The sequence below is a fragment of the Perognathus longimembris genome, chromosome 25 (assembly GCF_023159225.1).
Source record: "Perognathus longimembris pacificus isolate PPM17 chromosome 25, ASM2315922v1, whole genome shotgun sequence".
NCBI lineage: Eukaryota > Metazoa > Chordata > Mammalia > Rodentia > Heteromyidae > Perognathus > Perognathus longimembris.
Window position 1 is genome coordinate 3,745,711 of NC_063185.1, and position 70,722 is coordinate 3,816,432.

At 51.9% G+C, this 70,722-nt stretch overlaps 1 protein-coding gene across 2 annotated transcripts; it reads left to right on the forward strand.

Annotated features, from left to right (window-relative positions):
* Positions 1-8,839: 8,839 nt before the first annotated feature.
* Cplx2 (complexin 2) lies at positions 8,840-57,112 on the forward strand. 2 transcript variants are annotated; one of them, XM_048334281.1, is made up of 4 exons: positions 8,840-8,924; positions 55,682-55,799; positions 55,938-56,113; positions 56,904-57,112. In XM_048334281.1, the coding sequence occupies exons 2-4, from the start codon at positions 55,769-55,771 to the stop codon at positions 57,099-57,101; spliced, it is 405 nt and encodes a 134-aa protein (XP_048190238.1). In that variant the 5' UTR covers positions 8,840-8,924; positions 55,682-55,768; the 3' UTR covers positions 57,102-57,112. The 2 variants fall into 2 exon arrangements, with proteins under 2 accessions (XP_048190238.1, XP_048190237.1); XM_048334280.1 differs by lacking the exon at positions 8,840-8,924 and adding an exon at positions 50,226-50,317.
* The last annotated feature ends 13,610 nt before the right edge of the window (positions 57,113-70,722 follow it).

Sequence of the window (70,722 nt, forward strand, 5' to 3'; positions counted from 1 at the left end):
TACTCCCCCCAGGCTGCCTTCAAACCGCAGTCCTCAGACCTCAGCCTCTTGAGTAGCTGGGATTACAGGCGTGAGCCACTAGTACCCGGCTTCATAGACGTTTGAAGTTAGTGGCAATGAGCAGACTGACTCTCACCTTCTGGCTGTTGCCCTCTCAGATGGCTCCTGGATTCTCGTTAGCAAAGAGCTCCACAGTCAGATACATACACTACGTGCTGTGAATTTCTTTTTCCCCAAGCTCTTTGCTATCATTACCCAGATGACTGAATGCAAACCTTCCCTTCTCGGTCTCTGAATTTGGCTCCACAAACCACAGCTCTTTTGATGTGTTCAATGAGCAGTGTTTTGGCCCAGGCTCTGGCAGGATTCCTGGGCTGGTTTTTTGTGGGGTGTTTTTTTTTTTTAGCCTAAAATGATGAAATATGGCATCAGTGGTAGCTCTCCGAAACTCTGATTATATGAGTAAGCAACCAGACTTTCCAGGGAGGCCTCTAATGACAAAACAGGGAGATTCGTGTTCCATGAGCTTCCCTTAAGCTGTGTGTGGAGACATGGAAGCCGAGTGCTAGGAGCCAAGGAAACTACCTTGCTCTGGGAGTGCTCACCAAACCAAGGAAGATAATACAGATGCTGGATTTCTGCTCTGGCAACTTGTCAACCTGGGAAGAGCCTGATTGTGAGGGAGTTCTATTCTCTAGACCTAGGGGAGGCCGGGCATGCAGAATCCCAAAGGGCCCTGGTTCTTTCCAGATGCTTATCCATGGCAAGGCCCCATGCAGGGTGATACAGAAGGACTCGCCATCTCCCATCCTTGTTCTCCAGGCCCTTGGAGATGTGTAGAGACCAGGGACAAAGGGGAAAGAGGTCAAAGAAGGAGTCGGCCACGTGAGGCTGTGAAAGAATATTCCAAGCGAAGGACTTTAGCTCAGCCACAGGCGCTGTGGTGTGGTTGGAGCAGGAGAAATGACAGCAGACTGAGCAGGAAGTGAGAGGACTCAATTGTGCAGAGCCCCTGAGCCATGGTCCGATGTGTGTACTTTATTCAAAGGGCCATGGAGGTTTGCTGGCTGTTGTTAAACAGGGGAGGGGGAAGACTAAAATGCTGCCCCCTCCCTTTCTTTAAATATTCCTTTGGCTGCTCTGTAAAGAATGGATGGTGGAAGAAGGCAAGTGGGATGAGACCCAGCCTGCCCTCACTCGAGGTGCTACTATATACAGGGGAGCAGTAAACTTGCCCATGGGAGGATAACCAGAAGGACCGGAACAGAATATAAAAGCATGCGGGGCACACAGAGCTGAGGAGAATGAACTGGGCCTGGGCTGGGGGCATTGGAGAAGGCTCTCTGGAGGTGGTGATGGGCATTGAATTGTGCCTGGGGAAGGACAAGAAGCCATGTAGGGGACAGCTGTGGGGGCTTGGGCAAGTCCCTGACATCTGTAGCCCTCCTTACATGGAGAAGAAGCGAGGACCCCAATCGTTAGGGAAAGGGGTTTCACCAACTTAGCACACGTAGCACACAAAGAAAGCACCACAAGAGTGCTGTAGGGTTAAAGTGGGGTAAACTGAGGCTAAGAGAGCAGGAAGCCAAACTCTAGGGGTCCCTGAGCCCCCAAGTCAGAGAAGCCCCTCTGCCCTATAAGCAATGTAGCTTTTAAGGACAGATCCTTGGGGTGTAGAAAGTGAGGGAAAAACCCAAAGGCCCAGAGAAGGAAAGGTACTTTAGCGATAGTCAAATAGCCATCCACCATCCATCTCCCCAACTGATCCAAGGAAAGCAAGAGCAACACACACACACACACACACACACACACACACACACACACACACACACACACGTACTCGGGCCTGGGTGTTGTCTGTCCCTTTCACTCAAGGCTGATGCTCTGTCACTTGAGCCCCACCGCCACTTCCAGCTCTTTTGGGTGATTTGTCAGAGCCAAGACTTTCAGGTCCAGGCTACCTTTGGAACCATCAGTCCTCAGGCCTCCACCTCTCGAGTTGCTAGGTTGACAGGCGTGAGCCATCTACCAACTCACAACTAAGAAGAACAGGGTGTGTTTTACTCCACTGCTTTGTTTCTCAAGGATTCAGGATCTCAGTCAGTATTTGTGGGACACGGTACCAAATCAGGAGAGGGCGAGGAAAAAAGGAGGAAAGGAGGGAGGGAGGGAGGGAGGGAGGGAGGGAGGAAGGAAGGAAGGAAGGAAGGAAGGAAGGAAGGAAGGAAGGAAGGAAGGAAGACAGACAGACCAATGAGATGCCTTGAATCCTCAGAAAGATGAAGCCTGAGACCCCTCTCTTGGGGAGAACAGATCAGATGGTTAGAGGTCCTCTGCCAACATCTGAACCCCTTGTAACAAAAGACACTACCACCCCTCATCCTCCCTCCCACCCCCTCCAGCCAGGCAGGCCTTGCTGCTCAAGGTTCCCAAGTTAGCCTTGGGTAAAGGCCTAGCAGATCAAAACCATTTCCCCAGACCTTCAGCTTGGTAATTGCCGATGCTGGGGGAAAAAAATCACATATCTCAACATTCACAAGAGGCAGCGGCTCTGTGTTCCACACAAAAAAAAAAAAAAAGAAGAAGAAAGAAAGAAAGAAAAAAAAAACCCAGCCATTAACATCGCCCGGTGTCTGACTTGTCAGGAGCTGTGACAATCGGCCGGGCAAGCAGGGTCTTGTGGTTCAAGCAGCAGCTGCAAGAGGAGCTGAGCACAGCAGCCAGCCCCGGTGTGGGACTTCCAGCGCTGGGGCTGGGCGAGGGGAGGCAAGTCTTGTCATTCCCCTGAGCTTCCAGTTTATCATCCGGAAAATAAGCATCATAATCCCAGGCCTCGCTGGGTGATCTTTTTTTTTTATCCAGGGCGCCTTTCTTTCTTCTTCCTGTTCTGTTTTGGGGTGTGTGTGTGTGTGTGTGTGTGTGTGTGTGTGTGTGTGTGTTTCTGGTTTGCATTTTCATTGGTTTGTTTCTTACTAATTTTTGTATTGTTATCACAAAGGTGATGTACAGAGAGGGTCATGAGGACATTTCTTTTTGGGCAATGTAACTGGTTCCCTCACTCTCTCAGTTTTTCCTTCCTGCTCCCACCCACAAGTTGTATAGTTCATTTTCTCTTCTTTTTCCTTTTTTTTTGACAGTCCTGGGGCTTGAACTCAAGGCATGGGCAGCTTCTTTTGCTCAAGGCTAGCACTCTACCACTTGAGCCTCAGCACCACTTCCGGCTTTTTCTGTGTATGTGGCGCTGAGGACTCGAACCCAGGGCCTCATGCATGCTAGGCAAGCACTCTACGGCTGAACCACCTTCCCAGGCTGTATGGTTAATTTTCACCACAGCATCCAGTAAAGACCGCTGCTGCATTTACTCCCACCTTGTCCCCTTTCCCTCCCAAAGACAGATAAACAACAAATGAGACCAAAAGAAAAGAAAACAAAAACAGCAAAAAGGAAAAAAAAAAAAAAACCTCTTGCTTCCATTTCCTGGAGTTCATTTCGATAAATATTATTTTATGCAACAGAGGGACATAGGCATTGCATCTTTGTGCTCTGCTTCTAAGAGTTTCTTCCTTTGGTCTCACTGTGTGTGAATGCCCAGAGTCCTGTATAACTTACCATGTTCTGCTGTAATTTAGATCTAGCTTCCACATATGAGACGAACATGCGTCATTGGTCTGTCTGAGCTTGGCTTACCTCACTTAACACCATTTGTTCTAGGTCCAACCATTTCCCTGCAAATGACATTCTTTCTAGTGGCAGTGTAAAATTCCGTTGTACATACATAACACATGTTTTGGATACACTCATCTACTGTAGGGCATCTCGGCTGTTTCCACTACTTGGCTCTTGTGAATGGTGCAGACATGAACATGGATGTGTGTGTGTCTGTCTGGTGCCCGGGAGTGGTATGGCTGGGTCATAGGGAAGATCCATTAGGTTGTTGTTTGTTTGTTGATTTTGGTGGTGCTGGGGAATTGAACCTTTGCAAATATTAAGTGAACACCCTACCACTTGAGCTAGGCCCCCAGTATTGCATACGTACCCAATCCCTCAGCCCGCTTCACCAAAGCCCAGGAATGGCTCCCTGGGTCACCAGCCTGAAGCTGAATGCCTAGCTTAGCCAGTACTTGTTTGAACAGCTGTGGAGATGTGTAAAGCAGACAAGAGCTCAAGTTCTAGCGAGGAGACAGGAAGTAAACAAATGAATACAAAATAATTCTGCCCAGCCAGGCACCCGTAGTTTTTATATCTGTTATACTAGCTACTCGGGAGACTGAGATCTGAGGATTGCAGTTCAAAGCCAGCCTGGGCAGGAAAGTACATGAGACTCATCTCCAATAAAGTACCAAAATGGTGGAAGTTGAGCTGTGGCTCAAATGGTAGATAGCTAGCTAGCCTTTAGCAAAAGAAAGAGGAGGGGGGAGGGGAGGAAGGGGAGGAGGAGGAGGAGGAGGAGGAGGAGGAGGAGGAGGAGGAGGAGGAGGAGAGGAGGAGGAGGAGAAAGAGGAGGAGGAGGGGGAGGAGGAGAAGGGAGAGGAGGAGAAGGGGAGGAGGAGGAAGAAGAAGAGGAGAAGAAGAAGAAGGAGAAGGAGAAGGAGGAGGAGGAGGAGGAGGAGGAGGAGGAGGAGGAGGAGGAGGAGGAGGAGGAGGAGGAGGAGGAAGAAGAGGAAGAAGAGGAAGAAGAGGAAGAAGAGGAAGAAGAGGAAGAAGAAGAAGAAGAAGAAGAAGAAGAAGAAGAAGAAGAAGAAGAAGAAGAAGAAGAAGAAGAAGAAGAAGAAGAAGAAGAAGAAGAAACAACCAGCAATTCAGGGACAATGTCCAGGCCCTGAGTTCAAACCTCAGGACTGGCACAAAAATAATAAAAATGATTCTGCCAACTCTTACAACTACTTAGGGAAGAAGAAAACACAGTACTGCAGAGAATGTTAAATGTTTCACATAAAAAAAGGAAAAACTTCAAGGCAGAGGAACTAAAGCTGGCATCCCAGTGAGGAGAAGAGGCTGGTTATAGAGCATGCATCCAAGCAGAAGGAACAGAAAGTGCAGATGCCCGGGGCCAGAAGCAACCACAACAAACCTGACAAGGTTGTAGAATAGAAATGTGAACAGCTGGGCTTGGTGGGACACTCCTGTCATCCCAGCTACTGTAAAGGAAGGGACACAAGGAGTTCAGCTTTGCCTTAGGATGGATAACATTCGCAAGAAAATACAAACAAAAGGGCTGGGGGCATTGTGTGTACAGGAGGCTGGGTTCCATCCCTTAAGCCCTGAGCGAGGAAGACAGTGGTAGATGAAGAGGATGGAAGTCTGCAGGGGCCAATCACACAGGACTTGAGTGGGATCTAGGGTGATAATCTCTACCTGGAGCGGTGCAACCAGTAAGGAGAGAGAAGGGGTGCGGCCCATGTCACAGAAAGTTCCTGGGCCTTCCTCCCACAGGCTCAGAGCCACGGCAGCCATCTCTAAACCAGGTCAGCCAGAGAGCAAGCCAAGCCCTGTGTCTCAGGACTCACCTTCTGGGAGCGAAATCCATCAGCCACCGGCTGCCCGGGGATAATGAAGAGCTCTGCCGGCTGCAACCCCAATGCAGAGAGAGAGGAGAGAGAGAGAGAGGAGGGGGTGCAGGACTGGCAGGGCCAGCAAGAGAGGCTCCCACTTGCACGCAAAATGTAATCAAGTGATTAGAAACTCAGTTGTTCATGATAAGTCATATTTTATATCATATTTTAGTGTTTTAATTTTTTTGAGTAGTATATTGGAGATAAGAGTCACATGGACTTTCCTTCCCAGGCTGGCTTTGAACTGTGATCCTCAGATCTCAGCCTCCTGAGAAGCTAGGATGACAGGGGTGAGCCACCGATGACTGACTTTAAATATTTTTGTTTAACTTTTTTATTGTGACTATAAAGATGATGGACAGAGGGGTGATAGTTACATAAATCAGGTAACAGGTACATTTCTTTTTATACAATGTCCCCCCTTCCCTCGCTCTCCCCCAGGTTTCCCCTCCCGTCCCCACCCACAAGTTGAGGACCACAGCTACATGTGTTTGTCCTTTGTCCCTCCGTTTCTGTGTTACATCATATTTTTTTAAATTAAGCCAGGTGCCAGTGACTCTCGCTTATATTCTTAGCTACTCAGGAGACTAAAATATGAGGGTCGAGGTTCGAAGCCAGAAGGGGGAAGAAAAGTCTGTGAGATTTTTTTTTTTTTTTTTTTTTGGCCAGTCCTGGGCCTTGGACTCAGGGCCTGAGCACTGTCCCTGGCTTCTTCCTGCTCAAGGCTAACACTCTGCCACTTGAGCCACAGCACCGCTTCTGGCCGTTTTCTGTATATGTGGTGCTGGGGAATCGAACCTAGGGCCTCGTGTATCCGAGGCAGGCACTCTTGCCACTAGGCTATATCCCCAGCCCCTGTGAGATTCTTTATCTCCAAGGAAGCAACAAGAAAAAAAAAATGGCATAAGTGAACGGGTGACTCAAGGGCTAGAACACCAGCCTTGAGCGAAAAAGCCAAATGACAGTGAGAAACTCTGAGTTCAAACCCCAATCCCAACACAAGATAGATAGATAGATAGATAGATAGATAGATAGATAGATAGATAGAGAGGGGGGTAGATAGATGAGAGAGAGAATCCAAAATTAACCCCCAAACCAATGATGAATTAAATATCACTTTAAAAAGAAGACCAAGGGCTAGGAATGTGGCTTAGTGGTAGAGTGCTTGCCTAGCATACATAAAGCCCTGAGTTTGATTCCTCAGTACCACATAAGAAAAATCCAGAAGTGGTGCTATGGCTCAAGTGGTAGAGTGCTAGACTGGAGCAAAAAGAAGCCAGGGACAGTGCTCAGGCCCTGAGTCCAAGCCCCAGGACTGGCAAAAAAAAAAAAAAGTATAGAGAGATGAGTGACCGATGAATGATCCAGTCCCCATTGCAGATGTTTAGTGGGAGGGACTCTGCCTTGAGCCCAGGCTATTCTCACTCAAAGCAGTGTTGGGAGTAATTAGTCTGCACTCCAGGAGCTAATAGTAAGTAGCAGCTCCTAGTTAGGGTCTTGGAGGCCTCAGCCTGTTCCTCGAAGTACAGACAGAGCCCCAGAGCAAGGCCTGACCAGACAGCAAGCAGACAGGGCTGCGTTTATATTCCACCCCCCCCCACACACACACACACTGTGTGTTGTAGGTCCCGGAGTCTTAAAGGGATCTTAAGAGTGGTATCACCTCTCAGGCCTCGACTTCCCCATCTGTGAAAGCGAGATTGATTGATGGTGGTGGCCTGGGACTGGATGTCCACCCCGGCCACCAGTGGTCACCCAGGAGTCGATTAGAAACGCAGACTGTCAGGCTGCACCTCAGACCCGGCAAAGCCAGATCTTCATTTCCACAAGACCCCTGGGGTTTGGCAGGCCTGGCAAATCCCCCAAGCTGGCTGCTTCTTGGCTCGCAAGAGATGCTTGTTAGATGGTGATACAGTACTTTTCTTTCCCACCAAACCTCGAGTTAGTTCCAGACTTGAGACAAGAGGTGGGGGCAAGGCAGGAAAAGAGAATTGCCCCTGTGCTGGAAAGTTCTAAAGCCAGGGAACCAGGTCAAGCGCTTCCTCCTCATCTCCCTATGCATCTTTCAGCATGTTCTTCTGTTAATAAAAAAAAAAAAAAAAAGGAAATAACAGCAAGGCTGCAGAGGCAGGAAAATACTCGGAAAAAACACATGACAGAGGAGGAAGTGTTCAACCAACATTTGCCGTTCTTGTTGCTGATGGTGGTAGTGGTGGTGAGGCTTCAATAATGGCTGCCAAGAACAGCCCTTGTGACAACAGGGGAAGGTACTGTTAGGACACTGTGGAGGTGGCATAGATGGAGCTCTTTGCTGTTGAGCAAATGTATTATATCACTTCCACTGATTGCTAGAACCCATTGGTTAAGACAATACACTACATACAGGTTTTACAAAAGAAAATTCTAGATTTGTACTTGATGGCTCATACCTGCAATCCTAACTAGTCAGGAGACTGAGATCTGAGGATCCCAGGTTGAAGCGAGCCGGGGCAGGAAAGTCTTTTTCTCTCCAATTAGCTACCAGAAAGCTGGGAGTTGGGGTTATGACTCAAGTGGTAGAGTGTCAGACTTGAGGGGGGAAAAAAGCCAAGTAAGAGTGTACTCCTACAAGCCCCAATATCAGGCGTGTGTGTGTGTGTGTGTGTGTGTGTGTGCGCGCACACACACACAGGCTCCATTTGAGTCTGTCATCCTAGCTACTCAGGAGACTGAGATCTGAGGATCATGGTTCAAAGCCATCCTGGGCAGGAAAGTCTGTGAGACTCTTATTTACACACACACACACACACACACACACACACACACACAGAGAGAGAGAGAGAGAGAGAGAGAGAGAGAGAGAGAGAAATGGAGCTGTGGCTTACATGGTAGAGAGCTACCTTTGAGTACAAAAGCTCAGGGACAGAACCCAGATTGTACCAGAGTTCGAGCCTCAGGACCACCAGCAAAAAATGTTCTAGATGAGGAAACTGAGGCCCCACAGTGATGTAACACATGTCCCTAAAACCAGAACCGAAAATGAGACTTGACTGACAATCAAGTCTCTTCCTCCACCTAGATTAGCTAACACCCCGGTGTGAAAAGCAGTGTGGCCAGTGTCACGATCACTCACTGCAGTGTGGCCAGTGTCACGATCACTCACTGACTGGAACCCCAGAACCTGCAAGGAGCTCGGGGACCCAGTTAGGCGGGGTTGGGTCTGGCCCTTCAGTGGCCATGGGAGTGGTGGGGGCAGGACTCCATTGGCATCATCTGCAAATCCTCTCTCCCTCTCTCCTCCTCCTCCAGAATTCAGCCCGTCTGACACACCTACACCTACTCTGCTCAGAGACCAAAGGCGTCTGCAGCCCAGCTCCTCCAGCCAGGTCACAGGTAAAGATGCTGCCGAAGGTCATAGCCATGGGGGGGGGCGGGGGAGGGTGGGAGTCTGGGGCTCATGATGGTTGTGCTCACTTCGCGATCGATCACCAGTCACCCCCTGAAATTGGACTGAGTTGGGTCAGCTGGGCAGCATGGCCCCATAGTGTTAGACTGTGTTGTCAGAGCTGTTTGTGACACAAAGTGCTTTCCAGTGTGTTCTTAGTTCCCACTGTGCCCCCCACACACACACCCCTCACCCCAAACCTGAGGTTAGTACACATGAGGAAATGGAAGCTCAGAGAGGGATGGACCCACGTGAACGTGAATGTACAGCTGAATTCCGGCCTATTTTCTGCTCTCATAGCCCTTCTCCGGCCTATGTGAATGAATGAATGAATGAATGAATGAGTCACTGAATGACCCAGAATATCTAGCAGGAAGGGGGCTGAGCTGGAACCAATGGGTCTGTGCTCTTTCTGTTGAATCACAGCTCTCATTATCTTCTCACTCTCCCCAGCCCCATGCTAGAGTCTCACGTGTTTTGGGGATGGGTTGCGGGGTGGGGGGACCCCTTGGCACCCTCTTGCCAGAGACAGAATGAGCAAAGACAGAGTGGCCACCTCAGCCCCCCTGCAGGTGGCCGGCCATGCTTGGGCCACGTCCAGCTTCCCTCCTTCCCCGCTACCCACTGCCAATAACGCCAGGCGCCGAGTTGTACACTTGCTTCTTTAAATAAACAGTCGAGTTTCATACCAAATAGTCTTTTTAAGAGAAGGAACGTCTCCAGGCCACCTCGTATTTAGCACACAGTGAGCACATATTTGCTCACTGTGAGGGGAGGGAGTGTGTGTGTGTGTGTGTGTGTGTGTGTGTGTGTGTGTGTGTGTGTGTGTGGTGTGGAGCTCTCTCGATTGCCATGGATATGGCTAAGCATCCAGATGGGGGCTATTTATGACGCTGAGTCACCCCAGCCAAGGCTGCTGAGGAATTCCGGGCTGGGCCCCGAGCCTCAGCACCCAGACCTCGCCGCTCCCTGCCTCCTCCGTCACCGCACACAACTGAGGGAGGGAGGGAGGGAGGGAGGGAGGGAGACAGACAGACAGAAACAGAGAGAAAGAAGACACAGAGAGAGAGAGAGAGAAAGACACTCAAAGAAAGAGTAACAGAGACAAAGAGAAAGAAAGAGAGACACAGACACAGAGAAAGACAGGGAGAAAGAGAAAGAGAGACAGAATCAGAGACAGAGAAACAGGGACACAGAGAGACAGACAGGGAGAGAGAGACAGAAACAAAGACAGGCAGAAACAGAGACAGAGATAGAGAGAAAGAGAGAGATAGAAAGGCAGAGAGACAGAATCAGAGAGAGAGAAAAATGAGGGGAGAGATGAGAGCAGGGAGAGAAAGAAGAGAAGAAAGAGAAACAGAGAGGAGAGAAAGAGGGAAGAGAAAAGAGACCCAGAGGCAGAGAGATATGGAGACAGAGAAGGAAAGACAGGGTGACACAGTCTGACAAAGATAGAGATACAGACAGAGACAGAGAGATATACAGAGAGAGACAGATAAGAGATAAGAGAGAAAGGAGACAATAAGAGGAGAGAGCGAGGAGAGAGAAGGAAGAGAGAAAGGGGAGAGAAGGAAGAGAAAGGAGAGACAAGAAAAAGAGAGTATATCAAACAGAGAGAGAAAGAAAGAGAGAGGGAGGGAGATCCCTAGCATAGTACAGGAACAGAAGACAACACTTAGCCACACAGAAAATGAGACTCTGATAACCAGTTCTTATGTCTCAGAGGCCTCATTCTGTGTCCAGCTTGGGCAGCCTTTGCAAGTCTAACCCGGTTCCGCTACGGCCACCCAGAGAGGGGACAGCCCTGCCAGGCACAGTGACAGACACAGCTGGCCTTAGATTGGGGGACAGCCCTGGGCTCTTCCTTCCCCGACTCCTGCTCACAGGGTCCCCTCAGGTAGTGGCAGGAACAGTGGATAACCCAAACTCGGGGCCAGTTTCTGAGAGCTTGGCATTCTCCCTTCGAAAAACCACTCCCTCATCTCCACCCTCGTTCCCGTCTCAATCCAGGCAAAAATAGACTCGCTTTCACTTGCCACCTACCTCTGCCCAATTCTCTTGTGAATCAATTTTATTCACAGGCTTTGGGGTACAAACTTAACAAAGGTGTTTTTGGGGTTAGGGCCACTGTGAAAGTCACTTTTCCTATATAGTTTACTTCTCAAGGAATTTGAATGTTCAGGTGGGATTCAGCCTTCCATAAAATACTCATGCCTTTTCTTTCCTTCTACATAGAGTGTGTTCTGTGATCACTCTCTCCTTTAGGATAGATTCTATTCAATTATTCTCAGAGATGTGACACCCAGAAGCAAAAAGCACAAGCTTTTGGATTAGGATTATTGGGTTCAATTCTTTGGGATTTAGGGCTGGGATTCTATTCCATTGGTTAACAATGGCAGAGATTGAAGGTGTCTGCTACCTAGCAGGGTCTTTGTTATTCCCATTGCAGGCTTCATCATCAAATAGAATGGCTTTGGGAGAATGGCTTTGGGAATTCTTGGGGAGCAGGCCTGGGAGGTTAGGCTGCCAACAAGGCTGTATCTCAGACCACAGGGGTCTCCCTCAGCTCAAGGGGAAAAGTTTGAGGGTGGAATCTCTTGCTGTTCAAAGCATGAAACTTAAAGAGTGTGTTTTAATCCAGGCACCGGTGGCTCATGCCTGTCATCCTAGCTACTCAGGAGGCTGAGATCTGGGGATGGCTGTTGAATGTCACCCTGAGCAGGAAAGTCCATGAGACTCTTACCTCCAATGAACCATCAGAAAACCAAAAGTGGAGCTGTGGCTCCAAGTGTTAGAGTGCTAGCCTTGAGCAAAAGAGCTCAGGAACAGCACGCAGGCCCTGAGGTCAAGCGCCACGACCAATAACAACAACAACAAAGTATTTTATTAACTGTGAGAGTCAGCTTTTCCCACAGTCATGGTCCGGTGAAGGACAGTCCACACAGGGACATAGCGAGGGAGGGTGTGTTAACTTTCCTGACTTGATTAGGCGTGGCAGGAGCTGGCTGGATCGACCTGGGGGAGATTCGAACTTAGGAATGGACACACCAAGAGAGAAGCCTCCTGAACTTAAAAAATTGAGTCCTCTGCCTCAGAGAAAAACCCCAGGGAGATGGTTTCTAGGGAATTTCAGGTCCTTCTGAAAAAAGGCATCATTGCTTAGGTGGCCAGGCAAAGGGTACCAGTTATGGCTGAGCCAGCACTGTCACAAAGCCAAATGGCCAACAGGAATCTTTAGAACAGAGAGCCAGCCTGCCAGATTCTTTCCATCTTCTTGTTGTGCCCATCCTGGGGCTTGGAGTCAGGGGCCTGAGCAAGGGTCCCTGGGTTTCTTAGGCACCAGGTTGATGTTCTATCACTTGGGGCCATGCGACCATGCCTAACTTTTGATTTTAAGGTCAGAGTCTCATGGACTTTCCTGCCTTTGCGGGGCTGGCCTCGACCCATGATCCTCCAATCTCAGCCTCCTGAGTGGCTAGAGTGATACTCTAGAGCCATTGGCACCCCACTTCTTTGGATATTTTTTGAGACAACAGATCCTTCTCTTCTTTGGTATTGAAGGGATGGGGGGGTGGATAATGACTTCTAGGTTGGGTCCGGTAAGACTCTGGTAACACAGTGGGGGTAGCCCACTGCTCCAGGAGCCCTCTGCTCCTGGGGGCTCTTTGATGGGGGTCTCTGCGCGCCCCACAGACATCCATGCCCTTGGGGAAGGCAGGCCCCGAGGTGACAAAGCTTCTGGAGAGAGAATTCAGCTGTCTCTGGCCACATCTGTTGGCTTGCAAATGTGCTCGGTTCTCCGTTCCCCTCCGCACCCTCTGCAAGTGTTTGTACAGTTTAGGCACCCCCGTTTGATGAGTGAATAATGAGGTCAGAGCAAAGCTTCGAAAGCCAGCGGAATATTTCAAGATAGCAAGATGGAAAATTTTAAGGTATCAGGTTGGCTAACGTCCAAAAGCAAGAGAGACTCAGCCAGAAAAGATAGGAAACACCCCAAAGCCCAAAAGCTCTTCCCCCTGACCAATCAGGCCTCAAAGGAAAAAAATTAAGCTAAATGAAAGGACAGGGACAGAGGGCAGGGTGGAGATAAGATTTCTCAGAGCCCTAGAGCCTTCTAAGAAAGGTTCTCAAGATGGGGTTGGAGGCGTGGCTCCATTGGTTGAGTGTTAGCCAGTGAGTGAAAGCATCAGGCTCTGAGTTCAAGTCCTGGTCTAGGATGCCCCCCTAAGAAAAAGTGTTCAAGATCCACTAATAGATGGGGTTGGGGAATGGGAGAGGGGATTAGGGAAGCAACTGTGGACCTCCCTCTCTCACTTCTATCACACAAGTTCTGTTTTTGTCTTCTATACTGAATATCCACGAAAGATTTAAAAGGTTCTTTGGACTTAAAAAAAATGCTTTTGGCTGGGCACCAGTGGTTCATGCCTGTCATCCTAGCTACTCAGGAGGCTGAGATCTGAGGATCCTGGCTCAAAGCCAGCCTGGGCAGGAAGGTCCGTGCGACTATTACCTGCAAGGAACCACCAGAAAACCAGGAGTGGTGCTGTGGCTCAAAGTGGTAGAATGCTAGCCTTGAGCAAAATAGCTCGGGATAGAAGCCAGGCCCTGAGTTCAAGCCCCATGACTGACAAAAAAAAAAAGAAAGAAAGAAAGAAAAAGAAAAGCTTTTGGAACTAGGTACTAGTGGCTCATACCTGTACTTCTAGCTACTCAGGAAGGTGAGACCTGTAGAATTTAGATTCAAAGCTCACCTGAATAGAAAACTTCAAGAAACTTCATCTCCAAAATAGTCAGCTCAAAACCTGGGCTGGAGGCATGGTGCCAGTAACAGAGCACCCACCATGAGCCCAAAAGCCAACTGATGACAATAGGCCTTGAGTCCAAGTCCTGGAACTAGTACACACACTAGATAAATAGATAAATAAACAAGTAGCCAGAGTTGAAAGGGCCTAGGCAGCTAAAAGTAGGTTATGAGTTCAAATCTACCCCACCAATAGGATTTCAGTGAGGTGATCACGCGAGCCTCTTCATTGTCTTGAAGGAGCATGAGCTAAGATGTTCAGCCTTTCCCAAGTCTGACACCTGCTTGACAGGCACCGTGTGAGATGATTTGAGGTGGAATATTGATGAACATTTATTATTTTAATAGTGCACAATTGATGCATGGTAGAAATATAAAAACCTTCCCATCAAACGGTGTGATGTATGGAAATCATACAGCACTTCCTTTGAAAATAAAATTGCACATTTGTAAAAGACAAATCCATTTAAAAGAGAAATGCTAAGTAACTGAATGGCGCCAGTGGGGAGGAAATTGTGACAGAGATATTTGAGTGAGACTTGGGAGATGTTTGAGACATTTATGTAAAATGCCAGTCGAAATGTCAGTCACTTAGGCAGACCTTAAAAATGTAAGTTCTTGGCCAGATACTGCTGGTTCATGCTTATAGTCCCAGCTACTCAGGAGGCTGAGATCTGAGGATCAGAGTTCAAAGGCAGCCTGGGCAGGAAAGTCCATGAGACTCTTAACTTCCAACAACCAAAGATCGAAGGGGGGGGGCAGGGCTCAAGGAGTAGTGCCAGCCTTGAGGGTCGCTGACCAGGCCCTGAGTTCAAGCCTTGGTACCGGCACGCGCACACACGCACTTGCGTGCACACACACACACACACACACACACACACACACACACACACACTGGACTCATGTTTCCTCCTCTTCTGTCTAACTCTCCGGATATTTGAACCTTGCACCACAGAGGCAAAGCAGGTGCCTGGGCCAGGCTAGCCAGGAAGCCAGTGTGAAGTGGGCATCAGGCAGGTGGAAGTAGGTGGAGGCTGAGCAGGCAGCCGTCGTGAGGGGGGTTCAGGCCCCCAGAGCAGCAGCAGCAGCTACAAAGTATACTCAAGCCATCAGTGGTGCAGGAGACAATGTAAGGACTACTCAGGGCCCAGTTAAATGCCATTGCAAACAGGCTGGAAGTGTGGCTGGAGGTTGAATGTTTACTGTGCATGTAGAAAGGCCTGGGCTCCACCCCTAGCAATGGAGAAGGAGGAGGAGGAAGAGGAGGAGGAGAAGGATCATGATGAGGATGACAAGGACCAGGAGGAGAAGGAATTTGAATCTCTTCCTAGGCTAGCTAGCAACACAAGTGTTTTTGAAGAAGAGAAAGAGGAGGAGGAGAGAAGGGGGAAGGGGGGGGGATTTGAACCTGGGTGCTGTCCCTGAGCTTTTCTGCATGAGGCTAGCACTCTATCACATTGAGCCACAGCTCCACTTCCATTTTTGGTGGTTCCTTGGAGATAAGAGTCTCATGGACTTTTCTGCCTGAGCTGGCTTCGAATTCTGATCCTCAGGTCTTAGTCGCCTGAGAAGCTAGGATTACAGCCCTGCAGCTGCAGACATGAAGGCTGATAGCTATGCAATTAGCCCCAGAAAGGCCTAACTCATCTCAAGCACTCTCTCATCTTACAACCCATATGCCGTTATTTGGGGGAGCCTTGCTTGATAAAGTGCTTCATCAATGTCCCCTCTCATCTCATCTCTCTCTGTCTCACACACACATACATCCCCCCCCACACACACACTACCATCTGCCCTGACCTCTCTTCCATTCAAAAATCATCTTAGCACTCATGTAGTGTGAATTTCCAGCACTGGAGTAGCCAACAATGGTTCCTTATTCTGGAGTATCCCCTGCCTCCCGCCCTCCCACAATGGGAGAGACAGACCATAAACAAGTAGATGGATAAGAGAGAGGGGGGAGGAAGGAGGGAGGGAGGGAGGGAAGGAGAGAGGGAGAGGAAGGAGAGAGGGAGGAGGAAGAGAGAAAGAAATGGGTAAATGGATGGATGGATGGATAGGATGGATGGGTGGGTGGGTGGGATGGTGGGTGGGTGGATGGATGGGTGGGTGGATGGATGGATGGATGGATGGATGGATGGTGGATGGTGGATGGATGGATGGGTGGGTGGATGGATGGATGGATGAATGGATGGGATGGATGGTGGATGGATGGGTGGATGGATGGATGAATGGGTGGGTGGGATGGATGAATGGATGGGTGGATGGATAAATGGATACAAGCAGATGGATGGCTTTGAATGAGACTTGAAGCTTGTGAAGAAGATGAAGGAGAGAGCTGTGATTGATGGAGGAGCAAGGTTCGTATCTGGGTCACAAAGGAAAATCCACAGACGTAGCTTCCGAAGGAAGCTTCTGAAGGGATGTTGTTACACCACAACAATAACATGGCAGCACCAAAGGGCCTGGCAGATTCCTGCTCACCAGCCATTTTTACCCCCTCCTTTCTTTTCACATGCATGGCAGGAAGAGGAACTGCAAGCGTCCTTCTTCAATCCACCAACTTCCTCCCCATCAAATCCATCATAGGTAGGGTTCTTTCTTCCCAATTCGACAGGATACAGAAAATCCAAATCCTTTCCAGGTGATTCCATGAAACCATTTCCCTTAACCAAAGGCAAGGCCAACTGGACCCCAGAAAAGTGCAGCAGACCCCCCCCCACACCCCACCCCACTGGAGAGCTCCACAGCCTCTGTCTCTGCCCCTTGCCGCCTTGGTCTCCCCATGTCTCTGTGTCTCTCTATGTCTCTGCCAGCCTTCTTCACATCCTAGATTCACTTCCTGTCTAGATATTTATTTTCTTCAAATGAGTTTTCTTTGAGGAAAAAAAAAAGCGTCAAAAGCCAGGTACCAGTGGCCCACGCCCATCATCCTAGCTACTCAGGAGACTGAGAATCATGGTTCAAAGCCAGCCTGGGCAGGAAAGGCTGTGAAATTCTCATCTCCAAAGAGCCAGCAAAAAGCCAGGAGAGGAGCAGTGGCCCAAATGGTAGAGTGACGTCTGGAGTGAAAAAAGCTAAGGGACAGGGCCCAGGCCCCTGACTTCAAGCTCCAGTACCTGCACACACACACACACACACACACACACACACACACACACACACACAAGCATTGAACCCCTCCTGGGGCTAGGTACTTGGATTTAATCAAAGATGAATAAATTCTGCACTTCCCCCACAAGATCAATTATGTGAATAAGCAAGTGAACGAATAAATACATAAAAATAAATAAACTGAAACAGAGAAGCTGATCATGACCAATTTGTTGTTATAAAGGAGACTAGGAGATGTTGGGGAGAATCAATAGAGAGTCTCCCTGGGCGGTGTGGTGGGGGGGGGCTCCCTGGAGGAGGTGACTTGTTTTAGTCAGACCTTAAAGCCTGCATGCTAGTAAATATGGACTAGCTATGGGAAGGCAGGTCCTCTCCTGTGAGCCAAGAGTAGGATGTCTGCAATCAGGCAGCTGAAATTTTACTGTCCTTTCACCTTGACGGCTCTATTCTGATTACAGTTCCTCCTTCCCTTAGAAACCTCACTGTTTTCTCCAGCTTCTTTCTCTCTCCCTCCCTTACCACTCCATTCACAAACCAAAGACAGCTGGGCTGGGAATATGGCCTAGTGGTAAAGTGCTTGCCCTCGTATACATGAAGCCCTGGGTTCGATTCCTCAGCACCACATATATAGAAAAAAGCCAGAGGTGGCACTGTGGCTCAGGTGGTAGAGTGCTAGCCTTGCGCAGAAAGAAGCCAGGGACAGTGCTGAGGCCTTGAGTTCAAGCCCCAGGACTGGCAAAAAAAAAAAAGAAGACAGTGCTTCTATGTTTTGGTCTCCAGCTCCTTTCCTTCATTCCCTCCTCTGTCAAATCCAATCCTTCCTTCTGCCACACACACAGTGTGTGTGTGTGTGTGTGTGTGTGTGTGTTTTGCTACTGGGCCTTGGACTCAGGACCTAGCTTTTTTCTAGGCTAGCACTCTACCACTTGAGCTGAGCCACACCTCCACTTCCAGCTTTTGTTGGTGGCTCATTGGAGATAAGAGGCTCACAGACTTTTTCCTGCCTGGGCTGGCTTTGAACTGTGCTCTTCCCATCTCCGCCTCCTGTGTAGCTGGGATTACAGTGCCCAGCTTTGCACAGTGCCTTGAGCGAAGCATGGGCTTTGAGGTCTGCTGACTGGCTCTCGAAGCCTTCATTTTGTCATCTGTAAACAGCTTCCCTGGGCTGTGGTGGAAATCAAATAAGACAAAGGATGTGGAAACGTTTCCTGCTGTTAATGAGACTCTTTACTGCTAATGAAGGCTCTTTTGACTGTAAATGACAGGAACCTGATTCCAAATGCCTTGAAGGGAGGAAGGAGAACACGTGGTGCTGCTACTGACTTCAAACATCTCTAGATCTCAGGGTTCACACCAGCCCTGGGTCCACTCTCGGGCCATCTCTTTCTTTCAGAGTGGTAGCACAGAACTGGGCAGCCCGTTCCCCAAGGTGCCAGCAGAGTTCTGGATTTGAACTCCTAACCCACCCCCCACCCCACCCCACCCCCAGGAGAGGCTGGCAGTGATTCCCACCGGGTGGCAGGGGGAGGAAGAAATCCTCTCCAAAAGACATCATCACAACCAGAAAGGGGAATGGGTCACGGAAGCCAGCAGAGTGGGGAACGGCCTTTGTCAGCCTGCAGAACTCTGAGCAGGCGTCACCCCAAACGAAGCCCACTCTGTTCCTGTGTCACCTTGCTCATCCCTGAGCTCAGCATGCTTGTTACTGTCTGTCTCCCCGTGATTTGAAGTATTGACAAGACCAACACCACTGCCTCTCTGTCCTGTCACCGTTTCCTTCTGATGAATTTTCACTACAAGGTAGATGCATGGGTGGGTAGATGGGTGAATGACACATGGATGGAGGGACAGGGAAGAAGAAAGGTGGATGGACAGTTGGATAGGATAGATGGTAAATGGATGGAAGCATGGGTGATCAATGGATGGATGGGATGGAAGGAAGGACAAATGGATGATGGATGGATAGATGTTAAGATAGATAAATGAATGGATGGGATGGAAAGATGGATGCTGGATAGATAAGTGGATGGACAAACAAAGAGAGGATAGACAGATAGTTGGTATGAATGATGAATGGATGGGTAGGGATGGATGGATGGGATGGAAGGAAGGACAAATGGATGATGGATGGATAAGTGGATGGACAAAGAGAGGATAGACAGATAGTTGGTATGAATGATGAATGGATGGATAGGTGGATGGATGGATGGTAGATGAATGGATGGATAGATGATAATTTGATGGGTAAATGAAGGAATAGGTAAATGAATCATTGAGTAACTGATAGATGGATAGTTGGATGGATAAAAACTTCATGGATTGATGAATGGCTAGACAGTGGATAGGCTAATGAAAGAGTCAATGAGTGATTGAATAAACAAGTGATGGGTAGATGGGATGAATGGTTGGGTGAATGGATGGTTGGTCCACTGGATGGATAAAAATTCGATGGGTAGAGGAATGGATAGATGGTGGGCAGGTAAATGAATGAATCCACGTGTGGTTAAATATGCAAGTGATGGATGGATGGATAGTAATTCCATGGCTAGATAAGCAGATAGTGGACAAGTACATGAAGATATATATATATATGTAAATATTGTATTTAAGTGCTGGATGGAGGAAGGGATAGAAAGATGGACAGGGGCAATTGTTGGGGAGCAAAATAGTGAACTGGGTTTCAACATGCTACCTCTGGATGGCTGTGCAGCTCTGCCTTGCGCTGTGGGTAGACGGAGTTGAGAAGCGAGGTCTAGTCATGGCAGCTGTGGGAGTGAGAAGGGGAAGGGGGGGTCAGGCAATACGCTGGGGGTCACGCAGCACCTCAGGAACCTCTGACCCTTGCCCAAGCCTGTCCTTCCCCCCCACCCCTGCTCGTGGGAGTCTGCAATGTCTCCCCCAGCCTTCCTCTTCTCAAACCACTCAGCCAGAAGGGAACAGCTCCCTGGGAGGACAGAGAGATAGATTATGTAAACGGTGACCGCCACCCACTGCAGGAGAGGGAATAGGTATTGAAACACGCTTTCAATAATGCATGTCCTCCTCCGCACAGGCCCCGGCTGGGTGGTGGGGAGATGAGCCTTAAAGGGACCCAGCCTTCTATCCTGAGTGGCAGCATCCTCAAGCCTCTGGAGAATGGGGAAAGGGACCACAGAAATCCTTCTTTCACAGCTAGGGGCTCTAGAGAGGCTGCCTCTAGAGATCCAGTCTATCATCCACAATAATACCTTTTGTCCTATGTGTGTGTTGGTCCTGGGGCTTGAACTTGGGGCCTGAGCACTGTCCCTGAACTTCTTTGCTCAAGGCTAGTACTCTACTGCTTGAGACACGACTCCACTTCCAACTTTTGGAGGGTAATTCATTGAAGATAAGAGTCTTCCAGACTTTCCTGCCCAGGCTGGTTTTGAACCTCGGTCCTCAGATCTCAGCCTCCTGAGTAGCTAGGATGACAAGCGTGAACCACCAGCTCCCAGCTAGGGATACCTTTATATCCTTGCCTCTCCCTTCTCTCCTCAGCCCTGGTGGACTAGTCTTTTGAAAGGTTTTTTGTTGTTGTTGTTCTTGTTGTGTTCCAAATACACTGTGTTTAAGTCATGATTAATTCATTTCCCCCACCATTTCTTATTAATCAAAGCCACTTTGCTGCCAGTCAGCACTTCGATCAGCAAGAGGTAGGCCATGGGGTGATAGCGCTCTAGCCCAAAAGTGAAGAAAGATGACAGGATTGATGGTTGGCACTGGTGTGCTGTCAGAAAAATGCCTCTCTCCCTACCCCCACCCTTTACCATCATAGGGGGGAAATTCCAGAAATATTAGAAGCCCCAGGATAGAGAGAGAGAGAGCAAGTACCTTGCTCAATACTCTTACTCTCAAGGAAACTGAGTCTCAAAAAGATAAATAGACTTATCTGGGTTTCAGAACCCGGGGGGGGGGGAGGTGTATAAAGGCAAAAACTTCTTCACGTTTAACTGGAATTTGGCAATGAGATGAACCATGTGGTCAGCCTCTGATAGTCAGGGATAGGGTGACAGCTGGGTGCTGGTGGCTCACACCTGTCACCCCAGCTACTCAGGAGGCTGAGATCTGAGGATTGTGGTTTGAAGCCAGCCTGGGCAGGAAAGTCTGTGAGACTCTTACCTCCAATCAACGACCCCCCCCCCCAAAAAAAAAAGCCAGAAGTGCAACTGTGGCTCCAAGTGGTAAAGCACTAGCCTCAAGCAAGAGAAGCTCAGGGGCAGTGCCCAGACCCTGAGTTCAAGCCCCAGGACTGGCATGCAGGAGACAAAGGAAGAAGAGGAGGAGGAGGAGGAGGGGGGGGGGGGGAGGAGGAGGAGGGGAGGAGGAGGAGGAGGAGGAGGAGGAGGAGGAAGAGAGGAGAATAAAGAGGAAGAGGCAGAGGGAGAGGAAGAGGAGGGGGAGGAAGAAGAAGGAAGGAGGAGAGAGATGCCTTTGGACCTTCCTACACTGAAAGCAACCAGCCATCCAGGGGTGTCCTCTGTTCTCTGCCAGCCTGGCCAGCTCCGGCCAATTGTCCTAGGTGATAGAAATTTCTAGTCTGTGCCCTCCGGCCGCTCCCAGCAAGGGCAGACTCTGCCAGGTCTAACTCTCTGATTATTCAGTAGAGTCAGACTTTTAACATTTCACTGCCTTTTATTTTTTCCTGGCATTTGGATGCTTTTATTTGCTTGTAGATTAACTTCCATCCATGAAAAGCATGAATTGAAAATGGCTTTTAAATCTGCCTCCCCACCCCCTCGCGTTTACTTCTGAGTCAATTTGGTCTTCACTAATAAAAAATAAAAATAAGCCCAGCATCCGTGGTTCACACCTGTAATCCTAGCCACTCTGGAGGCTGAGATCTGAGGAACGAGGTTTAAAGCCAGGCTGGGCAGGAAAGTCCAAGAGACTCTTATCTCCAATGAACCACCAGAAAACCAGAAGTGGCACTGTGGCTCAAGTGGTAAAGCCCTAGCCTTGAGCTGAAGAGCTCAGGGATAGCACCCAGGGCCAGAGTTCAAGCCTCATGACTAACCAAAAAATAATAATAATAATAATTAATTAAAGGTAAAAAAAAATTTTAAACCTCCATGTTAAGCCGGGCACTGATGGCTTGCACCTGTCATCCTAGTTACTCAAGAGGCTGAAACCTGAGGATGGCAAGTTCAACACCAGCCTAGTCTGTGAGACTCTTATCTCTAATGAACCCTTAAAAAAAAAAAAAAAAAGCAGGAAGAAGAGCTGTGACTCAACTGGTAGAGTGTTAGTCTTGAGCAAAAGCTCAGGACAGTGTCCAGGCCCTGAATTCAAGCCTCAGGACAAGCACCAAAAAAAAAAAAAGTTTTAATTGTTACATTTCCTAAACATCCTCCCAGGGCAGCCTCTGGAAGATTCACTGTTTATTCTCTGGAAATCCAGTCATGTGTCTTGAGAGGTGGTTTTGCCCCTGCTCTGACTGAGCAAGTCAGAGCCTGGAAGCTGTTCTTCTAGAATTGGGGCTATAAGAATGAAGAGGGGGGCCCGTGTGGTCCCTAATACCTAGGACCTTCCTGTAGACTACCTTGTATTGATCCTAGCAATAGCAGTTATAGGGGCCGGGAATAAATTTCTAGCTCCATGCAAAAGAGAACCATTTAGAAACCCAGCGTTATTGCAAAATGTAGGCCTTGCCATAGAAGGTAATGAGCCCCCCCCCCACTCCCTGGGGCCAGGAGATGTGTAAGGGGGGGACTCTGGGTGGGAAGTAGGACCAGGTGATCACATCCTTTGCTAATCAGGAGATTCCCAAACTGAACTATGAAGTGCCATTCTGGCTCATTCTCTGTGTGGCTTGGGATAAAATCCTGTCATCCCGGGGCCTTAGGGACGTAGTTAACCCCTGCAAGCTTCTCTGTCTTTTGCATGGCAGTAACTAGGGCTGGAACTTGGGGTGGGGAGAGTGGGAAGGGGGTGGGGGCTTAGGTGCTATCCCTTAGATTTTTCCCTCAAGGATGGTGCTCTATTTGAGCCACAGCTCTGCCTCTGGTTTTTTGATGGTTTGTGGGAGAAAAGAGTCTTAAAGACTTTCCTGCCCAGGCTGGCTTTGAACCCACCATCTTCAGATCTCAGCCTCTCAAGTAACTAGGATGACAGACATGAGCCACCGGTGAGCTGGCTTCTTCCTCTTTTGAATGCATTGTCTCAGGCACACACACACACACACACACACACACACACACACACACACACACACACTGCAAAGAGTCAACCAGTGCACACCAAACCCACCGGTGAGATCAAATCCCATCTGCTCCTTCTGTTCTTAGAGATGCTGTGATTTGCAGCCACGGGGGACACCTCCCAAGAGGGATGGGCAGGGAAGGGGTGCAGCTCCCACAAACACACCTGACTGGCCCCCCTCTCCAATGGCATCTTTGTGTCCCCACGATGAACCCAGGCCTCCTGGAGGATCCTGAAAAGAAGTAGGCCCCCACCCCAGTCAGGCCAAGGGTGCCCAGTAGCAACTGTGACTCACCTTGCAGCCAGATGGGCCTCCTTTGCAGCTTCTCCCATCTGATTTTTTATGCTTAGTACCCGTTTGGGGGTGAAGCCGTTCATTCCCCTCACTTGAGGCTCAGACGGGTGCTAGGGATTGGATTTTCTGTGGCCAGCAGTAAAGTGGTCACTGGCTGAGGTACTGTCATCCCAGCTACGCGGGAGGCTGAGATGTGAGGATTGCAGTTTGAAGCCAACCTGGGCAGGAAAGTCTGTGAGACTCTCATCTCCAATGATCGTCCCCCAAAAAGCTGGAAAGTGGCGTTGTGGCTCAAAGGATAGAGTGCTAGCCTTGAGCACAAGAGCTCAGGGACAGCGCCCAGGCCCTGAGTTCAAGCCCCAGACTAGGACCAAAAAATACTAGGGGGGGAAAAAAACAACCAAAACAAGTTTGTCATGCCTTGTTCCGGTCATGAGAATCAGTCCTCCATGCTGCTTGTTGTTTTGTTTCCTCTTACCGACCTCCAGGGCCAGGGTCCCTCTGAGCTCTCTGGGGTCCTGGGTGATGGAGACAGAGGAGGCTGGAGATACAGGCATGTGGGCGTGGCTTGTAGATTCCCCTGGGAGCCGCGGTGGTATGGGGCTGGGGGGAGGCCGGGAGGAACCGGTGAGCCACCAGACCTGCAGTTGCTAGACTTTTCCACTTCCCCTGGGGGTACAGACATGAGGAGCCCCATTGCGTCCATTGAGAACATGGAGACTCAGAGACCCGAGGCCACACATCCCACCTTCCTGGAGGGTGGTGTGATTTCACACACACACACACACACACACACACACACACACACGCACGCACGCAGCCTTCCTCTAGCACCCTCCACCCTCCACCCTGCAATCACCTTTAATCTCCTCTTCCTTGCCTGAGGCTTGAGGCCACCACCTGGGAACCCTGCAGCTATCCAGGGGGATGGCAGGCATGTGAAACAGGGCAGGAAGGAAGTGGGACCCGTGACATGGGACCTCTGGGGTTCTCACTCCCCAGGGAGCTTCCCATGGAACTCGTGAGAAGCCATTTCTATTTTTGCCAGTCCTGGGGCTTGAACTCAGGGCCTGAGCACCGTCCCTGGCTTCCTTTTGCTCAAGGCTAGCACTCTGCCACCTGAGCCACAGCGCCACTTCTGGCTTTTTTTTATTTTTAATGTGGTGCTGAGGAATCGAACCCAGGGCTTCATGTATAGGATGCAAGCACTTTACCACTAGGCCAGCCCTGAGAAGCCATTTCTTAAAAAGAAAAAAAAAAAAATGATGGAGGACCCCATCTTAACACTCCTGGGTCATAGCCCAGCCAGAACGCACAGTAACTTAATCTCCCCCTCCTGCCCAGCTCTGTGAGAGGACGGGGGGTGGGGGGGGAGGGGGGCGGGGGGCAGGGTTGCCTGCCAGAGGAAGAGATGAGGGGGTCTGCATCCACGACCCCCTTGGGACCACCGAAGGTTGGGTGCCTGTGCCGTGGGTGTCAGGAAGACAGAAGATCTGTGTGATGTCTACAGTCAGGTTTTGTGGGTCGGGCAGGAACGGGTGCTCATGAGAGCTAGCTTGAGTATCTCTTGGTATCCTATGCAAATGTGACATTTAGACGTGTGTGTGTGTGCATGTGTGCCTGTGTGTGTGTGCGTGTGTATATAAGACAATATATGTTGATGGGCGTCTACCTCGGCGTGTGTCAGTCTGCATGCTCCCGGGTCTGTTTGTTCCTCTGGGTAGGTGTGTAGGTGTGTGTACGTGTGAGTGTTTACATGCAGCTGTCAGTCTCCAAGAAACCAAGGAAATCACAGAAATAACTTATAGAATCATAGAAGGTTGGAGGAGCTTTGCAAGGCTGGGCATGGATTCTGCAACAACAACAACAACAAATAAAATGTTTGATCCAGGCACCAGAGTCTCATGCCTATAAACCTCGCTTACTCAGGAGGCTGAGATCTGAGGATCTCAGTTCAAAGCCAACCCAGGCAGGAAAGTCCAAGAGACTCTTTTCTCCCATCAACCACCAGAAAACCAGAAGTGGCTGTGGCTCAAAGTAGTAGAGTGCTACAGCCCTGAGCAAAAGAGCTCAGGGACAGCACCCAGGCCCTGAGTTCAAGCTCCATGACCGACGAAATAAATAAAATAAAAGTGTTTCAGTGCTGGTCCACCCCTTTCTAGAACAGAACTGGTATGTGTCTACTCAGCTGATGTTCAGGTTCCCACTCTTGAACAGAGCATGGCTCCTAGATCCTTGGTAAATACTTAGCCAGTGAGCGCTGACTGCTATTCCTGACTGTATCCAGGCCACGCCTCCCCTGCCTGTCACATCTCAGAGTGGCCTCAGGGTTTGTGAGGCAGCATCTCGTGGCTTCTCCATAGCATCACCGTATCGTGGTGTCATGGCTTCCTTTTAAAATCTCATGGGTCCAGAAGTCCAGAGAGACCTTATGACCAGCCAAGCAGCAGGGACAGTTCCAGTGTTCAAAGCCAAGCTCTCTTGCCTCAAAGAATTGCCCCCTGCCATTCAGTCACTTGCCCCATGCTGCAGGTTTGTGGAGACTGCCTTAGGATCGACCCCCTCAGTGGGGTGGGGCGGGGGGGGGGGGGTAAATACTAAAGAAGCTGTGGAGAGGGTGCGTGGGGCAGAATCCTGAACCATTTGTTGCTCTGGCTCAAGTTGGAACCGGATGTAGGATCCTGGGGCCGGAGGAGCCTTGTTTCCAGGCTGCCTGTCTCCCTGGCGGGTGTGCAGGAAAGGGGATAGCAGGCAGGCAGCCTCACCGGGGTGTGGCTGTGGTCTCAGCCACGTGTTTGCAGATGGAGAGAACTCCTTCCAGTCTGAGATTCATGGACTACAGGTGTAGGATGGGTTTTTTTTTTTCCTTTCTAGCTCCTTAGTCCCCTGTAGATTCTCATAGCCAGACTTTTCTAGGCCACAAATGGATACATGAATGTGGTCAACCAAAGTTCCCAAATGACTCGCAGGGGGTTGAGGGGCTCACCCCTGTCATCCTACCTACTCAGGTGACTGAGATCTGAGAATCACAGTTCAAAGCCAGCCCGGGTAGGAAAGTCTGTGAGACTCTGATCTCCAATGAACCAGCAGAAAGCCAGAAGTGGTGCTGTGGCTCAAGTGGTGAAGTGCTAGCCTTGAGCAAAAACAGCTCAGGGACAGCACCCAGGCCCTGAGTTCAAGCCCCATGACTGGAAGAAAAACACACAAGAAAACCCAAGTAAGCCAAGCAAGGGAGAGAGGGAGATGACTCAGCAAGAGACAGCAACCAGACCAAGAGTTAGACGTAGTGCTAAACAGGTGAGCAAGGCTCATTGGCTTTAACACTGGATAGAAACAAACCACATTCTGTTCATTTCTCTTCAACAGATTGCAGGCAATTTGTTGCTTTTTAAATAAAAAGGGAAAATTGCGAAATCATAACACATAAATTTAGATCGTGTTATAGTTACTGAAGCCCGGTACAACCCCAAAGCAAGGATCCAGGGAAAATGTTGAGAAACAAAATGTTAGGAAATATTTCAATCAACATATAAGACAAAAATAGTGGGCAAAACAGCTTTTTTTTCCTCTCTCTCTAAAAGTAATTTATAGCATCAAACATCGGGATCATGATTCACCGGTAAAACCTACTCCAACACTTAAGGAAGAAATAATATCGGTTCTACTGAAAAACCTTTTAGGAAAAAGGAGAGAGCATTGCCAATTCATTTGAAGAAGCCAGTATGAACTTGATAACCAAAAACTAGACAGGAATGTTACAAAAAACCAGAGACTAACAGACCTCGTGAATGTGAGCACAGAAATCTGCACAAAAATATTAGCGAATTGACCTTCTTTCTGGGTGTTCACATCTGCCCATTTGTTGAAACTATAAGTTTGACTCAAATTAAATTACAGACTGTAAGTAAATTAGTAAGAAAAGGTCTCAGCTAGGTGTGGTGGCTTACTCCTGTAATCCTAGCTACTCAAGAGGCTGAGATCCAAGGATTGTGGTTCAAAGCCAGCCCAGGCAGGCAGGAAAGTCGGTGAGACTCTTATCTCCAATTAGTCACCAAAAATGCCAGACGTGGAGCTGTGGCTCAAGTAGTAGAGCACTATCCTTGAACATGAAAGCCAGAAACAATGCCCAGGCCCTGGGTTCAAGCTCCAGGACTTATACACAAAAAAGAAAGAAAGAAAAGTCTCAGATGCAAAAGGGTTTTTTTGTTTTTCTTTTTGTTTTGTTTTTTGGAAAACATCTTACTTGTTTTGAGCAAACAGGAGTTTCCTATGAACTGATGATATTTTTAGCTTACATTAGTGGAACTTCTGTGGCACTCAGTTCCTATCAAGCAGCACTTTGTTTCCTTGTGTCAAGAGTATTGACTACAGGCTATCTATTTCACCTGGTAAGACATGCAACTAAACCCTGAGAAGCAAATTTAACTAGAATATTTTTTAAATGCAGAACAATCACATTAACATATATAGAAGGTTTTTAAAAGCTTAGAATGTCTAGGTGTTAATGGCTCACGACTATCAGCCCAGCTTCTCAGACAGCCGAGATCTGAGGATCTCAGTTCAAAGCTAGCCCAGGCAAGAAAGTCTGTGAGACTCTTATCTCCAATTAACTAGCAAAAAGCCAGAAGTAGAGCTCAAGTGGTAGAAGGCCAATCTTGAGTGAAAAAGCTAAGGGACAGTGCTCAGACCCTGAGCTCAAGCCCTAGTACCAGTACATACACATGTACACACACACACTCACACACACACACAGACACACACACACACACACACACACACACACACACACACACACACACCTTCAGACTGAAAGAAAGGAAAACCTGGGCACATTCTAGGGAAAAATCCTCAGGTTCTACTGGACCTAGGCTATCCATATTGTCACCAGAAAGCTGGCTTTCTCCACCTCTGCCCAATTCTGGAGTGTTCCATCGTCTCAGGCAGGTTTTCCACAAGCGATGGTGCGATGTCATTAGTACCCAGTGTTTGTCCTACGAGCAAATCACTCGGAAAGATGACACAGCTCCAAGGCAGAACTCTGAATTTAGGTTCAACCAAAATGAGTTACACATGGATTTGCCCAAGCCTCTCTCCATAGTCCCAAAGAGGGCCATGGAGGAGGGGGAGATGACAAGGTGACAGTCAGCCTCGCCCACCAGCTCAGCTCAGCTTTGCCTGCAGGAGGAAGCTCAGGAGGGAGCTAGGAGCTGGGTACCGGAGACCATGCTAAACTGGGGTTCAGATGGGCAGGATTCCACAGCCCAGGAGTTTTTTAACCTTCAGAAAATCACCCCAGAGGAACCCAGACACCCCCTCTTCCCCAAAGTAGGGCCTTATAAGGGAAGAGAGGAAGTACTGCCCTGTTTATCAGTGGGGGAAGAGCAGGTGTTTTGTGAGGCTCTAGGTCTGATCCATTCCCCACTCAGCCTTTGTGCCCTGCTCAAGGTCATAGGAAGGGGAATTCAACACCTCCCCCTACCCCCAGCCTCACCTTCAACGTTCCCAGGGCTCTTACCCACAAGCCCAAGGGGCATGGCTGCGGCTGGGTGGTTCTCATGGCTACAACAATGCAGGGGCTAATTGGAAACTGGAGCTTTCCAAACTTCCCACTCAGCCCCGCCCCCCTCCTCTCCACCTGGAGCCAGGGCCATCTGTTCCCTTTTGTGGGGAGGCAGAGAAGATGGAACTAAATTTAAATACTAATAATACTTCACGTTTGTCTGGAAACTCTCTTTGCACACTAATTGTTGATTAATCCTCCCAGAGGCCCTAGAGAGAGATCTCCCAAGTCTTTGAGCCTGATGCCACCAACCCAGCTGGTGGCTTTCCGGCCTGAAGGAAGCGGAGCAAAAAGGTTAGCAGGGAGACTCAAGGCTTCACAAATCCATTCATTCCGCTTCCGGCTGGTCCACAACTCACCAAGTTGGGAGCTGAGTTCAAACGATGACCTACTACCTTAGAGCTGCCTGATCTTGGACAAATTCCTCACCTCTCTGGGCCTTTGTTTTCTTATATTTATTTGTAATATAAATAGTATTTTCTGGTGGTTGAACTGGAGATCTTCCTACCTCCATGTTTCAAGGGTTGGGATTACAGCTATGTACCACCGTGTCTGGCTATCGGTTGTTTATCAGGTGCCTGTCATGGTCAGTCCACTGGGCTGGTCACTAAGATGCCACATTGAGCAAGACAAGGTCTGTGCTCCTGGGTAGCTCACTTGCCTAACATGGACAGGCAGACAAAAATAAAAGAATGCACAAATAAGGTAATGACAGCTCATGAAGTTGTTAGGAAATAGTTTTAGGAATATATTTTTTTAAATCATGATATACCTTGAAAATTCTTCCAGCTGGTGTAGTCCTATTCTTCTTGCCACATTTATCTAGAAATCAAATATGTTCCCTAAAAATAGGCATGATCCAGGAGCTGCGTCCGGACAGGCAGGGAAAGCCCAGTGCATTGTGGGGAGGCAGGGGGCCATTGTGTCGGGTCAAGCAGGGAGAGCCCAGTGCATTGTGGGGAGGCAGGGCACCTTTATGTGGGTGGGCAGGGAGAGCCCAACGCACTGTGGGAACACAGGATACCCGTGCTTCCCCCTCCATTTCTTGGTGGGGAGTTTCTGCTTTGGTCTCTTCCCACTGTCCTGGGGCTCTGGGTGTCTCCTCAGCTGGGCTTCCTTTGCACAGTTGATGCTTACCACCATTTGTAGCTGTGCTCTTTGAAGTCACAAGATCCTGCCACTGGCCTCCAGGGCCACCCTTACCCCAGCCAGTGCACATCCGCTCTCTCCCCTGTTGGGCTTCCTTGTGGAGGTAGCAACATGGCCTCCAGTCTCTTTAAAGGAGATGGAAGTCCTCACTTCGTGCCCTAACAAATGGGACCTTGCATAGATCGGGGCGCATGCCCGTAACACCAGATTCCACAGTGAGGGGTGCTCTTGAACAGCATTGTTTTCATGTTCATCTCTTTCCTGGGTGTTTAGCAAGGTAAAAGCAAGCTGGGTTGCAATAACCAACTTCACCACGAGGTGGACCTCGCCTGAGAAAGCTCTAGAATGCCAAATAAATTCACACCACCCTTGATCAAGCCTAAATTCCAAACTTCCACCTATCTGTTTTTCTGTCTTTCCTTCTCTTTACTTTTTCTTTCCCTCTTTTTTTTTTTTTAGTTTTTCTTTTTTGCCAGTACTAGGGTCTGAACTCAGTTCTTTGTGCTTGATGGTGCTCTGCCATTTGATCCACACCTCCAGTCCAGATTTTTGAGGGTTATTTGGGAAATACTTTTTTTTTATGCCCAAGCTGATTTCAGAACTGCCATCCTCCAGATCTCAGTCTCCTGAGTAACAAGGATTACAGGCATGAGCCACTGGTGCCTGTCTCCTTTACATGTGAAATAAGTAGATATGTGCTTCATTGGTGGAAGGGTGCAAATCTGCACAATCATCACAGAGTTGAGTTGAGAAAGCCCACACAAGCCACATTTCCCCAACACAAAGGTGTGCATTTGTTCTGAGCTGTGCAGCTGGGTGGAAAGGGTCTCGCCTCCTCTGTGTTAGCTCATTGTGGGACTGTGGAGTGCCATTGTGGCTGGACACAGGGAGAGCCCAGTGCATTGTGGGGATGCCAGGGGGAAAGGGGGGCATGGTCAGGAAACAAGGAGAATGTCTCGCACAAATAAGGAAGTGTCCATATGTATAGCATATGACTTGACGAAACGCTTTCTGTAGCACACTGGGCTCCAAGAGCCTCCTCTGGGCTGGGCGTTCAAGGGCCACCTCTGAGCTACCTAGCTGTCTGCCCATCCCCCATCGCAGAGAACACAGCACCTGGGAAGTGGGATCAGTGACAAGCCTCCCGCACAGCAGATGGTGAAGCTGGGAGTCACACTAAGGACCCTCCCAAAACTTGCCAGAGTGTTTCAAGATAGAGACAGTGAATCCATTGCCCTTCAATGCTCCATTTCTAGAAGCAAAGGCCTGGCAGGGGAAAGAGAGCCCTCCTGTCTCCTTATGTCCCCTCTAACAGCTTCTCAGCCTACACCCCAGCCCATGCAGGCCACGTACAGTTGCGCGCGCACACACACACACACACACACACACACACACACACACACACACACACACACACCAAAAATCCCTACAAAACTCATACACAGATACAGGCACTCAGATGTGAGACCCTGATTGTCAAACAGTCAGAAGTAAAATGGTGGCTCGAGAGGTAGAACACCAGCTGAGAGAGAGAGAGAGAGAGAGGAAAAAACTAAGAAACAGCACCTAGGCCCTGAGTTCAAGCCCCAGTACCAGCACAAAAAAAATAAAAATAAAAAGAAGGTATTGGGCCATGGTGGGAGTCCAGAGGTAGGTGACTATCCACAGCTCCACACATTCCTGTTCGATGGGATGGCACTCCAGTAACCAGGCAGTCTAAAGACTCTTCCTCCTGTCTCACCCATGGGGATCAAGTCATAAATCCAAGAGCTGACTGCCCGTAGGCTTTCCAGAGGATAGGTGTTCAGTGATGTCAATCAACCACCAAAGGGCGGGTCCATCATCCCACTTTCCAGAGGATAGGTGTTCAGTGATGTCAGTCAACCACCAATGGGCGGGTCAGCAGCCAGCAGCCTGCAGTGACCATTGACTGGTCCGACACCAGTAAGTCACCCTTCAGCTTTGCTCTCCATCTCCACCTTCCCTATTGCCCGGCAGGGGAATAATCAAACATGGCCATATCACTGAGATGTCTGGTCAGTGGATGGCGTCTCGGAACTATAGGCAGCAGCCTGGGATACACGCTGGAGTTACTCACACAAGAACACACACAATGGTAGAGACAGAGTAGAAGGCCATGTCCATATAAGTGTGCATGCACACACATGCTGGTATACAAATAGAAAGCCATGCCCACATAGTGCGCATGAGCACACTTTCATGGCCTACACTTACCATCACCCATGCCCTCATATGTGCGTGTGTGTGTGCGCACACACACTCACACACACACACACACACACACACACACACACACCTCCTCTCCTACTTACAGCTCTACAAAGATCAATTGTTCTTAGGCTAAAATCCACCATCTATACTGAGACCCTTGCACTGTCCCTGAGATTATTTTTTTGCTGGTGCTCTACCACTTGGGCCAAGCCTCCACTTCCAGCTTTTTGCTGGTTCATTGGTAATAGAGGCTCACAGACCTGTCCACCTGGGCACGGCTGTTGTCACCTCCAGCCTCGTTCCCTGATCTCTCCCCTCACCTCCCTGGCTTCTTCACCCCAGAGCCCCCAGCCCACTGGTGCAATTGTTCCTGCTCCTTCTCCCTCTCCCCTGTCACCCCACTGAGAGCTGTTTTCCTCTGAGCATTTATCACAGCCTGCCAGAATCCTGCTTTCTGTCGCTTAGGTGTTGTCTGTTGTCCCTTTGAGGCTAGGAGCCCATAAACGCCGGCATGTGGCTGGCACGGGTCCTCCAGGCCTGGCACTCTGCCCAGCGCAGAGTTAAGAGCGGGGGAGGGGGTGTTTAGAGCTAGGTGGACGAACTGAACCAGATCCCCACACTGTCAGCTAACAAAGACACAGCCACACCCAGGCCTCAGTCACCAGATGCCGCCTGGCCCTGTGCAGAGCTCCAGGGCTGCCGGAGAGGGGAGCCGCCGAGAGGGAACCTGGGCACCCACTGTGGCGGGGGCGGGGGGGAGGAAGCACACACACTGGAAGAGCTCCCCACCGCCTCTGTCCATCAGTCCCCTGCTCACATGGAGCTCAGCTGCTTCCTTCTTCAAGGCCTGACTTAAACCTGTCCCTTCCGAGGAGGGTTCCGGTGGTTCACATCATCCTAGGGACTCAGGAAGCTGAGATGGGAGAATCACTGCTGGGAGTGTGTCCCACGCAGGCAGTTCTGTGAGACTCTTCTCTCCATGTAACCACCCAAAAGCTGGAAGTGAAGGTTGTGGCTCAAGTGGTAGAGTGCCCAGCCCTGAGTGAAGAAAGCTAAAGGAAAGCATAAAGCCCTGTATTGAAGCCCCAGGACACACACACACACACACACACACACACACACACACACACACACACACACAGATACCCTCACTCCAGGCCACAAATCCCTCACTCCAGTGCCTGACCCCAGGACTCACCCGATCATCCTAGTGGTCAACAAAGCGACAGACGGTTGAGGGAGGAGACGGTGAGTCACCTCCCTCTTCTAACACTCAAGTTCTCATCTGCAGAATGACAACCGGGTAGGTGTGAAGATACCTGAGCAGCCTTCCAGCTCCCATAAGAAAGGATGGGGTTGTTGTTGTTGTTGTAGGGAATGGTGCACTTATTGAGTGCCTACTGTATACTCTGGGCACCTTTTTATTCCCGCAGCAAACTCATGATTCCAAAGGACAAAGAGACATGCCCGAGTCCCCCCTAGCGAGGAGTAGAGACCCAACTTCTCTTCCCTTCTCCTTTCCCATCTCTGGCTCCTTCCCAGGTCTGTAGGGCAGGCCTGCTGCTCAAACCTTTGCCATCAGGAACCTGGGCTGGCTTGAACCCCTGGGACAACCTCAAGGCAGCAGGGCTCATGGGCCCTGCTCCTCCCTGCCCCCAGCTCATCTCAGAGGTCCCCAGATGTGCCCAGGGACACCTGAAGCCCTGCTGTGCAGCTTCAGGCCAGTGCATTGACCTCTCTGAGCCTCAGCCTCCTCCCCTGTCACCCAGGGTAGGGAGGAGGAATACGCTTTCTACTTAGAAGGACGGCAAGGCGTCAGTCAGTGAGACTCTGAGGAGACACAGAGAGGCCAGGCCAGGCTCTGGATGGAGCCGGGGTGGGGGTGGGGGGTGGTAATAGAGGGGGATTGCAAGGAGCTTGGCCTGCACTGGCGAGGCCATTGGGGGACAGTCTGAGCGGAGAGGAGGGATGGGAGGGGTATTTTGGGAAGATTTTTCTGGCAAGGCAGGACAGGTTGAGTTGGAGGAGCTGTGTGTGGGGGCGTGTGAGCAGCTTCAATGCCTGGAAAATACTTGCAAAGGAGTCTCTCCCTCCCTCCTCCCCTCTTTCCCTCCTTCCTTCCCTCCCTCCCACCCTCCCTGAGCCTTGAGAGAAACAAGAAGGTGGGGGAGGGGGGGAATTTCATCAAAGGTCTCCTCTGACTCCCGGATGGCAGATGCAAGACCCCGGCCATATCCCCCACCCCCCCCCCCAGCATTCTCCCTGTGGATTGCCCCACCTGTCCCTTCATGTAAACTGGACCTGCTCCACCACCACGAAGCACTTTGTAAGCCACAGCCTCCGGCTCCGAGGAGCTGGGATTTCACAGAGGGAAGAGGCAGGATCCTGTTCTCCATGTGGACTGGCAGGTCCAATGGGGGGGGGGGAGGGGAGGGAGAGGGGCAAATGAGCATCCTGGCCCAGGGCAGGACTAGAGAAAATGGAAAGTCGAACAGAGAACAGCCAGCCCCTCCCCACCCTGCCTGGTACCGATAGATCGATCGATCGCAATGGAGCCCCAAGAGCCTCACTGGTCAGAGAGGAGCCATAGAGGCAAGGGGCATCAGGGGGGCTCTGCCTGGAGCCACCCCACCCCAATCCCGATGCCTTCCCTCTAGTCTCTACACTTGGAAGTGCCCACAGCCTTCTGACTGCCAAGGCTGGCACTGCTGCAGTCACTCAACAAACCACACAGGACACTTGCTTTGGGCCAGGCTGGCCAAAGACAGGGGGCCAAAAGAATGTTCCAACACTGCCCTTGCCCCTACCCAGCACCCCCCGCCCCACTGGCAGAAGAGCTTCTCGAGGGACAAGTGATGAGAAAACAGCTGGCTTGGAAGATGGGGGGACCAGCTCCCCCCAGCCCCAGTTGCTCACAGGAAGATCTAAGCAGGACAGAGTTTGCCCAGAGCAGACTCAGGGCCAGGATGGGATGGGGCCGAGACCCTGTCCCAGGTGCCCCTGAGTGAAATCTCGTGAGAATATGTAAATGAGCCAGGTGACAGGCAGGGAAGGGGAGAGTGGGTGAGACGCAGATGCAGAAGGAAGGAGGTGTCTGCTGGAACCTCCAAATCCGTCGTCATGACGGCGGGGGAGGGCAGGAGGAAGGGAGGGCCGGGGACACGAGGGGGCGGCAATGGCACCACGCAACACACAAAATACCTGTGTGCTGGGCATCGTGGCTCACACCGGTCACCCTAACTACTCAGGAGGCTGAGATCTAAGGATTGAGGGGTTCAAAGCCAGCCTGGGCTGGAAAGCCCATGAGACTCTCCTCTCCAGTGAATCAGGGAGAAGCCAGAAGTGGAGCTGTGGCTCGAGTGGTAGAGTGCCAGCATTGAGCCGTGTGTGTGCGTGTGTGCGTGTGTGCGTGTGTGTGTGTGTGTGTGTGTGTGTGTGTCTGCTAGTCCTGGGGCTTGAACTCATGGCCTGAGCTTTTTTTTTTTTTTGCTCAAGGCTGGCCAGGAATCCCCTTTTAGCCCCCTGCAGCTATTCTTGGGTGGCTTGTCAGCATGTAGCAGCACCGGTGGGTTGGGTGTCAGTGGTGCCGTGCTAGGCCAGAACCTTTGATGAATTGTCCTCTGGAAAGGGGGGGCGGTGACCTTGCAATCCAAACCCCAAGAAGTATGTGAGTTTTCATAGCGTCTGTTGACCACTGCACGAGGCCTGGGGGGGGGGGCGGGGGGGAGGGAACTACGTGTGTAGGCGTCGTCCTTGGGGAAGGGGTTTGTGGCCCAGGCAGAGCCCAACCCACTGTGTGGGGACAGTGCACTGGTACAAGGTGCACCCCAAGTTGGAAAGAGAAGCTGATGATGATGATGTTGGTGACTCACATAGTCTCGTTTTAAACAAATAGCTGGATCTAAAGATTTGGGGGAGGGGGCGATGTCAGACTCGGGGTGACAGACACCCACCCGATTTGAGGTTCTGGGGTTATAAAGTATCCTTGTGGGGCACCCGAGGGGTTGACACCCAGCTTTAAGCCCTGAAGGGAAGAGGCAGGTTCGAACTCTAGATTTTGAGCGCATCTGATAATAAAGGGTGTGGCCAGGAGACGGGGCGTGGTCACCACCAGCCGGGAGCAGATAGATGCAAGGATTGGGGTGCGGAGGGGGGGGGCTGGAATTTTCCAGATGAGCAGCAGCTGGGTCTGGTCATGAGAGTCATGCTGAGAAAGTCCTTGGCCACCAAGGTCAGGAATCCAGACACCGGCCAACACCCCAAGCCTTCCCCTCGTTCTCCCCCATTCTCTCGGCAGTTCTTCTTTAGTAGCAGACGGTTCTCCATCGCAGACACCCCAAGCTTCCTCATTCTCCCCAGTTCTCCCAACAGTTCTCCATCGCACACATCCTCTGAGAATCCTGGTCCACCATACACTTTTTTTTTTTTAATGCTGATCCTGAGATTTGAACTCAAGGCCTGGGTGCTGTCCCTGAGCTTCCGTGTTCAAGGTTAACGCTCCACCTCTTGAGCCACAGCTCCACTTCCAGCTTTATGGTGGTTCATTGGAGAGAAGAATCTCATGGTCGCTCTGGCTTAGGCTGGCTTTGAACCACGATCCTCAGAACTCAGCCTCCTGAGTCACCGGGATTACAGGCAACTGTCACCACATCCGGCTATCTTTAGGTTTGAGATGAGGAACTCCTAGGAAAGATACCTCTATGGTGGAGGAGGGAGGAGTCCTCCTTTCTCCTTGTTGGCATGTGCTCCGCTCCAATCTGCACTCACAAGCAGGTAAGCAGGTAGCTGGGAGACAGGTAGGTATGCTGAGATAGAGACATTGAGGCTCGGGCCACAGCTTGACCTCCTGTGCAGTGGGTCCTCAGAGACCTGCATGGCTGCAGACACACCCTCCATCTCCTCCAGCTCCCCAGCCCCCGCCTGCCCTGTGCCTGCTGCAGGGGGTCCCCCCCCCCACAGGCAAATGGAGCCCTGAGACCCAGGTGGGCGTTTTTCACCCTTCAGAGCTGGTGATCCTTCGAGCCAAAGGCAGAGCTGTCCTCGGCTCCCCTGGGGGCCCTGGGCTCCAGATGTCTGCATCTGGCATCAGGGACGCTTGGGGCCTGGCTGCGTCTCAAGATCTGTGGGCCGCGGGAGAAGAGGCAGATGTATTTTGACAAGAACCCACCATTTCTGCACACACTGAGTCAAAATAAGCCCTTTTTCCCCTTGGGCAGCCCCTGGGACAGGCTATTTCTGCACAAAGAGGGGTGAAGCATTAGCAACTCCAGCTAAAAACGGAAGCTGGCTCACAGCTGGATCAAGGCACAACCCCATGCCACCCCTGGGAACCCCCGAAGTGTCTGACCTGGGGCTCCCTCTCCTCCACTCCCCTGGGGGTCAGCCCCAGCCCAGGACCCAGGGAATGAAAGGTTATAAGGGCAATCCTCACCTCGGTGATAGCCAGGCACTGTGGCTCACACCTGTAATCCAAGCTACTCAGGAGGCTGAGCTATAAGGATCTCAGTTCAAAGCCAGCCTGGGCAGGAAAGTTCATGAGATCTCCAATGAACCACCAAAAAAGCCAGAAGTAGGGCTGTGGTTCAAGTGGCAGAGTCAGCGCCCAGGCCCTGAGTTCAACCCCAGGACCAGTGCACACGTGTGTGCGCACACACACATGCACACACATGTGCACACACACACACAAACTTCTCAGCAACATTAGGTGATGTAGCAGCTGCTGAGCCCATTGTGAAGATGAGCAAACAGGTGCAAGAGAGAAACAGATCCTGAAGAGGGGAGAAGAGGGGAGATTTGAACCTGTGTTTCTTGTGCTGTCTGGGGGGGAAATGGAGACTGAACAGAGGAAACCAAATAGAAGCCCAGCTGGATCTGCTTTAATTACCACCAAGGACAGATCCTGCAGCCAGGGGCCTCGAACCAGCTCTAATAGAAAAGATATGGGTATAGTTTTTCTTTTTCCCTTCCTTCCTTCCTTCCTTCCTTCCATCCTTCCATCCTTCTTTTCTTCCTTCCTTCTTTCTTTCCTTCTTTCCTTCCTTTCTTTCTTCCTTCTTTCCTTCCTTCCTTCCTATGGAAATACCATTTGAAAAGAAGATTTTTGTTTTGCAGACCTGGTCTCTAACTGTCCTCCTCCCTCCCTAGCAGTCATATATCAGGGAGATCATGCCCCTTTGTTCTCTGTGTTCTAGGCTTGTCTCGCTCAACATTATTTGTTCAAGTTCCAACCATTTCCCTGCAAATACCAATATTTTATCATTTCTAATTGCTATGTAGTATTCCATTGTGTATAGGTACCACATTTTTTGGATCCATTCATTTGTAGGGGGGCATCTGGGTTGTTTCCATATTTTGGCTATTGTGAATTGTGCCGCAATAAACATGGATGTGCAGATGTCTTTTTGATATCCTGAGACCTGTTGTTCAAGATAGATGCCTAGAGTTTTCTCTCCTCTTGGTGATACTGGGGTTTGAACTCAGGGCCTCTCATTTGCTAGGCTGGTATGATGTTATTGAGTCGTACCTCCAGCCTGTTTGTCTGTGTCTGTGTGTGTGTGAATGTATGCGTGCACACCCCAGGACTGGGGATTCTCTCCGAGCCTTGCACTCTTGCTTAGCTTTTTCCACTCAAAGTTGGTGCTCTGCCACTTGAGTCATACCTCTATTTCTAGCTTTTGGGTGGCTCATTGGAGATAAGAGTCTGACCGAGTTTTCTGCCCGGGCTGGCTTTGTACCGTGATCCTCAGATCTCAGCCTCCTGAGTAGTGGGGATTGTGGGTATGAGCCACTGTTCCCCCAGGCTTTGCTGGTGGCGTTTGGGATAAAGCCCCGTTCTTGCCCGGGCACGTGCCTGAGCCGTGACCGGCCAGCTCAAGGCTTTCAAGTCATGGCGTCGCCCTGTTGTGTGGCCTTTCCTGCCTGGGCTATCTAGAGCCTCATCCTTGCAAACAGCCAGGATTGCAGGCAGGTGCTACCAGCACTGGGCTCTCTGGTTATAATTTTCTGAACAGCTCTTGAAATAGGCATTGCGTGAGCTAACAAACCACACACCCCCTACACACACACACACACACACACTTTGGACTGCAAGTGAAGGCACACTGGGCACACGGTCCTTATTTGTGAGTTCTCCTTCGCTGCGTGCACTTCAGCTGTGTCCACGGGAAGGTCCTTCATGCCTCTGTCAGCTCCCGGCTTTCCATGAACCAGCGGGCTAGCCTCGGACTTGAGGGAGTGGCTCTCAGGCCTGACAAAAGCACAGGATTTCCTTCCCACGGTGTCCCGCGCGTCCTTCTGTGCTGAGCACGGCCAGCAGCGCTGGCTGGCTTTGAAGTGGCCCTCTGAGTCTCCTTCTTTAAATAAACACGACACAGGAGTTTATTTTTGCAAGTGAGTGAAATCCAAGAGAGAAACGTTAGAGCCGGTCTGGCATCGCACACACGACGTGACAGAACGCACGAGGTGCTACTCCAGCCCGTAGGCCTGGGGACAAACCCTGCTGTCACCTCTGTCTCCCGGCCTTGGCAGGGAACATCACAGACACCACCAGACAACAGCCACAAGGGCTCCTGGCAAATGTCCTCACGGGCCCCCTCGCGCCCAGGCAAGGCCCAGGGCCAGCACGGCGCTGTGTGTCCTTTGCACATTTCCTGCCCTATCTGTGCCTCTTCTCTTCCGCCTCCTTCAGCCAGGCACGGTGGCTGTAGACATTGGGGACCACAGCCCTGCATTTGGGGATGAGGTCGCCGTGGCACCTCGGGTCACCCAGCTAAGAGAATGCAAAGGATGGCCGACTCTAGGCCTTCCATGTCAGCCATTTGAGCCTCTGCCTGGCGATTCTCTTAGCTAGGTGCAGAGCTTCCCAGTGGCAGCTTGCTAAATAATCATGGTGATAAGAACAACAACAACAAAGGCAACTTGCTAAATAACAACGGTAATAATAATAATGGCAGCTGGCTACATAATCGTGGCGGCTTGTTAAATACTAATTATAACAATAATAATAATGGCAACTGGCTACATGATCATAGCAATCACGGCAGTTTGCTCAGTAATAATGATAACTATCATAATGGCAGCTTGCTAAATAATCATGGTAATAAATAATAACCATAACAGTAATAATAATCTAGCAAGTGAGGGAAAGAGAATTGAGAACCAGGGGCCCTGGTGGATTGGATCTGTTCTCTTAAATCCTCGCAGTATGGCCATCCACATTCCAGAAAGATCCAGGCCTCTCCTGAGAGCTGCCGAGGGCACAGGCGGCCCTGACCCCACACTTCCAGCCCCCCCCCAACAAGCCAAGCCCGCTCCTCTGCTGTCACCCACATCCCAACCCCAGGCTGGATTGTGATGGGCTGCTGTTTAGTTCCAGCCGTCTGTGTACCTAGGCCTGAGTGTCTCCCTCCAGCGAGCCATGCACCTGTGAGATCAACTGGTCCAGAGTCACACAGCAAAGACCTGGCTGAGCCCAACCAGAGCCCCTGTGATGCCCTGAGGAGAAAAACTCTAAGGAATAGCAGGAGGGGAGAGGTGGGAGGAGCTTGCACCAGCAGCTCACACTGGCTGAGATCTGAGGATCCAGGCTCAAAGCCAGTCTGGGCAGGAAAGTCTGTGAGACTCCTATCTCCAGTGAACCACCAGTAAAGCTGGAAAGGGAGCTGTGGCTCAAGTGGTAGAGTGCTAGCCTGGGGACAGTGCCCAGGCCCTGAGTTCAAGCCCCAGGACCAGCACACACACGAAAGAAAGAAAGAAAGAAAGAAAGAAAGAAAGAAAGAAAGAAAGAAAGAAAGAAAGAAAGAAAGAAAGAAAGAAAGAAAGAAAGAAAGAAATTATGCAATCCACCCATACTTTGAAAGTCACCTTGGGAAAGACTATGCAGCCAAGAATAAGGTCTTTCAACTGCATCAAACACAAAAGAGGTGAGAGAAAGGGCGGGCCAGATGCTTGATTCTGGGCGCCATGGGAGAACTCTGCCCCAGACAGGAGAAACAAACGTGAGGCTGCCGCCTCTCAGCCTCCTCCTCCAAGGACCTTCTGGAAAATTCCTGCGCCCAGAACAACTTCAGGACTAGGGGCCAGAGATGAGCAATACACACCCAGGAACATGGATGCCCCTTGTGGGTGAAAATGACCCAGACACTTTGGGTGTGGGTGTAGTTGTGGGGGAGGGGGGCTCTGAACCTGAGTCTGGGGATAAGAAACCCCTCCCCCTCCCCCCACCCACAGTCCTGGGACTGTACCCCTGGGGTGGTGGGCCAGAAGGGGAAGAGCCCAGAGTCTCACCAGCTCCCACAAAGGATTGAATGAAGACACACACAGAGAAAAACAATGTGGCCAAGTTAGAAGAGAGAGGGAGGGAGGGAGGGAGGGAGGGAGGGAGGGAGGGAGGGAGGGAGGGAGGGAGGGAGGGAGGGAGGGAGGGAGGGAGGGAGGGAGGGAGGGAGGGACAGACGGACAGACAGACAGACAGACAGACAGACACAGAGGGGGGGAGAGCAACACAGAGACACAGAGAGAGATAGAGAGAGAAACAGAGACAGACACAGACACAGAGAGACACACAGACACAAAGAGACAACACAGAGAGGGGAGAGAGACTGAGAAGGAGATACAGAGAGAGACAGAGATGGAGTAGCTAGAAACAGAGACAAAGACACAGAAACAGAGACCAAGAGACAGAAACAGAGACACAGACACATAGAGACAGACAGAGACACGGGGAGAGGGACTGAAATAGAAACAGAGAGGCAGAAAGAGAAATATCAAGACAGAGAAAAAAGAGAGACACGGATACAGACAGAGAAAAGAGACCGAGCAGAGAGAGACAGAGGGACAGAGAGAAAGAGAGAGAGCAGGTCCAACCAAGCTAGATGGCTGGAAGCCAGCTCCTGGTGAAGGAACTTCTGTTTCTCGCATTTGGGGAGTGGGGCTGGCTTTGAATCGTGAATCCTCAGATCCCCACTTCCTGAGAAGCAGGGTGACAGGCGTGAGCTATGGCACCTTCTCAGAGCAGGTTGCTTAGCTAGGGAGTTCTCTAAGCAAAATGAAGCCCTGTGAGATGTGGAAAACCGCGGCGATGATCTAAGACCTGCGGAGGGGAGGGAGGGTGAAGGCCCAGGCCGGAGGCTGGGGGGAATGGATCAAAGTAAGCCCCACCCCACCCCCCTCACCCCCATCACCCAGGGCCCAGGGGGGCATAAAGTGGCCCTGGGAAGTCAGACACACACACACACACACACACACACACACACACACACACGCACGCACGCACATACAAATGTCATTTATATAACTATGACCATCGGGAAATGCAGACGAGATCACTCACAAAGAGGGTTCTGGAAGGTTCCTGAGCGACATTACCGAGGACTCCAGAGGGACCAGTGCAGGGGAGTCATGACATGTCCCTTGTTCGTTTATTCGTCAGCTGCTTCCTGAGGGCCCCGACAAGTCTGAACCCCAAGACTCAACGCAGTCTCTTTCTGTCACAATGCTGTCTCCTTTAAACACTGCCCTGTCCCTGTGTGTGTCGGTTTCTAATGGGGTCCAGTTCACTGTTCCTTAGCTGTGTCACTCAAGGCTGGTGCTCTACCACTTGAGCCATACCTCCCCTTCTGGCTTTTTGGCTGGTTCATTGGAAATAAGAGTCTCCTGGACTTTCTTCCCAGGCTGGCTTTGAACTGTGATCCTTAGATCTCAGCCTCCCAAGTAGCCGGCTCTACCCTGATGGGTTCTCCCAAAGCTGATGCTTTACGGGGATGGGTAGGTGCTGGGTGCTCATTCACCCAGAGTGAGGCCACACCATTTGCAGTTGAGAAAACCCAGCACCAGTGGCTCACACCTGTCATCCCAGCTACTCAGGAGACTGAGATCTGAGGATCACGGCTCAAAGCCAGCCTGGGCAGGAAAATCTATGAGACTCTGATCTCCAATGAAACACCAGAAAACCAGAAGTGGATCAAAGTGGTAGAGCGCTGGCCTTGAACAATAAAGCTCAGGGACAGCACCAAAGCCCTGAGATCAAGTCCCATGAACAGGAAAGAAGGAACAAGGAGGAAGGAAGGAAAGAAAAAAGGAAGGAAGGAAGGAAGGAAGGAAGGAAGGAAGGAAGGAAGGAAAAAATAAATAAACTACCACTGAAACAGGAATGGCGGGGGGAGTCACCCAGTGGAGTAAAATGAACTGAGGCTGGCCACGCAGAGAATTTCTCACCCCAAATCCAGAGTCCTGGGGTCCTCACCTAAACATTCATTTTTTTAATTCTCTTTAGACTCAAACACCCAACCCCATTAAACACCAGCCTATGGCAAGACCCATATTCAAGATGTCCTATCAGAGTCCCCCAAACACAGACCACTTGTTTTGAAGCCACAGACACAAGCTCAGCTTCCAGAATCTTCCTCCAGCCCCGCTGGAGACAGGGCTGCCTGGAGAGACACAGCCAGCCACAAATCGTAATGTTAAAGCTCCTGGGCTGGGCTGTCCGGAAGAAAGCGCTTACCCTGTCTGAGTCCAAACACTCCTGACTGAAGACGAGGGGAGGAAGGCGAGGGAGGGGATTAAAGCAGATAAAGATGGTGAATCAGCCACCCCCAGTGAGAAGCTCAGCAGAGGAAGGCTCCTTCCTCCTTGCCAAGCTCCTCCCTGGCTTCTCCAACCTCTGCTTGCCAAATACAAGCCAGGGCTGGTTTGATTTTGTTCCCCTGCCAGAGACAAACGACTAGAGGGGTGAGTGGCAGCAAGCAGACCTTTTGAGATGGGAGGCTGGAAAATTCCTCCACGTCTCCAACCTGAAGCTTGAGCCTTCCCACCCTCCTATTTCCTTGCGTGCCAGAGTGCATGGGAGAAAGCCAAAACACACAGAGGGGAAGCTGGGGGGGAGGGGCGGGGGTTAAAGGTGTCCTCTACTTTCCTCGAAGCTTCCAGGTCTTTCTCATTCCAACTCTAACTCCAGGAAATGACAAGGCTGAGTCATTTGATCAAGGAGGTCAGAAAATACTGGGCATGGCAGCTCACGCTTGTAATCCCGGCTACCCATGAGGCAAAGATGAGGAGGCTCTCCCATGGAGACCAGCCCAGGCAAAAATTTAGTGAGACCTCTCCCTCAAAATAAATAAAGAAATAAAGCTGAGCACGGTGGTGTGCACCTGTAATCTCATCTACAGACGAGGTGTAAGGAGAGGAGCCTGGTGGTCTAAGAAAGGGGGGTAGGGAATAAACTGGGCGCCACTGGCTCATGCTTATCATCCTAGCTACTCAGGAGGCTGAGATCTGAGGATCACGGTTCAAAGCCAGCCCAGGCAGAACAAGTCCAAGAGACTTTTATCTCTAATGAACCACCAACAACCTGGAAGTGGAGCTGTGACTCAAGTGGTAGCGCAGCATTTTGAGTACAAAAGCTCAGGGCAGGCTTGCCTAGAATTTAGAATTTAAATGAACTTTATGTGTGACCCTGAGAAAGTTCCTGCCCTTTCTGGGCTCTTTCTCCATCTGTGCTAAGTGAACCAAATGGTATGCTTTGAATTACTGGTGTGTCTGTGCATGTGTTTGTGTGTGTGTGTGTATCTGTGTCTGTGTCTGTGTGTCTGTGTGTGGTTTCTTCCACTCAAGGCTGGCACCCTACCACTTGAGCCATACCTCCACTCCCATCTTTTTGCTAGTTAATTAGAAATCTCTCATATTTGTCTGCCCGGGGTTGGCCTCGAACCTCAATTCTTAGATCTCAGTCTCCTGAGGAGCTAGGATGACAGGCAGGAACTCAAGCCCCTGGCTTATTGCTTTCCCTTCCCCCCAAAGTTATGTCTATCCCCCCCCATCTCTCCTCCATCACAACATTCTGTCACCCCTCAACACCATCTCTCTCTTTCTCTTTCTCTCTCTCTCTTTCATTTCCTTGACTAGAGAGAGTCCCTCTGAGCTTGTTAAACAGCTTATTAGCTTGGTCCTACTTCCCAGTCTCCCTGCTTTAATGAAACGACAATCATTTCCTCTGGCTTTCACTTCATCGGGGAACAGATCTGTCTTGTAGGCACTCTTGCCCTGGCCCTGAATGGGAAGCGAGAGCCATTTCCTGCCCGGGGCTGTGTGCGGGCCGCCCCTGCCCGCCGCCTCTACACCAACCAGAAAGGGCCATCCATCTTCTTCAGTTCAGGCGACACAGCAAGCGCAGCCTTCAGGGGACAGAGAAAGGCCTTCGAGCCACCCAGAGCGGGGCAGCTGGAGATGAATGTTCCTCCTGGAACCAGAGCGGACTCCCACTCCAGGCACCGAGGTCGACAGAATCTAAGATCCCAAAGTCATGTTTAGAGGAGACCACACATCTATTAAATCCTAAAACATACCAGGCCTGGGTGGCATACACCTGTCATCCTAGCTACTCAGGAGGCTAAGATCTGAGGATCATGGTTCAAAGCCAGCCTGAGGAAGGAAAATCCATGAGACTTTTATCTCTCATGAACACACACACACACACACACACACACACACACACACAAAGTGGAGCTGTTGAGAAAAGCTCAGGGACAACACCCAGATCCTGAGTTCAAGTCGCAGGACTGGCACTATATAAATACATAAATAGTGACATGCCCTCTCCCCTCCTTCCCTGGCCCCTGAGCTATTCTTGCTTCATACCCAGTCATCCCACCACACACACACACAATAGCATTCATGTATTCTACTTAGTTCAAGGACCATCTCGCTGGCTGGCTCTGGGGGAAGGATCTGCTACATGTCCCAGGAGGCCTATGGCAACAGGACCCCCACTCACTAGGACAAAGGGGAGGAGGTGGGGAGGAGGGAAAGAGAAGGAGGAGGAGGAGGAGGAGAAGGAGGAGGAGGAGGAGGAGGAGGAGGAGGAGGAGGAGGAGGAGGGAGAGGAGGGAAGGAGGGAGGATGGGAGGAGGAGGATGAGGGGAGGGGAGGAAGAGGAAAAGGAGGATGGAAGGAGGAGAGGAGGGAGAGGAGGAGGGGAAGAGGAGGAGGAAGGGGGAGGAGGAGGAGGAGGAGGAGGAGGAGGCAGCTGGCCCAGAGCCCACCTTCCACCCCCACAGCTCTGTTCAAACTTGGCAGCAAGCCAGCCCCTTCTCTGCCCCTCCAGGCACAAGCTAGAATGGCAGCAGACCGAGTCATCACTGGCTTTCTGTCCCCAGCACACTGGCTGAGGTCAGGAGCCAGCCAGCCAAGCCCTAGAGCAGAGGCGGCAGCAGGCAGTTCTCTGGGCTACAGGATGGCAGGGGAGGGGAGACATGGCTGACCTGTAGCTTAGGTGCCCTCTGCCAGCTGCCCCCACTCCTGGCCACGTTTGCAGCCTGTGGCAGCTGCCACTCCCCCACACTCTGTACCTCCATCCTCACTGAAGTGCCAACGCCAGCTCGCTTAATTGGCTTCCTAATGAACACCCAAGGCAAAGACACAGGCTCCAATGGATCTCTTCAAAATCTGGCCTCGTGCCCCCTGCTCCCGGAGCTCATAAATAAAAGGGAGAATCTAGCCCGGTGCCGGTGGCTCATGCCTGAAATCCTAGCACCTCAAGAGACTGAGATCTGAGGATCCAAGTTCAAAGGCAGCCTGAACAGGAAAGTCCAGGAGACTATTATCTGCAATGAACCAGCAAAAGCCAAAAGTGGTGGTGTGTGTGGCTCAAGTGGTAGAGCACTAGCCTGGAACAAAAAAAAGAAAAGCTCAGGGAAGGAGGACAGGCTCTCAGTTCACACACACACACACACACACACACACACACACACACAGAGTGGAATCTAGCAACTGGTAGAAGGAAACACCTTAACTCCATTCGCAGCAGTTTGGAGGTGAAGAATCTTAGGTGCTCTCTCTAGAACCGAATCTGCACAACAGGAGAACTCTGGAGATGCACAAGTGTGCACGTGTGTGCGTGTGTGCATGTGTCAGAGAAACAGGGATGACTCTAAAACGTCAATAGAAATTTTACATATATATGACTGGAACCCTGCCTCTGCCCAAGACTATCCCTCTCTCCATTGAAAGTGCTCCATCTTGAAAATCAGGGCTTGGGTGAATTAAATGGGAAAGAGTAACGTATTAGAAACAAAAAGCAAAACCCACAAGAGCTAGCCCCCCACCGAAGCTCAGAGGGTGGCTAGGATTCATAGTGTCATCATGATGAGATGTTTGATAACTGGACCCAACTTTGTCCAGTAATTTGTTGGAGTATTTGAAGCCTGGGGCCTGGGGCTCACACCCCTGCCATCCTCGCTACTCAGGAGGCTGAGATCTGGGGGTGAAGGTTCAAAGCCAGCACCAGGGACAAGCAAATCTGACAGACTTTTAATTACCCAACAGAACAAAGCAAAAGAGGTTCACAGGTACAGCACCAGCCTTGAGTGGGGAGGGAAAAAAAAATGAAAGGACAGCTCCCAGGCCCTGAGTTCAAGCCTCAAGACCGGCACCAAAAAAAGGAAGGCAGGCAGGCGGGCGGACAGGCGGGCTCTTGTCTTTGCACCTCCTCTGCCAGTCACCAACCTGAATGTTAGAATTCTAAATTAGGCAAGATTCGCCAAACTTCATCTCTCCCTCCCCACCCAGGAAGCCATCGTCCTCTGCTCCTCCAGCCTTTGCAGACCCCCCCAAACCCTCTGCTCCTGCTAACCCATCCCCATCCCCACCCCCAAGAGGTGGGGAGCACAGGAAAAGGAAAACGTGGAGCCCAGAACTGAGCCGAGAATTTTTTATTTTATTTTTTTTCTGAAGTCGAATCTGGTTTTTTAACCCAGCCCGGCCCACATCACGGCCCAAAGCCTTGCCAACTATGGAAAAACCCCAATGGTGGCCAAGCTGATGTTTGCCAGTTCTGTTGAAGAAGTAGAGGACTAGGAGGGGGAGGGGAGGACCAGGAGGGGGGCTCCTGAAGGGACAGTATCAGATCTCTCTGCCCCCCCCCCAGCAAAGATCCATTGAGTGGATCTCTGCCCCCCACCCACAATCCACTGTAGAATTTACCCTAGCAAATAGAGAAGCAGAGTACCACGTGGACCAGTCACACAATATTGAACCCGCTCTAAAGAAAGGCTCTTCACTGCAGAGCTACCAGTCCAAACCCAAACAGGAAAACACACTAGAGGCTCCCGCCTGGAAGCTTAGCCACTCAGGAAGGCTGTGAGATCAGAGGATGGTGGTTCAAAGCCAGCCTGGGGGAAGAAAATCCAAGAGTCTCTTATCCCCAATTAACCAATAGAAAAAAAAAATTTTTTTTTGATAAAACAGAAGTGGCACTGTGGATCAAAGTGGTAGAGCGGCCAGCCTTGAGCAAAAGAGCTCAGCAAAAGAGCACCCAGGCCCGGAGTTCAAACCCCACAACCGACCAAAAAAGAAAAAAAAAATCATAAAGTAAATCAAAATAGAATGAAATTGAATTAAATGAAATAAATAATTAAATAATGACTGAAATAAAATGGCGCAAAAAATTGAAGCCAAAACAAAGTAACATCACTATATCTATATCTATCTATCTATCTATCTATGTGAATCCAAATAAAGAATAAAGTAACAGTAACACAGATGACCTGCACAAAGTGTTTTGGAAGCCAAGAGGAGTAGACCTGCAAGTGGGTACCCGATGGGTACTCTGCTACATGGGTACTCCATGGAGAGGGTCCTGATCTTGCCCATTGCCACAAAGCCCCACCTGTCCCATCCTGGTCCCCGTCATCCCCCCTGCCCCCCAACCCCAACCGGGCTCTGTCCTAGCCCGGCCTACTCAGGTCTCTCAAAGGCCTTGGGGAGTAGCCCCTCCTCTCCCGGGCCATTTTCCTAGACATGGATCTGGATTCAATGAAGCCATGGAGAGCTGATAGACAGCAGGCAGGAGGGAGGATGGAGGACAGAGGCCCATCAGGAGCCGTGAGCCTGAGGGGGGAGGAAGGGGGGAGGCAGGAAGGGGACGGTGGTGGCCTCTGCCACCCTGCCTCCTGGAAGTCCCCTTTGCTTCCCTGGTTACAGCAGGGAAAGAAGAGCCTTCTAGAATTTAAACACAACAGCCAGTCTTTTCTTCTCGGGATAACAGATCCGGAGGCGTATTTCTGAGCGACTACCCCATAGCCCCTCTGGGTCCAGAGTGGGGGGGGGGGGGGTCCCTGGCCCCGTGGTGGGCCGTGTGTGCGTGTGCGCATGTGCGCCAGTACTGGGGTTTGAACCCAGGGCCTCGTGTTCCCACTTGGCTAGCCGGCTGGAGGCTCAGACCCTACCACCCAGACCGGGCATGGGCGCCCCTTCTCCGGCTCTTCCGGGACAGGGCAGGCTCACTGCAGGGACTGGGGGGTCTGAGGGGGTGGGGGAACCGCGCATGGGCGCCTCTTCCTCCAATCTTCCTGGCTGGGCGGGGGGGGGGGGGGGGGAGTCTCCCCGGGGAGGTAGGGCATGGCACAAGCAGGGCCCCCATTCTGCCTGGGGGAACCCCGAAGGCGTCCCCAAGGAGGTGGGTGACCTTTTAAGTTTCATCCCCCACCCCTGCCCAACCCCCCCCCCAGCCTGCGAGCTGGGGTCCCTGGAGCGGTGGCCGCGGGGAGATGGGGGTGCAGTGGGGAGGGGGCGCAGGGAGAGGGAGCTGCAGGGAAGGGGGGTGCAAGGAGAGGGGGCGGAGAGAAACAAGGAGAATGGGAGGGATGGGGGAGAGAAGAGAAAGGGGGAGAGAGGAAGGGAGGAGGAGGAGAGAGAGAGAGAGAGAGAGAGAGAGCGGGAGGGAAGGAGGGAGGGAGGGAGGGAGGGAGAGAGAGAGAGAGGGAGAGAGGTTTGAATTTCCCATCCGGAGCTGGGCCGGGCGCGGGCCGAGGGTCGTGATTGGAGGACGGGCTCCGTGCAGCCGCCTGCGGCCCCGGCCCCCCGCCGCCCGCCCGCCCGCCCGAGAGTCGAGGCGGCGGCCGGCGCCGGAGCCGCTCGGGATCCGCGCAGGAGCCGCCCGCGGGGCCCGCAGAGCCGGAGCCGGAGGCGGGGGCGCCAGGTCGGTGCGGGCCGGGCGGGAGGCCGCGGGGCGCGGGGCCGGGCGGACGAGGCGCCGGGGACCCCGGGCCGGGGCGCGCCCCTCGCAGACGCGGGGACCCCGGGCGCGGGGTCGGGGCGCCCCGAGTGCGGTGGGGCCGTCGACCAACCCCAGGGCGGGGATCCCGAACCCCCGATTCCCCCACCCCGACCCCCGGGGCCGGAGGCGGGGCGTCAGGGGCGGAGGTCCGTTCTGTCGGTCCGTCCAGGACTGTCCGTCTGTCTGTCCATCCCGCCCCGCGCGCCGGCTCCGGGGGGTCGTCGGGGCCCCGCCCGCCCCGCACGGCGAAGTTTGAGACCCGCCGGGGCAGGGGTCGCCCGGGGCCGGGGCTGCGGCGGAGTCGGGGCGCCTGGGGGTGGGGGCTCCCCGAGGTCCGTGCGCCGGGGGGGGGGATGGGGGCTCCCCGGGGTCCGGGCGCCGGGGGTGGGGGCTCCCCGGGGTCGGAGCGCCAGGACTCCCCGTCCTCCTCCACCTCCTCCTGTCAAGGGCTGTGGCGGGGGGGAGGGGGCTAGGAGGGGAGGGAGGACGGGCTAGGGAGGGGCAGGGGGAGGGGGGCAGGGGGAGGGCCCCCACCGCACCCCGTCTCCCCGAGTCCCCTGGACTTGAGTTGCAGCCGGGACTTGAGTCATAAACACCACGGAAGGAGAGGCGAGCCCGGCCCGCAAGGACGAAGCGAGGGGGGGCGCGCACCGGTCCAACGGAGGAGGCGGTGGGGGAGGGCGAAGTGGGGGGGCGCTGCTCCCCCAGACCCACCCGGGGATCCTGAGCCCCCCGGCCACGCCGGGGAGAGCAGAGTGAGCTCACTTGTCCTGGGTTCCAGGATAGAGTGCTGTAGGCTGGGGACCTGGGGGTGCCGGCGCCCCCTCCCTCCCTTCCCCCTTCCTCCCCCAACTCCCCCCTCCCGCCCGCCAGAGCCTCCCAGCGCCTGCCAGGCGGGCCCCACCTCCGGGCCAAGCCCCCCCCACCTGCCTGCACACGAACCCGCACACGCACACACACACGACTGCACACAAGAGTGCACGCATGTCTGCCCCACACTCATGCACAAGACCCTGCACATGAGTCCCTCGCCTGCACGCACACACCTGCCCAGGAGCCCCCCCCCATGCCTGCATACACACACCTCCACACACACCCCAGCAGGCCCAGAGCAACACTGCAGGACAGAGGCCCCCGGGTCACCCCCAAAAGCCTCTACACTATGCAGAGGGTCTTCAGTGTGGTGGGGTGCAGGCTGGAGGGGGCACGCCAGGGAGAGGTGGGGGTGTGGGCTGGAGCGAGGAGCCTGTGCCAGCCTAGGAGGAGGGGCTGTGAAGAGGGAGGCACCCTGACACCCGGGCAAGAGTGGAAATGGACACCGCTGCTGGGGTTGGCACCACCGCCTCGGCTGACTGTGCGTGTGACCGGTGTGCATTGAGCACCTACTATGCTCCAGGCTGGCTGAGCCTCCACGGTGCATCATCTCCACGCTCCCTGTGAGGGGAGGAAAGCACTGAGTCACCTGTGCTAGGTAACCTGCAGGGCTCCTAGAGCCGAGATTCGAACACGCAGAGGCTCTGGGCAAGGCCCAGGGGACTTGGTTGTAACCGGTGTTGGGTGTGGCTGATGCAGTGGATGTCAGGGACTCTAAACTCCCCTCCCTCACCCCTGCAACCTCATCGCCACTGCACTACAGCATCGGGGTCATCTCTGCCATTTCCCCCCCACCCCCCAGGGCCAGGGCAGCGTTGCAAGGGTAAATGCCATCAGGATGAGTTAGCAGGGCCCCTGTGGCTCCTCCCGCACCTGAGATCTGAGGACCACAAGTTCAAAGGCAGTCCAGGCAGGAACATCGTTGAGACGCTGATCGCCAGTGTAACCCACAAAAAAAGCCACAAGTTGGAGGTATAGCTCACCCGGTAGAGTGCCAGTGTTAACTGAAAAGCAAAAGGACAGCGCCCAGGCTGTGAGTTCAAGCCCCAGGACCAGCACACACCCAAAGGCAATGAATGGATACAGGGTAGTGGAGAAAGGCAGGGTGGTGGGAAGGGGAAGAAGGGAGAGCTCCCTTCTAGAACACCTCCATCTGAGTAGAAAAGGGCACAGCCAGCAGAGGAGAGAGTGAAGGCTAAGATCTGACGATGCTGGGTCCCAGAATAATTTGGAATTTGAGAGGAGATACTTCCAGAAGACTGGGGGGGTGGGGGGGAACATGAGAGGGGAGGGAGGGAAGAGGAGAGGTGTGAAAATGCATCCAGTTTGGCATTTCAGGAGCCTGTTAGCAATGCCAGCTAGAGCAGGATTTTTTGAGGGGTAGGGGGTGCAAACGTGGAAGATTCTCTGGTCTCAAAGAGCAGGAGGGAGAAAAGGCGGGGCACAAATTACAGACTGTTCCCCTTGTCCTCATGCAGAGATTTGGGGGAAATGTGGGGCTCAGGGAAAGAGCTGGAGAAGGGACAGGGGGACACAAGTCGGTGGAGGCAGAAGCAAGGGAGGAAGGAGTTGGGGGACTTGAGAAAGAGGGGGCTCCCCAAAAGGCCAGGAGAATCACAGGTGCTCATGCTAGCTGACTTGCATTACTGTGTGTGTGTGTGCGCGTGTGTACGCGTGCACACCCGTGTGCCATACTAGGGCTTGAACTCAGGGCTTGAGTGTTCTGTCCCTTCGTTTTTTGCTTTGTTTTGTTTCTTTGCTCAAGGCTGGCGCTCTACCACTTGAGCCACAGCTCCCTCCACTTCTGGCTTTTTGGCGGCCCATTGGAGCTAGAGTCTCTTGGATGCTCCTGCCCAGGCTGGCTTTGAACCATGATCCTCAGATCGCAGCCTCCTGGGTAGCTAAAATGACGTGCATAAGCCTCTGGTGCCAGTTCTCATTGTTTTGAGAATAGCCACCGTTAGCTGAACACCTATCTGGTGCCAGACATATCGCATCCACCATGCCTAGCCCTGCAAAGTGGGGGCGTCATTCTGCTTTGAGGAGAAGCGCCAACATGAGAGCTCTCTCACCCAGCCTGAAGCCCAGCCCAGCCCCTGCATCCCCTAAGCTGAGCAAAGCGGTTTGTGAATACAGTGCCCCTTCGTCAATGTCTCACCGATGCATCTGTGGACGTATTGGTCATTTCCCTACATGCATTGCTAACCCTCACCCAGGCACCACCCTGTACATAGTAGGTGCTCAGTTAATCCTTGTTCGTGTGTGAATATGGAGACGTGGAGCCCAGATAAGAGGTCTAAGTGTGTTGGAGGTTCGAGAAGCCCCTCCCGTGGATGCGTCTCACCCAGTGGAAGGGGTAGAAGGGAGAGAGGTGAGACCGAGAAGCAGAGGAGGAGGGGTGTAAATGCACGGTGCTGGGGAAAGAAGTTATTCCAATACTGCAGGATTGAGCCAAAGCCAGCGCTAGCAAGGATCAGCTTAGTCCCAGGGATGACTTGCCAGAGCTGAGATGCAAATGTGGGATGTGGCTGAAAGGAAAGCACAGGTGTCTTGCCCATTTTTTGAGAAACATCTCAAAATAGAGTCCACCATCTTCCTTTACCACCTGGAAATTCCTTGAGCACTGTGAAAACACAGAGTAGACACCCAAAAAGGGAGGAATCACTCGATGAATACATTCTTTATTTCCTATCCTTAGAAAGAGAAAAGTCTTCTCCTATGGTCTTTTTCTTTTTGGTGGGGGGTGCGGCACCAGTCCTGGGGCTTGAACTCGGGGCCTGGGTGCTGTCCTTGAGCTTTTGTGCTCAAGGCTAATACTCTACCCTCTTGACCTCCAGCTTCACTTCTGGGGTTTGGGGGTGGTTAATTTGGAAATAAGAGTCTCATGGACTTTCTAGCTCTGGCTGGCCTCGAACCATAATCCTCAGATCTCAGCCTACAGAGTAGCTAGGATGACTGGTGTGAGCCACAGGCTCCCAGCTCCAAGGTCAACTGAAGAAAAAAATCTTGACTGAAGTGAGAAACCTTCAAACTGCGATTTCTGAATCTGGGTGGGTTTTCTTAGGTTTCCTGGAAAGCTTGTTCCTCCTTTGGCTTGAACAAATTCCCAGGAAGTGATCAGTCATGGCTCACATTCTGTGGGTTCCTTCTAAACCCCAGCATCCTTCTCTGCTCCTTCAGACAGGAACACAAAAGGAGGCTGAGCCTGGTGCAAATGGCTCACGCCTGTCATCCTGGCTACTCAGGGAAGCTGAGATCTGAGGATCAAGGGTCAAAATCAGCCCAGGCAGGAAAGTCCGTAAGACTCTTATCCCCAATGAACCACCAACAAGCCAAAGGTAGAATGGTGGCTCAAGTGGTAGAGCGCTAGCCTTGAGCAAACAAAGCTGAAGGACAGTGCCCTGGCCCTGAGTTCAAACCCCAGGACTGGCCTTAAAAATAAATAAGTAAACCAAACAAAACCAGTGAAACTGAATGGCTAGAGAAAAACACCTCTAAGAATTGGAGTCAGGAAGTGTTGGGATATTAGGGTGCGGGTACAAGGCACAAGAGATGGCAGTGTGGGGTCTCTAGGCTCTCTACCCTTCCTCCCCTCATTACTACCAGTGAAATGGTTCATTTGCATTTATTTTGCATATTGAAATTCCCATTCAGATTTTATTTGGAGAAACTCTAAGGCAAAAGAATAATAATAAAAAAATGTAATAAAAACCTGAATGCCTGTGATTTAGGGAGTAGGGCACGAAAAATATCATTAGCTAGGTGCTTCCAAGGGCCTCAGTCCCCACGAGATTATACTATCGCTAGTGTTCATGGGTAATGCAAGATAAAAGTCAACATTAAGCTATAAACTACACACACATACACACTCACACATATGCTGTGGTTTTCTCATTTCTAAAGTCTGGGTACAGCCAGGCACCAGTGGCTCGTGACCGCCATCCTAGCTACTCAGGAGGCTGAGATCTGAGATTTGAGAATCGTGGTTCGAAGCCAGCCCCAGGCAGGAAAGTCTGTGTGACTCTTATCTCCAATGAATCACCCAAAAAGGCAGAAGATGGCTCAAATGATAGAGCACTAACCTTAAGCAAAAAGCCCGGAGACAACACCTAGGCCCTGAGTTCAAGTCTCAGGACCTGCACACACACACACACACACACACACACACACACACACACACACACGTTTTGCAATCTAGGGATCAGAAGCTGCTTGGCCGCTCATAGGTGCCTGGGGTCCCCAAGAAACACCCAGCCCTCCCTTCTCCTCTCCCTTTCTACCAGCGCATTGCCTTCTGGGCCTCAGAGTGGGGGTTCCCAATGTGGGACCCTGAGTAAGGCTACCACGTGCTCCACTCTACCACCCTATCCAAGCAAAGCCTTTCTCATCTGAACCCCAACTTTCTTTTTTCAGATTGGCTCATCACCTCAAGCCAGGCCAGCCCGGTGCTGCATGCAAATTCAGCTGTGTGCTAGGAAACACTAACGCGGGACCGGCAGCATGGACTTCGTCATGAAGCAGGCCCTTGGGGGTGAGCCCTGCGCCCATCTCTCCCCTGTGCCCCACCTCTCCCCCTGCCCACCCTGGCACCAACCCCCCCCCCCACAATCAGGGTCCTAAGGCAGGTGGCATGGGACTTCTCCCAATCCACCCCTCTTCTTCCCCCCAGGGGCCACCAAGGACATGGGGAAGATGCTGGGGGGCGAGGAGGAGAAGGACCCGGATGCGCAGAAGAAGGAGGAGGAGCGGCAGGAGGCGCTGCGGCAGCAGGAGGAGGAGCGCAAGGCCAAGCACGCACGCATGGAGGCCGAGCGCGAGAAAGTCCGGCAGCAGATCCGAGACAAGGTCAGCCTCCCCAGGAAAGGACTGCCCCCCCCCAGCCCCAACACCCGCCTTCCATAGTAACTTCTTACCCTTTAGAAATCCTCAAAGATCTAAACACTGAAAACTTTTCCATATGTTTAGAGCCCCCTCCCCCACCCCACCCCCTTTTTGTTTCTGCCAGAACTGGGGCTTGAACTCCGGGCCTGGATGCTGTCCCTGAGCTTCTTTGGCTCAAGGCTCTCATGGTCTTTCCTGCCACGGCTGGCTTCCAATCGTGATCCTCAGATCTCAGCCTCCTGAGTAGCTAGGATGACAGGCGTGAGCCACTGGTGCCTGGCTGGACTACCATTTTGGTGATAAGGCCTGGCACGAGCCACTGATGAATAGCTGTAGACTCGGTGTGTTAACCAGGAGCAATGCCAGGCATGCATTGAACCATGTGGGCTCACTCAGACCAACTCCCGTGAACAGTGGCATTTTTTCCCCCTAGCAAATAATGAAGCCCATACATTAACCATTTATGTGGGGGGGTGCGGGCACCAGTCCTGGGACATGAACTCAGGGCCTAGGGTGCTATCCCTGAGCATTTTTGCTCAAGGCTAGCTCTCTACCACTTGAGCCACAGCTCCACTTTTGGTTTTGTGGTGGTTCATTGGAGATAAGAGTCTCGCGGACTTTCCTGCCTGGGCTGGCTTCGAACCGTCATTCTCAGATCTCAAGTAGCTGGGATGACAGATGTGAGCCACTGGTACCTGGCCTCTCTCCTTGCCCCTCGACCCACTGGATGCCCTCTCTGCCTTTCCCTCCCCAGTATGGGCTGAAGAAGAAGGAAGAGAAGGAGGCGGAGGAGAAGGCAGCACTAGAACAGCCTTGTGAGGGCAGCCTGACCCGGCCCAAGAAAGCCATCCCCGCGGGTTGTGGGGATGAAGAGGAGGAAGAGGAGGAGAGCATCCTGGACACGGTGCTCAAGTACCTGCCCGGGCCCCTTCAGGACATGTTCAAGAAGTAACGGCCCCGCCCCATCCCGCGCCATGCGTTAACTACTTTTCGGTTGTTCTTCTTCTTTCTTTTCTCTCTTTCCTTTTCTTTTCTTGAATTCAGTTAAGTCTCCGTTCTGAAGGGGGAAGCCTCCATTGGCCTCTGTGCCCTTCTCCCTGGCGCAGGGTTGCCTCCCCTCTGCCCTTCCTGGCCCCCTCCCCTTCCCGCACCCCCTTGTCATTCCTGGGGGAGTCCAGTCCACACCCAAGTAGCTTGGGAAGGGAAGACATCTTTGTCTCCAGCATGGGGGGGGCGGGGGCAGGCATCAGACCCAGGGTCCACGACACTTGGGGTCCTCCTCCCACCCCCCTATAGAAAACTCCCCATACATCCCTCCACGCTCCCCACTGCCGGAAGCCAAGGGGGAGGGAGTGGAGAGGGGAACCCCTGGTCCCAGCCAGCCAAAGTAATGACACATTCCAGCCCTGCCCAGCATGCTGACCTTTGGCCTTTGACATTCCCATGAGCCTCTAGGTCAGGGCAGGGGCACCGAGTGGCCTGGCTCTGAGGAAGGGAGTTCTGGGTCAGCCTGTCCCCAGGCTAGGTCTGGGCAGTAGGCTGAGTCTCTCCTCCTCCTCCTTCTCCCTGTCCCTGGCAACCCCCTCCCCCCAGCCCAGGAGCACACCCTTCCCCCCCAAAAACCTCACCCAGAGAGGCATGCCCTCCAAATGGTCTTCTCTGGAACTCAGTCCATCTGTGGAGGAACCCCAGGACAGGGTAACCCCTTACTTCCCCTTCAGCCACACTAAGGTCCTGGGACCCCACTGCCAGGCTAGGCCCAGATTTGCCCAGCCAAGGGGCTCTCCAGGGCCTCCTCCCCACCCCACCCCCAAAACACTTGGAGCCATCGGGCAGTGATGGGCTTTTTACCATGGTGGGCATCTGCCATGGGGGAAGCCGGACTGCCCCCATTCCTCCCCAGCCCTTCAGCCCCACCCTGCTCTGTCCATGTGCTTCCAAGGCCCCGCGGTCCCCCCTCCCCCCCAACGTGGACCCTATCGTTGGGGGAGAAGCTAAAATGGCAACTGTCCATTCGATCCCATTGGCCAAGAGTAAGGCTTCCAGGGGATGTATGGGACTGTCATTTGTCGCCATGCCCCGGATGGGCGGGACTTCCTGCCCTTTCCAGTTGTGTAAGAATGGGGTGAAGGGTGGGGAGATGGAGAGAAGGAAGAGCAAGTGGGAAGGAAGGAAGGGTTCAGTTCTGTGGCAGAGACTGTGTCAGCTTTTATGCGTGGCCAGAGCTTGTGTGCCTGCGATGTGTGGTTTGGGGAGTGGGGTGTGTCTTGAGATTGTGTGTGTGTGTGTGTGTGTGTGTGTGTGTTTGTATTACTCATCGCGCCTTGGCATAAGAGATTGGGGATGAGGCAGCCTGGGTGTGTGTGCACAGTGTCTTTGAGTGGTGGTTAGGCCGTCCAGGTGTGTGACATCAATCTCATATGCGTTTGGACACTGCATGTGCAAGCTTGAAAAATGGCGCATGTAACCGGGTGCCGGTGGCTCACACCGGTCATCCTAGCTACTCTGGAGGCTGAGATCCAAGAATCACAACATGAAGCCAGCCCGGACATAGGAAAGTCTAGGAGACTCTTATCTCCAGTGAAATCACCAGAAAACCGGAAGCGGCACTGTGGCTCAAAGCCGTAGAGCGCTAGCCTTGAGCAAGAAGAGCTCAGGGACAGCACCTAGGCCCTAAGTTCAAGCCCCACGACTGACCAAAAAAAGAAAATGGTGTGTGTGTCACAAGGGTGAGATGGCACTAGTGTGTGTCTGAATTGTCAGACTTGTGTGCACAGCTGTGTGTTGTGTGGAGAGAGAGAACAGGGCTAAGACGCCCCCCACCCCCACCCAGACCTGAGGCCACGGGTCCCAGGGGGCCACATCCAATAGGAGACCTTATTCTTGGCCTAGAATCTTCCCGCCCTTGGGGGGGTTCCTGCCTGAAGTCCTCAGATTTCCACTGGGGAATCAGGACCCAGGCAGTGCCCCCAGGAAGCCATGCTGGGCCCCCCCCAGTCGGGGCCCATCCCCAAAGCCGGGGCCAGGGAGGGAGGGGCGACTTGCCTCCCCCCTCTGAAGCCCCCTGTCCCACCACCCTACCACCCCCGTTTGCATTCTGCAGGTTTTCCATTTTAGTGGATTTATGCTTTTATTTCCGAGCGAGAGACACACGCCTGTCTTCTCCGTCCGTTTCTAATAGTTAAAGCCATATCAGTTAGACTGCAATACTTTCCAGACGAGACAAAACAATCCACATGTTTCGGGAACCAGTAAAGCCCCCCTGGTTTGTCCCTTCTCCGGGTTGCTGAGCCTCTGCCGGTCCAGCTCCCAAGACTTCACCCTCTTCCCCTGCCCCTCCCCCCTGTACCCCTGTGTCGAGCCCCCGCCCCCTGACTGAGGGGGGGGTCAATGTCTGTATCGGTGCCTCTGTTTGTGATGGGGAGCCACCTCGCACCCCTGTTGTCTGCTTGTCTGTATTTTTTTTTTTATCCTAGGCAGGATGGTCATTCTCAAAACCCTGAGGTCCTGGGCCTAAGGCAGGCAAGGCCCAGTCTAGGGGCTCTAGGTCTCCCCCAGAGCTGGTGTGTGAGCTCCACTTAAGACAGAAGGGCAGATACCATGCTGAGAGAGGTCACCCCCTTGACAGGGACCCCTCAAACCCCCAAAGGTGAGGCCAGGGTACAGGGGTGGGTGGCAGAGACCTGGCCACGTGGAATCTCCCAGGTGGGCCTGAGGGACCCCAGATCCTCACTCAGGTGGGGTCTCCACCTCCCCTGGATCTCTAGCATGGGTGCTGGGATTCTTCAGCCCCCTCCTCCGGTGCCCTCCAGGCTGGGCTGGCTTAGTCTGGGCTAGCACCCATCAGGTCCCTCCATTCTGCTTTGGGGAAACCGAATTTTGAGGTCTTTTGGAGTCAGAGCAGAGGAGAATCTCTGCCTGGCACAGACCGGGCTCCCTTCACTGCTGGGTAATGGCTGTCAGGTGGCGGGGCCATGTAATGACTGTCATTTGTGACACAGACCTGGCTGGGGAGAAGCCAGTGGTGGCCCCGAGAGGAGGCCTGTACAACAAGGGTAAGGGGAGAAAATTCACAGGGGCTACGCTAGCAGAAGAAAGGGTGCACATATGGGGTACCGGGACAGAAAATGGGTGCGGCCTATAGAATGAGATGCGAATAAGTCCCAGCTAGGACTGGGCATGTGGGAGCCCCAGAATTTGGGAGAGGGAGAGAGGGAAATAGGGAGAACTAGGAGCCAGTGACTCACGCCTGTCATCCTAGCTACTCAGGACACTGAGATCTGAGGATTGCAGTTCAAAGCCAGTCAGGGGTAGGAAAGGCCATGAGACTCTTATCTCCAATGAACCACCAAAACAGCCAGTGGTTCAAGTGGTACAGTGCTAGTCTTGAGAAAAAGAGGGGGAAAAGCCTCAGGGACAGCACCCAGGCCCTGAGTCCAAGCCTTAGGACTGGTACCTCCCAAAAAAAGAGTGAGGGGGAGTCATCTCCCTGGGTGACAGAAAAGGACTTCTCCAACCCTGTCAATCGGTCAGGACTTCCAAAGTGGACATGGTCCACTCTGGGTCTGGATGTGGCCAGGTGTGTCTCTACGAGCAAAGCATCATGGGATGCTCCTTCCTTGCAAGCAGGGTCTTGAGATCATCCAGGTGAGAGAGAGTGAGAGAAAGCGAGTAACACAAGTACTGCACATCAAGGCCCCTCACCGGCACTGGCGGGGTAGCTAGGTGGGCAAAGCGGCCAGCACAAACATGGAGGGGAGACCTCGCCCCCTCCCCCAGGCTAGCAGAGTCGCAACACCCAAGCCCCCTGCACAGGCTCCCAACTGGGGTCACACCATCTCCCATGGCGAGTGCCACCTAGGTCTGAGGACATCCATTCCACCACCACCACCCATACTTCAAACATCCCCTCCTTCCTGAGGCCTGTTCCCCTCATTTGGGAGAAAATGGAGGTGCTTGTGTTTGGTTATCCCACACACACTCCCCCATGTGGAGCCCTAGGAGACCCAGGGAGGAAGAGAACCATCCTGCTCAATTCGGGGGACCCCTCCCCCTTTCCCACATTTGTGCCGTGTCCTTGTTGCTCTGCTTCCTTTAAATGTGTCAGTGTCTGAGGGGACCCGCCCCCCCTCATGCCTGAGGGGACCCCCCCCTCAACCTGACCAAAAGCCATGGCTGTTGCTCCCCTCCCCACCCCCTTTGTATGATGCAAATGCTAAGATGTACAAAATCAACCATGACAACAAAGAGAAAAGAAAAAAAAACACCTTGTACAGCCACTTTCTGACTGGTCTTCCCTCGCTCTGTTCATGGACACCACCAGGGCTACACAAAGCGGGGGAGGGCACCCCACTTGCTGGTGAGGGGGGAGATGACGTTCATAGCTCAGGAACCCCAGAATATCTTCCTTGGACCCCTATGATGCTCCATCCCCAGAAGAGTCATCTAAACTGGACTTTGCTGGTCACTCCCTGCCCCGCCCCCCCAATGGCATAGTGGGTGACACAATAGCAGCATAGGATCAAGGTGGCCTTGTGTGTGAGGACCCCCATCTCACCCACCAGATTAGACCTACAACCACCAGAGCTTCAAGTGACACCCCCCACACACATGTAAGTGATGTTTACAATGCGCTTTCTTGCTGGCTCGCTCCCTCTCACTCTCCCAATCCAGCTCCAGTGTCACCTCTTCTGGGAAGCCTGCCCTGATACAGCTCCCTGCTCCCCTGACCACAGTAGCGTCACAACGTAAGCCTCCAGGCTGAATTTCCCTGCCGGCTGTGTGGACAGGCTCTCTGTCACCCAGCAAAAGGATCTTGAGCAAGCCATTTAACTCATCTGGGATGGGAATTGCTTTTCCAACCTCCACCGTTATTGTGAGGAATCAATGGAGTCCTGAACACACACACACACACACACACACACACACACACACACACACACACATCATCCAGTGCCAGACACTCACTGGATGGTGCTCTGGAAATCCTACTGCCAATGACATCACCACCATGTGTGTCCCTCCCTGTTTATTTCATCTCATCGGTTCCGTGGATTTGGGAGCCCACAGCTAGCTGGGCCCTCTGCTTTCAGGGTGTCCGCTGAAGGCTTGGCTGGGGTGGATGTCCCTCCAGCTCCTGGGATGGCTGGGGGGCTTCTATCAATGTGAAGGCCTTGGCTCCTGGCTGGCAGGCTGCTGACTGGAAGCCATGTTCCATTCCTTGCTGTGTAGGCCCCTCAATGGGGGTAGTTCACACACAGCAGCTTACTTCATCAAACAGCAAGCCCAGAAAGCTCTAGAAAGAGATTGCTAGCAGCTGGGTGTTGATGGCTCATGCCTATAATCCTAGCTACTCAGGAAGCTAAGATCTGAGGCTCTTGGTTCAAAGCCAGCCAGGACAAGAGAGTCCATGAGACTCTTATCTCCAATGAACCACTAGAAAATTGCAAGTGGCTCTGTGGCTCAAAGTGGTAGAGTGCTAGCCTTTTCAAAAAAAAAAAGGCCAGGGCCCTGAGTGTCCAAGCCCCACAACCAACGAGAGAGAGAGACAGAGAGACAGAGACAGAGACAGAGAGAGAGATTGCTAGCAAGATGGAAGACTAATTAGATTACTTCATTGGGGAAAAAAACCATGCTAGCTCCTTGGTGGTTTTCTCTTGGTGGGAAGCAAGTGGCAGGTCATGCCACGTTCATAGGGCAGGGACAACTCAAGGATGGAGAGATCGAGGGATCACTGAGCATTCTGGAAGCTTCCTTCCACAGGGGCGGGGCCAAAAGTTTCCCTTCCCTAAAAATGCTGGAGATACACAGAGCCTCTGAGAGTCGCAAACCTCTGCAGCCAAGGGGAGTGAACCACGGGGACAGCGGCCAATGGTGCCTTCCTCCCAGGGCTTCTTCCCCACTGAAGTCCTTTCCCAGAGCCACAGACTGACGCCTCCAAGATCCTCCCGGGGGTAAAGACCAGAGAGAGAAGGATTCTCTCAGGAGTGGATCTGCCTGTTCCCAGTCACCCCAGAAACCATCCTCCAGAAATCCAAGTACACCCCACCTTGGTAATCAACTCTGTCCACATGGATACACTTCTCCTTCCTATTGCTGGTGTCCACGCGTCTTGTTGTTGGCAATCCTCAAGTCCCTTCTTCTAAATCCCCACCAAGAATGCCAAGCTCACCGTCACAGGCAGGAACCTCCTCGCTAACAGAGGAAATGGATGCATAAGCAGACCCCTAGCCCACCACAGGTGCAATGTCGCAGGAAAGTCAGGGAGCTTGGTGAAGGCTTCCTGGAGGAGGCAACACCCGAGGAGGAGTCGCCAGGCCTCGGTGCTTCACGCCTGTCATTCCAGCTACTTAAGGAGGCTGAGAGGATTGTGGCTCCAAGCCAGCCTGGGAAGGAAAGTCTGTGAGACTCCTCTCCCAATTACCCACCAGGAAGCTGGAAGTGGAGGTGTGGCTCAAGTAGTAGAGCACCAGCCTTGAGCAAAATAAAAAAATAAAATAAAAAACAAGGAAGGTGCTGGTGGCTCACCGCTATCATTCTAGCTACTCGGGATGCTGAGATTTGAGAATCACTGTGTGAAGCCTGTCTGGGCTGGAAAGCCCTTGAAACTCTTGCCTCCAAATTGCCGGCAGAAGGCCAGAAGTGGAGCTGTGGCTCAAGTGGTAAAGAACTAGCCTTGGCCATAAAAAAAGAAATCAAAGATAGCACCCAAGCCCTGAATTCAAGTCCCAGGACTGGCACACAAACAGATAGGTGGATGGATAGATAGATGATAGACAGACAGACAATGATAGATAGATAGATAGACAGACAGACAGACAGACAGACAAACAGACAGACAGACAGACAAAAAAGAAACCTAGAGTGGTCCTGTGCAGGGTGCTTTTCTGCTTGCCTTCCCCCAGTGTTGGGAAATGCATTCCAATCAGAAAGCTCCCCAACGAAAAGCAGCCGGGAAGGAAGGAGTTAATAACCCCTTCCATCCCCACCCCCAACATCTCCCTAATTGACTGCAAAACCGGCTTCCAGACCACTCACTTAGCACTTGTAATTAATTGGAGTTTCTCGCCTGATCTGAAGGATGATTCGCTACCCCCTGAGGCCAGTGTTTCCCCAGCTGGAGTCATCTCTCCACTGGGCACTGCCTTGGGTAGGAGGGCAGACTGCCATGTCTTTCCTCCGTGTGAGCTCACCCCGGCACTTCCTAGCCCCCCCCCCCGCCCCGTGTGAGCTCACATGGGGCACTTCCCAGCCCCGGGTATAGACCCAGTAAATGGTCCCAGCATCTCCTAGGACTCCAGAGCCAGGGAGGGGGTCAGTGAGGCACAGACTCCATCCTGGGGGCAGGGGAGGGCAGTCCCCATGCCTGTAGCCCTTGACCACATTGGCTTCTTGCTGCTTTCATTGTGAGAAGCATTTGGCCTGACCCCTTCTTGCAACTGGATAAGCGACAATAGTATGCATGAAGACTGGGAGAAAAGGGGTTGGGGAGGCAAAGGAACCCCCACATTCCCTCAGCACCTGCTGTATGCCATACCCCAGAGCTAAGGGCTTTGAAGACACCATCTGTCCCTATCTGCTGTCTTTCAGACTGAATCTAATAAGCTTGCGAGAGCCCATAGCCTAGACTTACAAACCAACATACAGAAATCTACCAAGGGAAATTTAAAAAAAAATAGATTTCCACCACCCCTGACAGATCTGAATGTCTGGCTTGGACCTTTGAAGCTATTTGACCTTGAGCACTTTATTTCACCTCTCAGGCCCTCTACACAAAGCCCAGCGAGCTCAACAAATGGACTCACATACCCTGAACACAGCAAGTGCTCTATAAAATAGACAGCTGAGACTATTCGGATCGCAATTCAAAATTAACGGGTGAATGTTATCTCCAAACCTACACGGCAGTCCCCATCCAAGTGGCTCCTGCACCTCCAAGAGGAGGTGGGATCCCCAAAGCTGATCTCCAGCCACCTTCCCAAAGGCCTAGCCAGGCTCTGCCTCGGCTCCCACCCCCAGAGGCCCCCTGGCTGCCAGCCTTCAGCAACAGCTCCAGCCGAGGCTTCAAATTGCTTTGCCATCATTTAGCTGGGAAGCAAGAGCTCATCTTGACTGTCAGCCAAAATCTATTCTGTGAGAGCAAGGTAATCACCTCCATGGCGGGGTGTCCAGAGAATGTGATAGAAATAAAGCCAGGACCAAAAAAAAAAAAAAAGTCTCCATCATCCTGCCACCCAGAAATGGAGTCCTATCATAGCTCTGTCTCCTGGCCAACTCCTTCCTCCAATATGTGTGCAGGCGGAGGTAGGTGTGCTCAGAGCCAGACATGACCACGTTGGATCCTACATGAGTGCACCAGGATGGAGTGCTAGAAAACTTGGCAGTCCACAACTGAGGAAAAAAAAGAAGGATCCTGCTAGGTAGATAGGAATAAAAAGTGATAGAGCCAGCCCCTGTGGCTCACGCCTGTAAATCTAGCTACTCAGGAGGCTGAGATCTGAGGATCACAGTAGTTCACACCTATAATCTTAGCAATTCAGGTGGCTGAGATCCAAGAATTGCAGTTCAACAGCATGGACAAGAAAATCTGTGAGACCCTTATCTCCAACAAACCACCAAAAAGCCACATGTGGACATGTGGCTCAAGTGGTAGAGAGCTAGCCTTGAGCACAAAACCTCAGGGAAAGCACTTACGCCCTGAGTTCAAGCCCTGGGACTGGTATAAAACAAGAAAACAGGCTCAGGCTTCACCCAGTATAGCAACTGAATCATTATGGCAGAGAAGTCAGCACTTCTGAAAGTATTTTCCCAGTCCAGGGAAACAGATTCATTTTCCTCTGCCCACTAGGAAATCAAAAGGCAGGGAAGCATTTAAAGAAAACAGAGCAAGTTTATTTTGTGAGCAACAGCAAAGCTGGGAGAAGAAAGTAGGGAAACTCTCCATCTGGAGACGAACCCCCAAAGAGAAGTCCAGTGGAGACCGCTCCAAGGGTGATTTTTATAGTAGGGCTCCTCCCATGGCTCCTCCCCTGGGCTCAGCGCTAATTGGTGGATGGCTAGTGCATGCACCACCCAGGTTCTTTTCATTGGTTGAACAGACACCAAGAGCATTATGGGAAGAAGCCTTTGAGCCAGGAACCCCGCACCCCATGGGAACTCTCATTGGGTGTAGGAAGGATGAGTGAATGGGGCCTGCAGAGAAAGCAGCAATGACAGGGCATTCGGAGTGCTTGACATTGCTTGGTGGTCCTGTCCAAAGACAGGATGGGTGCCTGTTCTTCAGGGTATCTAATCTTTACTACAGCCCAATACCCTCATGTCTACCTCTCAGAAGGTGACCATTGCCCTGGGAGATGACACCACCCCAGGTTGACCTGGCCTCGCTTACCAATTAGAAGCAGAGGACTGAGGAAACTGAAAAACTCACCGCCATCTGCCCTAGGGGGTCTTCCTCCCTCTCTCCTAACCATACTGTATATATTTTGAGTAATTGTCTTCTTTCCCCCACCATCATGGTATTCACTGGATACTCAGCAGAAACTCATGGCATTATGGGAAGAAGCAGGAGCTCGAAGCATTATGGCAACAAAAAATGTCATGATGAGACACATGTTACCTGCCATGTGTTACGTCTGCCACATGTGTGTGTGTGTGTGTGTGTGTGTGTGTGTGTGTGTGTGTGTACCGGGGCTTGAACTCGGGGCCCTGAACTTCTTCTGCTCAATGCTAGCACTCTACCACTTGAGCCTCAGCACCACTTCCAACTTTTTCTGTGTATGTGGTGTTGAGGAATCGAACCCAGGGCTTCATGCATGATAGGCAAGCACTCTACCACTAAGCCACATTCTCAGCCCTGTCCCTGAGCTTTTGTGCTCAAGGCTGGTGCTCTACCACTTGAGCCCAGCTGCATTTCTGGTTTTCTGGTGGTCCGTGAGACTCTTATCTCCAAACAACCACCAGAAAACCAGAAGTGGTACTGTGTCTCAGGTGGTAGAGCACCAGCCTTGAGCTGAAAAGCTCAGTGACAGTGCCCAGGTCCAGAGTTCAAGCCCCACAAACAACAACAACAAACAAACAAAAAACAGTTGCAGAAGTGAAGGTGAGATGTGCCAGGCATTGGCCGTTCCCCAGATGGACGGACGCTCCTCTGCTTTCATCACTCAGTCATTTCATCATGATTTATTGAGATCTGCGATAACATCTCCAATGCATCATTCTAGAAGCTGGAGATAGTGAAGTCCCTGCTTGGACGGAATTGCCACTCTAACCACAAGGGCAGCACAGCAGCAAAGAAACAAATAGAATGAGTATATGGTAGCCCAGGGTTTAGAAGCCACTTCTGAGTGGCATTTGCCCTTTCTCCTGCCAATCAATACCAGACCCCGCCTTCATCCCAGATCTAGATTGAGTCTAGCTCTTCCCCATAGCATCCAGCCACATAGCAGGTCCAACTGACACACTAACTGCACATTGACTCCAAACACAAAGGTTCCCAAGGTGGACAGAGCCCCAGGCCGTTTGCTCAGGCTGGCCTCTCCCCAGGGCTGCCTTTGCCTCCCCACCACACTTCATATGGGAGAGAAATCTCTGCAGAGTCTCTACAAGCCTGCTGTCCACCTAGCACACAGCACCCTTCCTCCCTACAACTTTCCCTGCAGAAAAGCCCTCTGGGTTTCCTGAGGACTTTACTACTAGTTTCCATCCACCCAAGAAAACAGATGGGCAGAACAGATGGAGCAAGTTTCTGAGTGGCCAGGTTGTGGGAGCTGGAAGGTCCCTTTGTGAGTATCATCCCCCTCACTTTAAAGCCAGTTCCAGAGTAGTTAATAAGAAGCTCTCTTCGTGTGTGTGTGTGTGTGTGTGTGTGTGTGTGTGTGTGTGTGTGTGTGTGTGTCAGTCCTGGGGCTTGAACTCAGGACCAGGGTGCTGTCCCTGATATTTTGTGCTCAGGGCTAGCTTTCTACCGCTTGAGCTACAGCTCTGCTTCCAGCTTTTCTGGTGGTTCCTTGGAGATAAGAGTCTTCATGGCCTTTCCAACTGGGGCTGGCTTTGAACTGAGATCCTCAGATCTTGGTCTCCTGAGCACCCAGCTTCTTTCTAGAACTTTCTATCCAGTAATCAGACTTCATCACCGAAGGTGAAATGGTGTGTGCTGAGTTTCTGTCCTTTGCTGCTTTAAGCCTTCTCTGTTCCAAAACCCTCAAACCTGCACCAAACCATCCTTCTCTCTAATCCCAATTCTCCATTTCTTTTTACCACCCACATACACACAATTCTTGGGGTTACCCCACGTGACGCTGGCTTTTCTAGCTTCTTCCATGGGGTGGTAGGCAGAATAATGTTTTCCCCCAAAGATATTCACATCCTATTCCTAGTGAAGATGTTGTTACCATGAACACCAAATAGGAATCAAGGCTGCAGATCAAAGGTTGCTAGGTATCTAGCCAGGAGATTTGGGTGCAAACATCAGCTTCCACACCCAAGAGATGAGGGAGGCAGAAGAGAGATCTAGAGTGGTGGTGCTTGGGAAAGACTCAGCTCAATGTTTCTGTCGTGAAAGACGAAGGGCCATGAGCCAAGGAAAGCAAGGGACCTCCAGGACCAGAAAAAGCAAATGAATCCACCCTCCCCCTGACCTCCCCAACACCTGGACTTTAGCTTGGTTCCACCCCAGGAGCTGATCCTAGACAGGAGGAAGGTTTTGCACTAAGACACTGGGCTTGCCAGACTTTGTCACACCGGCCACAGGAAACGGATATACACCCCGAGAAGACGCCGGTGTTGGCACTGGAGAGATCGGGTATGACCATTTCCATTCCTCCTCCCAGGTAACCTTGACTGAGCACTCACCACACGCTCACCTCTGAGCCAGATGTTACGAACAGCAGGATAAGGAACGCAACCCCCGGCCGAGCGTGGCAGGCCCGGCGTGAGCGCACACCACACAAGCCGCACACTCACACAGCCACTGGGAGACACCTAACCCACTGTGGGCGCGGCGAGGGGCATCTGGAGGGAGCATTTCCCAAGGGAGTCATCAGAAGCGGAGCCCACTTTCAAGCCTGCTGAAACCTTGAGCCCAAGGCTAAGATCACAGTTCAAAGCTAGCTTGGAGGAAAAAAAAAAAAAAAGACCCACAAGACTCTGTCTCTAATTAACCAGCAAAATGCTGGGCTGGAGGTGTGGCTCAAGTGCTAGAGCCCCAGCTGGAAGCAATCAAGCCAAGAAAGAGCATGAGGCACTAAGTTCAAACCCTGATACCTGCAATAAATAAATACATAAATAAATATGTGCAAATAAATACGTTTTAAAGCAGAAACTATAGCGTAACTCAGGGTAGAGCACTTGTCTAGCATATGGGAAGCTCTGGTTTTGATTCCCAGCACCCATCAAAGGAAAAAGAGGAGCAGGAAGGGGATGCACACAGACAGAGGGAACTCGTGAGCAAAGGCTCAGGGCCTGAGGAGCTGGATGTAAGAACAGCTGTGTATAAAGAGTTGGTGAGAGGCCAGGTGCTGGTGACTCACATCTGTCTTCCTAGCTACTCAAGAGGCTGAGATCTGAGGATCGTGGTTCAAAATCAGCCCAGGCAGGAACGTCTGTGAGACTCTTATCTCCAGTAAAGAATCAGAAAAGCCAGAAGTGGCACTGTGGCTCAAGTGGTAGAGCGCTAGCCTTGAGCACAAAGAGGCTCCGGGACAGCATCCAGGATGAGTTCAAATCCCAGGACTGGCAAATAAACAAGAATTGGTGAGAGCTACAGAAGCAGAAGGAGGCTAGGCAACTTGAAATCGAGCCACGGGAAAGCTGGGTGCTGGTGGCTCACGCCTATCATCCTAGCTACTCATCCTGAGCTCGGACGATCATGGTTCCAAGTCAACCTGGGCAGACAAATCTGACCAGAAGGAGACTGTGGAGAACTCCTTGAAACACTGGCTCCCTGGGCTGAGTGGGGGCAGGGTTGTCCTGTTGGATCAACATGGGGCCAGGAGTCCTGGCTTGAGCTCATAGACAGACAACGAAGCCCCTCTTGAAGATGGAGTTCCTTGGATGAAGGGGCAGGAGAAAGGGGATTGGAACAGGCAGTCTGTTGGAGGCTAGAAGCAGCCCTGGCAGCAGCTCAGTGGAGAACTCCAAGCTGAGGCTGGAGATTCTGGTCATCCCTAATGGCCCTTCCCCCTGGAATTAGGGGGGAAAAAATACCCTATAGAACAAAGGAGTGGAAAATGTAACTCCAATATAACAAATACAGCCAGGAGAGGATTTGGGGAGACCAACAAGATGGAGGGGGCAGGACTCCCAAGATGGCTGGACTTAAGGAACTAGCTCGATGGTGGATTTGGCTCCTTGCTTGCCCTCCCTACGGTCAGGCATCTCCTCTATGCTGGAATGAGAGCTTTAGACTCTGGAAAGCCCCCCATCCCCCATTTCCGTCTCTAGACAAGGTGGCCAAAGTGTTTTCCGGGTCCAGGTAGAGCCCATGTCCAGACCTTACACATAGAACACCACCCACAGTTGTTTTGTTCTCTCCTCCTCTGAGCGAGCTGCCGACCTAGGGCGCATTTAATAACCAG

Bases quoted from the DNA above. Each gene is read 5' to 3' on its own strand.
- Cplx2 (XM_048334281.1), top strand. From the start codon at position 55,769: ATGGACTTCGTCATGAAGCAGGCCCTTGGGG. The intron at 55,800-55,937 runs GTGAGCCCTGCG...TCTTCCCCCCAG, and splicing joins CATGAAGCAGGCCCTTGGGG to GGGCCACCAAGGACATGGGG. The intron at 56,114-56,903 runs GTCAGCCTCCCC...TTCCCTCCCCAG, and splicing joins GGCAGCAGATCCGAGACAAG to TATGGGCTGAAGAAGAAGGA.